The following is a 72,089-nucleotide window of genomic DNA, read 5'->3' as shown; positions in this document are numbered from 1 at the left end:
AGAATTTTCTTTTTATTGCATATAGGGCTCTTCGGGCTTTTTCTTTTAGTGCATTCTCTGCTATGCTGAAGCTCCCTGATGCTGTAATAGTTAGACCAAGGTAGGTGTAGCTCATAGTGTGTCCTATAGTGGTATCACTGAGGGTAAACTGGTATTTGTTTTCCTGACATCTGGGCCTTTTTTGAAAAATCATGATGTTGGTTTTCTTTAGATTTACTGTTAGAGCCCAATTTTGGCAGTATTTGTCGAGTAGGTCTAGTTGTTGCTGTAATCCCTGTTCTGTGGGAGACAGCAGAACCAGGTCGTCCGCATAGAACAGGGATTTCACTTCTCCATCTAGGAGACGGAGACCTGGTGACTCGCTTTGCTCCAGCATGTCTGCTAATTCATTTATGTATATGTTGAACAGGGTCGGGCTCAAATTGCAGCCCTGCCGGACGCCTCTTCTCTGGGTGAAGAAATCGGTGCGTTTGTCTCCAATTTTGACCCCGCATTTGTTTTTCAGATACATTGATTTAATAAGGTCATAGACTTTGCCCCCTATTCCACACTGAAGAAGTTTATAATAGAGCCCTTCGTGCCATATAGAGTCAAAGGCTTTCTTGAAGTCGATGAAACAGGCGAATATTTTCCCATTTTTTGTTTGGTGTATATGTTTTCCAATGAGGGTGTGAAGGGTATAGATATGGTCGGCGGTGCGGTGTTTTGGAAGAAAGCCTATTTGGTTTATTCTGAGGATATTATGTTTGTTAAGAAAATCAAGTAATCTACTATTTAGAATACTGCAGAATAACTTCCCTAGACAACTGTTGACACAGATGCCGCGGTAGTTATTTGGGTCTGATTTGTTTCCGCTTTTATATATGGGGGAGATTAGTCCTTGGCACCAGATATCGGGAAAACAGCCTGAACGTAATATGATGTTGAATAATTTGAGTACCGCACCCTGCATCTCCATATTGCTGAACTTGAGCATTTCATTTTTGATGTTGTCTGGGCCACAGGCTTTCTTTAGGTGGAGAGATTTTGTTTTTGTGGCCATTTCTTTCCATGTGATTGGGGAGTCTAGAGGGTTTTGGTTGTCTTTGATTGTTGCTTCTAATGTGTGGAGTTTTTCTGTGACCTGATGTTGACTTGGGTTTGTTTCGTTTATTGGGATGTCTTTGTAGAGGTTTTCAAAATGTGTTCTCCAGATGTCGCCATCTTGGATTGGTAATGCTTGCAATTGTGTTGTACTCAGGTTATTCCACATTTCCCAGAATTGTTTTGGGTTGGTGGAGTTTTCAATTTCTTCTAGTATTTTGTGGGTATAGTTTTGTGTTTTGTTCCTAATGGTGTGTTTATATCTTTTGAGGGTTTCATTGTATCTAGTACGTAGGTCCGGATTGTTTGGTTGGCGATGCTTTTGGTTTGATATTTTTCTCAGGTCTTTTCTGGCATTTTTGCATTCGTGGTCAAACCATTTCTTATTTTTATTTTGTCTTTTGTGACTCTTCCTCTTCTGTTTCACGAGGTCGGCTTTTACAGCTGCCTCATGAAAGATCATATTTATATCCTCTATGGCCATGTTTACCCCATCTCTGGTGATCTCATATAGATTTTCTTTAAATTTTGAAATTTTACTTGTGAGATCAGGTGAATTTAGTGCTGTGATGAATTTATCTCCACTGTCTGGGGCCCATCTGTATGTCTGGTTTATTTTATGTAGCTTACTGGGTTCCTTTTTTGTGTCTGTAGTTTGGGCAGAAAGTTTAAGGTACACATTTATTTGGTTATGGTCTGAGAGGGGGGATTGCTGCCTGACAGTGAATGCGTTGATATCGCAGGGGTCCAGGTCAGTGATTGTATAATCCACCACACTAGACCCAAGAGTTGAGGAATATGTGAGTCTCCCTAAGGAGTCCCCTCTGAACCTACCGTTAACTATGTACAGGCCTAAGGCTCGGCAGAGTTGCACTACCTCCCTACCGCTTTTATTTATTTCACAATCGAGGTTGTTTCGGTTTGCGATGGCTGGTGTGACATATAGAGGGGTCTGGCCAAACACATGGTTGTTGCCCTGTGGGTCTATGAAGTCAGGTTCACATCCTGTCCTTGCATTTAGGTCCCCACATAGTAGCACCTTTCCTTGGGCCTGGAAATGGCTGATTTCCATGTGGAGAGTGTCAAATATCTCCTCTTCAAAATATGGCGATTCTATTGGAGGTATGTAGATCGCACATAAGTAAACATCGTTTTTTTCTATTCCTATATTTTTATCTAATTTTAGCCATACGTGTGATTTTCCCTGTTTTATCGGTGAGATGTGTTTGTTCAGTTCTCCTTTATACCACACCAGGATTCCCCCGGAGGTTCTGCCCTTGCGTGTCTTAATGTTCTTTACTGAAGGCACAATAATTTCATGGTACATTGGGGGACAGTGGGTCGGCATGTCCTTTTGGCACCATGTTTCTGTTAACACAATTATATCAATGTCTTTTATAGCTTTTAGGAATTCAGGGTCTGTACTCTTCATCCCAAAAGTTGAGGAGCGGAGGCCCTGGATATTCCAGCAGCTTATGTGGAAAGAACGCATTTATATAGTTCAATAAAACGAAATAAAATGGACCTATTTTGTGGGATGAGTGTGGAAACACTATTTTCTATAATGCTAAATGATGATTTAGTATAAATTTCATGAGGCATGCACATATATCTATCTAATAGTAGTAATAATACTGATAAGATAACAATAATGATAATGATAAATAACAATATTAATAATTTCTCCGGCTTTCTATCAGGCTGTTCAGCATCGTCATGATCTTTCTCAGTTCTTGGTCTACAGTCTGTGGTCTAGAGGGGGGTCTTGGGTTCTGTTGTTGGTTTTGTAAAGGGGGGTGGGGGACATTGGTGGTCCTGTTTGGGTTACGGCTCCCAATGGTAGAGGGGGTGGGAGGGCTGCGTCTTTTGGCAGTGTTTATGAGGTTTTTTGCAAAGACCCACATCCGCTGTTTGAGTAGATGTATTTCGTCATAGAGGTCCCTTGTGTTGATGTTTGGATGATGGGCCAGGTAGACGTTGGGGAAGACAGAACATCTCGTGTCGATCTCCCTGTTGGTGTTGTGGATTATATAGGCTGGGGTGTCCTTTCTGGGCAGTAGTGTGGAGATCACGATCCGCGCCTCGGGGAATTCCTTGCTGGCCTTTTCCGCCATCCTGCTCACCGCCCTAGCAGTGCCTTCCCGTAGGGTGCGTAGGTCGTTTGTGCCTGTGTGGATCACAAGCCATTTGGGGCTTCCAAGGGATTCTTTGTTCAGGATCTTCATTGCATGTTCTGTGTTGCTGCACCATTTTTTCAGGACTTGATGACCTGGGAACAGCCTCTGGGGGTCCAGAAACTTTCCGTTGGAGTCGGTCAGCAGGACCGCCTGAGGGGCTGGTTTTTCAGACTGGGTAGCAGTAGTCTGGGCAGGACTCGACTGATGGCTGGTTGTTGGCTGGGTTTCTGGGATATGTTGTGTGGCAGGAGCGGGGTTTGAGGCTTTCGGTGTGTCCTCGTGTGGGGGGGCATCTGACGGGTTCTGCGTCCCTGTGTGTGAGGACTGGGTAGCGGTAGTCTGGGCAGGACTCGACTGAGGGCTGGTTGTTGGCTGGGTTTCTGTGGTGAGCTGTGTGGCAGGAGCGGGGTTTGTGGCTTTCGGTGTGTCCTCGTGTGGGGTGGCATCCGACGGGTTCTGTGTCCTTGTGTGTGTTGTTTTTTGGACCTTAAGAGGTTTGTGTTGCCTGCTGAGCCTTTCTACGGCCTCCGTCATTTTGTTTAGTTGGGTATGGAGTTCTTGGATCTTATTTATTTGTTCCTCTACGGTCTTTCTCAGATTGTGGATGGTGGACTCGTTTTCCATTTTCAGCTGTTTGAGTTCCTCCGTCCAGTTCTTGGTCTGTGTTTCTCTGTATTCGTTGAATTTGAGTTCTAGTTTGGACAGACTCTCTTTCAGCAGTTTGTTTGCGTTGAGAGGTGTGGGGGGGGTGGAGATGGTCAGGGAGGTGTGTGTCTCTGCTGGACTCTCTTCTTCTTCCTCCGCTTGGCTCTCATCATCCTCTGTTCGATTCTCTTTTGCCTCCTGTCCATTGGTCCTATTTGTGTCTGCCTTAGTTTTCAGCTGGGGGAATTCCTTTTCGAAGGAGTCCAGACTTTCTACATTCCCCTGTATCATGATCTTTCCTTTTTTGTTGTAGTAGCTTATGGTTAGCAGGGGGTCATCTTTATCTAGATTTCCATCTTTACATATTTTCAGTCTGCCTCCACTGCCAATACCTTCGCTGGAGACGTATGCGTAGTATTTTTGTAAAGTCTCCTTCCATGAGGGAATGGAGTCGGTGTAGAATATGAGGTTGTTCTTCGTCTTAATCCCTTTGTGTGTGGTATAGTCAACGTAGAGGACCTCTGGGTTACTTTTTAGTGTTATGTCCTTGTGTTTTTCCTTTGCTTTATTTTTTGTGCATTGCTCAGGATATTTCATTTCCCTGCTCATTGTAGTCGTTTGTTTTGTCTCAGGTAGATAACTTTTTTTCTCTTTTTTGTGTCGTGTTCCACCTTATCCCACTTTTAGGTCCAAAATTGAGAGTTTTTCAGGGGTTCATCTTTGATATAGCTGCTCTTAAAAGTTTCTCTCTCTCTCTCTCACAGGTTCCTGGTTCGGGTTGTTTATCGTTTCTCTCTGGTTTCTATTCCTTTTTTTTTCTTTCTTTCTTTTTTTTTCTTTTTTTCTTTTTTTTTTCTTCGGGTTTGTTGTTCTTTTTCTAGGTTAACTAAATTTAGGTAGATCTAGGTATAGCTTTTTTCCTCCGGACCCGGAGTTTTCCTCTCTCTCCTCGCGTCGGTCTCAGGCTGTTTCTGCTCTGGTCCCAGCCCCTCGGCTCGGCTGTGCAGTCCCGTCCCGGCCCGGTGTTTGTCCGAGTTTCTCCGACCCCGGAGTTTCTCGGGTTTCGGGCCCCGGGCTTGCTCTCTCTCCGGGCTTCTGCCCTGGTCCCAGCCCCTCGGCTCGGCTGTGCAGTTCCCGCCCGGCCCGGTGTTTGTCCGAGTTTCTCCGATCCCGGAGTTTCTCGGTTTTCAGGCCCCGGGCTTGCTCGCTCTCCGGGCCTCTGCCCTGGTCCCAGCCCCTCGGCTCGGCTGTGCAGTCCCGGCCCGGCCGAGTCTCTCCGACCCCGGAGTTTCTCGGATTTCAGGCCCCGGGCTTGCTCGCTGTCCAGGCCCGACCCGATCCGGCACCCCTACCTCTCCACTCGCCTCCCTGACTGGCTCGGGCCGCTCCTCCCGGTCTGGGTCGAATCCTGTTGCTGCTCGCTCTCCTTCTCTCCGGTGCCTCGCTCGGCCCGGTTCCTCGCTCCTCCCAATCTCTCTCTCTCTCACACTCCCAATCTCTCCCTCTCACACTCCCAATCTCTCTCTCTCTCACACTCCCAAACTCCCAGTCTCACACTCCCAATCCCTCTCTCTCACACTCCCAATCTCTCTCTCTCACACTCCCAATGTCTCTCTCTCACACTCCCAATCTCTCTCTCACACACTCCCAGTTTCTCTCTCTCACACACCCAATCTCTCTCCCTCACACTCCCAATCACTCTCTCTCTTTCACACTCCCAATCTCTCTCTCTCTCTCACTCCCAATCTCTCTCTCTGACACTCCCAATCTCTCTCTCTCTCACACTCCCAATTTCTCTCTCTGACAGCCCCAGTCTCTCTCTCTTACACTCCCAATCTCTCTCTCTCTCTCTCACTCCCAATCTCTCTCTCTCTCACACTCCCAATCTCACTCTCGCACACTCCCAATCTCTCTCTCTCACACTCCCAATCTCTTTCTCTCTCACACTCCCAATCTCTCTCTCTCTCACACTCCCAATCTCTCTCTCTCTCACACTCCCAATCTCTCTCTCTCTCTCACTCCCAGTCTCTCTCTCTCACACTCCCAGTCTCTCTCTCTCACACTCCCAATCTCTCTATCTCTCACACTCCCAATCTCTCTCTCTCACTCTCTCCCAATCTCTCTCTCTCTCTCACACTCCCAATCTCTATCTCTCTCTCACACTTCCAGTATCTCTCTCTCTCACACTCCCAATCTCTCTCTCTCATACTCCCAATCTCTCTCTCTCACACACTCCCAATCTCTCTCTCTCAATCACTCCCAATCTCTCTCTCGCTCTCACACTCCCAATCTCTCTCTCTCTCACACTCCCAATCTCTCTCTCTCTCACACTCCCAATCTCTCTCTCTCTCACACTCCCAATCTCTCTCTCTCTCTCACTCCCAGTCTCTCTCTCTCACACTCCCAGTCTCTCTCTCTCACACTCCCAATCTCTCTCTCTCACACTCCCAATCTCTCTCTCTCACTCTCTCCCAATCTCTCTCTCTCTCTGACACTCCCAATCTCTCTCTCTCTCTCACACTCCCAATATCTCTCTCTCTCACACTCCCAATCTCTCTCTCTCATACTCCCAATCTCTCTCTCTCTCACACTCCCAATCTCTCTCTCTCTCACACTCCCAATCTCTGTCTCTCACACTCCCAATCTCTCTCTCTCTCACACTCCCAATCTCCCAGTCTCACACTCCCAATTTCTCTCTCTCACACTCCCAATCTCTCTCTCTCTCACACTCCCAATCTCTCTCTCTCTCACACTCCCAATCTCTCTCTCTCACACTCCCAATCTCTCTCTCTCTCATAATCCCAATCTCTCAGTCTCACACTCCCAATCCCTCTCTCTCACACTCCCAATCTCTCTCTCTCACACTCCCAATCTCTCTCTCTCACACTCCCAATCTCTCTCTCACACACTCCCAGTCTCTCTCTCTCACACTCCCAATGTCTCTCCCTCACACTCCCAATCTCTCTCTCTCTCTCACACTCCCAATCTCTCTCTCTCTCTCACTCCCAATCTCTCTCTCTGACACTCCCAATCTCTCTCTCTCTCACACTCCCAATTTCTCTCTCTGACAGCCCCAGTCTCTCTCTCTCACACTCCCAATCTCTCTCTCTCTCTCACACTCCCAATCTCTCTCTCTATCACACTCCCAATCTCACTCTCGCACACTCCCAATCTCTCTCTCTCACACTCACAATCTCTCTCTCTCTCACACTCCCAATCTCGCTCTCTCTCACACTCCCAATCTCTCTCTCTCTCTCACTCCCAGTCTCTCTCTCTCACACTCCCAGTCTCTCTCTCTCACACTCCCAATCTCTCTCTCTCACACTCCCAATCTCTCTCTCTCTCACCCTCCCAATTTCTCTCTCTCACACTCCCAATCTCTCTCTCTCTCACACTCCCAATCTCTCTCTCACACTCCCAATCTCTCTCTCTCTCACACTCCCAATCTCTCTCACTCTCGCACTCCCAGTCTCTCTCTCTCACACACTCCCAGTCTCTCTCTCTCACACTCCCAGTCTCTCTCTCTCACACTCCCTATCTCTCTCTCAACACTCCCAATCTCTCTCTCTCACTCACCCCCTATCTCTCTCTCTCTCTCACACTCCCAATCTCTCTCTCTCACTCACACTCCCAATATCTCTCTCTCTCACACTCCCAATCTCTCTCTCTCTCACACTCCCAATCTCTGTCTCTCACACTCCCAATCTGTCTCTCTCACACTCCCAATCGCTCTCTCTCACTCTCCCAATCTCTCTCTCTCACACTCCCAATCTCTCTCTCTCACACTCCCAAACTCTCTCTCTCTCACACTGCCAATCTCTCAGTCTCACACTCCCAGTCTCTCTCTCTCACACTCCCAATCTCTCTCTCGCACACTCCCAATCTCTCTCTCTCACTCACAATCCCAATCTCTCTCTCTGAAACTCCCAATCTCTCGCTCTTTCACACTCCCAATTTCTCTCTCTGACACTCCCAATCTCTCTCTCTCTCTCACACTCCCAATCTCTCTCGCTCTCACACTCCCAATCTCTCTCTCTCACAGTCCCAATCTCTCTCTCTCACACTCCCAATCTCTCTCTCTCTCACACTCCCAATCTCTCTCTCTCTCACACTCCCAATCTCTCTCTCTCTCACACTCCCAATCTCTCTCTCTCTCACACTCCCAATCTCTCTCTCTCTCACGCTCCCAATCTCTCTCTCTCTCTCACTCCCAGTCTCTCTCTCTCACACTCCCAGTCTCTCTCTCTCACACTCCCAATCTCTCTCTCTCACACTCCCAATCTCTCCCTCTCTCACACTCCCAATTTCTCTCTCTCACACTCCCAATCTCTCTCTCTCTCACACACTCCCAGTCTCTCTCTCTCACACTCCCAGTCTCTCTCTGACTCACACTCCCAATCTCTCTCTCTCTCTCACACTCCCAATCTCTCTCTCTCACACTCCCAATCTCTCTCTCTCACACTCCCAATCTCTCTCTCTCTCACACTCCCATTCTCTCTCTCTCTCTCTCACACTACCAATCTCTCTCTCTCTCACACACCCAATCTCTCTCTCTCACACTCCCAATCTCTCTCTCTCTCACACTCCCAATCTCTCTCTCTCACACACTCCCAATCTCTCTCTCTCACTCCCAATCTCTCTCCCTGTCACACTCCCAATTTCTCTCTCTCACACTCTCAATCTCTCTCTCTCTCACACACTCCCAATCTCTCTCTCACACTCCCAGTCTCTCTCTCTCACACACTCCCAGTCTCTCACTCTCACACACTCCCAGTCTCTCTCTCTCAAACTCCCAATCTCTCTCACACTCCCAATCTCTCTCTCTCTCACACTCCCAATCTCTCGCTCTCTCTCACTCCCAGTCTCTCTCTCTCACACCCTCCCAGTCTCTCTCGCTCACACTCCCAGTCTCTCTCTCTCACACTCCCAATCTCTCTCTCTCACAATCCCAATCTCTCTCTCTCACTCACTCCCAATCTCTCTCTCTCTCTCACACTCCCAATCTCTCTCTCTCTCTCACACTCCCAATATCACTCTCTCTCACACTCCCAATCTCTCTCTCTCTCACACTCCCAATCTCTCTCTCTCACACACTCCCAATCTCTCTCTCACACTCCCAGTCTCTCTCTCTCACACACTCCCAGTCTCTCACTCTCACACACTCCCAGTCTCTCTCTCTCACACTCCCATTCTCTCTCTCTCACACTCCCAATCTCTCTCTCTCACTCACTCCCAATCTCTCTCTCTCTCTCACACTCCCAATCTCTCTCTCTCTCTCACACTCCCAATATCTCTCTCTCTCTCACTCCCAATCTCTCTCCCTTTCACACTCCCAATCTCTCTCTCTCTCACACTCTCAATCTCTCTCTCTCTCACACACTCCCAATCTCTCTCTCACACTCCCAGTCTCTCTCTCTCACACACTCCCAGTCTCTCTCTCTCACACCCTCCCAGTCTCTCTCGCTCACACTCCCAGTCTCTCTCTCTCACACTCCCAATCTCTCTCTCTCACACTCCCAATCTCTCTCTCTCACTCACTCCCAATCTCTCTCGCTGTCTCACACTCCCAATCTCTCTCTCTCTCTCACACTCCCAATATCTCTCTCTCTCACACTCCCAATCTGTCTCTCTCTAAGAATCCCAATCTCTCTCTCTCTCACACTCCCAATCTCTGTCTCTCACACTCCCAATCTCTCTCTCTCTCACACTCCCAATCTCTCAGTCTCACACCTCCCAATTTCTCTCTCTCACACTCCCAGTCTCTCTCTCTCTCACACTCCCAATCTCTCTCTCTCTCACACTGCCAATCTCTCCCTCTCACACTCCCAATCTCTCTCTCTCTCACACTCCCAATCTCTCAGTCTCACACTCCCAATCCCTCTCTCTCACACTCCCAATCTCTCTCTCTCACACTCCCAATGTCTCTCTCTCACACTCCCAATCTCTCTCTCACACACTCCCAGTTTCTCTCTCTCACACTCCCAATCTCTCTCCCTCACACTCCCAATCACTCTCTCTCTCTCTCACACTCCCAATCTCTCTCTCTCTCTCACTCCCAATCTCTCTCTCTGACACTCCCAATCTCTCTCTCTCTCACACTCCCAATTTCTCTCTCTGACAGCCCCAGTCTCTCTCCCTCACACTCCAATCTCTCTCTCTCTCTCTCACTCCCAATCTCTCTCTCTCTCACACTCCCAATCTCACTCTCGCACACTCCCAATCTCTCTCTCTCACACTCCCAATCTCTCTCTCTCTCACACTCCCAATCTCAATTCAATTCAATTCAATTCAAATGCTTTATTGGCATGAAAGTTTACAGAGAACCATATTGCCAAAGCTTACATAGCAAAAAGGTACAGTTTTCCAACATTCTGTAGGTGTCAATCGAATTGACATTTGTTGGGTACATACAATATTACTTTTAAACAATATTAATTTTAAACAGTCTTTCTACTTCATTTGGTACGTTCAATATTAATTTTAAACAGTCTTACTTTTAAACAGTCCTCAGGTTGTGACATGTTGTTACATATTTGGCCCCAAGGTATGGTCTGTCTCCTTCTCCCAGGTCTAATCTCAATTTTGACAGGTCATCCAATTCCTTGAAATCTGGGGTTGTTTGGCTTAGCTTGTTGAATAATATGTTTCTTGATGTGTTGAATTTTTCGCATTTTAGAAGGAAATGCATTTCTGTTTCAACCTCGCCGGCCAGACATTGATCGCATATTCTATTCTCTCTAGGCTGCCAGGATTTCTTGTATCTGCCTTTTTCAATTTCCAGTTGGTGGTCGCTTAGTCTGTACCTGGTGAGGGTCTGTCTCTGTTTTGTGTCTCTGATGGTCGTGAGGTAGTCTGCCAGTTTATATTCTCTTTTTAGGGCCCGGTTACATTCTAATCTGCTTTGGCTTTCGGTTATTTTGTTCCAATGTTCCAGGTAGGTTTCTTTGCATTGTTTAATGATTTGGTTCACTCGGATTGGTGTTTGGACGGCTGTGTTGGTCTGGGGCTGGTCAGGGTCCAGCTGAGTACTTAGTTTCAGTAGCAGCTGACTCAGGGGACTCTTTTCTGGGTTTAGCTCTTGGGTCTGAAAGGCTTTGAAATGAAGGGTGTCTGGGGAGCTAGATTTGAGGTGATTTAGGAAGTTTAGTGCTCGTTTTTGGATGTTTATTATCAGTGGGTATCTGCCTAGTTCGGCTCTGCATGCATTTGTTGGCGTTTTTCTTTGGGTGCGAAGGATGCTTCGGCAGAATTCTGCATGTAGGGCTTCTATTGTGTGTTTATCCCATTTAGTGTAGCTTTGGTGATTTAGCGGGCCCCATACTTCACTACCGTACAGTGCAATGGGCAGGATTATGCTGTCAAATATTTTGAGCCAGATTTTGATTGGGATTTGGATGTTGTAGAATTTTCTTTTTATTGCATATAGGGCTCTTCGGGCTTTTTCTTTTAGTGCATTCACTGCTATGCTGAAGCTCCCTGATGCTGTAATAGTTAGACCAAGGTAGGTGTAGCTCATAGTGTGTCCTATAGTGGTATCACTGAGGGTAAACTGGTATTTGTTTTCCTGACATCTGGGCCTTTTTTGAAAAATCATGATGTTGGTTTTCTTTAGATTTACTGTTAGAGCCCAATTTTGGCAGTATTTGTCGAGTAGGTCTAGTTGTTGCTGTAATCCCTGTTCTGTGGGAGACAGCAGAACCAGGTCGTCCGCATAGAACAGGGATTTCACTTCTCCATCAAGGAGACAGAGACCTGGTGACTCGCTTTGCTCCAGCATGTCTGCTAATTCATTTATGTATATGTTGAACAGGGTCGGGCTCAAATTGCAGCCCTGCCGGACGCCTCTTCTCTGGGTGAAGAAATCGGTGCGTTTGTCTCCAATTTTGACCCCGCATTTGTTTTTCAGATACATTGATTTAATAAGGTCATAGACTTTGCCCCCTATTCCACACTGAAGAAGTTTATAATAGAGCCATTCGTGCCATATAGAGTCAAAGGCTTTCTTGAAGTCGATGAAACAGGCGAATATTTTCCCATTTTTTGTTTGGTGTATATGTTTTTCAATGAGGGTGTGAAGGGTATAGATATGGTCGGCGGTGCGGTGTTTTGGAAGAAAGCCTATTTGGTTTTTTCTGAGGATATTATGTTTGTTAAGAAAATCAAGTAATCTACTATTTAGAATACTGCAGAATAACTTCCCTAGACAACTGTTGACACAGATGCCGCGGTAGTTATTTGGGTCTGATTTGTTTCCGCTTTTATATAAGGGGGGGATTAGTCCTTGGCACCAGTTATCGGGAAAACAGCCTGAACGTAATATGATGTTGAATAATTTGAAAAATCTCTCTCTCTCTCACACTCCCAATCTCTCTCTCTCTCACACTCCCAATCTCTCTCTCTCTCTCTCACTCCCAGTCTCTCTCTCTCACACTCCCAATCTCTCTCTCTCTCACACTCCCAATCTCTCTCTCTCACACTCCCAATCTCTCTCTCTCACTCTCTCCCAATCTCTCTCTCTCTCTCACACTCCCAATCTCTCTCTCTCTCACACTCCCAATCTCTCTCTCTCATACTCCCAATCTCTCTCTCTCACACACTCCCAATCTCTCTCTCTCACTCACTCCCAATCTCTCTCTCTCTCTCACACTCCCAATCTCTCTCTCTCTCTCACACTCCCAATATCTCTCGCTCTCACACTCCCAATCTCTCTCTCTCTCATACTCCCAATCTCTCTCTCACACACTCCCACTCTCTCTCTCTCACACTCCCAATCTCTCTCTCTCACACTCCCAATCTCTCTCTCTCTCTCACACTCCCAATCTCTCTCTCTGACACTCCCAATCTCTCTCTCTCTCACACTCCCAATCTCTCTCTCTCTCACACTCCCAATCTCTCTCTCTCTCACACTCCCAATCTCTCTCTCTCTCACGCCCCCAATCTCTCTCTCTCTCTCACTCCCAGTCTCACTCTCTCACACTCCCAGTCTCTCTCTCTCACACTCCCAATCTCTCTCTCGCACACTCCCAATCTCTCTCTCTCGCACACTCCCAATTTCTCTCCCTCACACTCCCAGTCTCTCTCTCACACTCCCAATCTCTCTCTCTCACACTCCCAATCTCTCTCTCTCACTCAATCCCAATCTCTGCCTCTCTCTCACAGACCCAATCTCTCTCTCTCCCTCACTCTCCCAATACCTCTCTCACACTCCCAATCTCTCTCTCTCTCACACTCCCAATCTCTCTCTCTCACACACTCCCAATCTGTCTCTCACACTCCCAATCTCTCTCTCTCACACTCCCAATCTCTCTCTCTCACACTCCCAATCTCTCTCTTTCACACTCCCAATCTCTCTCTCTCGCACTCCCAAACTCTCTCTCTCTCACACTCCCAATCTCTCTCTCTCTCACACTCCCAATCTCTCTCTCTCACACTCCCAATCTCTCTCTCTCTCACACTCCCAATCTCCCAGTCTCACACTCCCAATCTCTCTCTCTCGCACTCCCAATCTCTCTCTCTCACACTCCCAATCTCTCTCGCTCACACTCCCAATTTCTCTCTCACAAGCTCCCAGTCTCTCTCTCTCACACTCCCAATCTCTCTCTCTCACACTCCCAATCGCTCTCTCTCACTCACACTCCCAATCTCTCTCTCTGACACTCCCAATCTTTCACTCTCTCACACTCCCAATTTCTCTCTCTGACACTCCCAGTCTCTCTCTCTCACACTCCCAATCTCTCTCTCTCTCTCACACTCCCAATCTCTCTCTCTCTCACACTCCCAACCTCTCTCTCTCACATTCCCAATCTCTCTCTCTCACACTCCCAATCTCTCTCTCTCTCAAACTCCCAATCTCTCTCTCTCTCACACTCCCAATCTCTCTCTCTCTCTCACACTCCCAATCTCTCTCTCTCTCTCACTCCCAGTCTCTCTCTCTCACACTCCCAGTCTCTCTCTCTCACACTCCCAATCTCCCTCTCTCTCACACTCCCAATCTCTCTCTCACTCACACTCCCAATCTCTCTCTCTCTCTCACACTCCCAATCTCTCTCTCTCACACTCCCAATCTCTCTCTCTCACACTCCCAATCTCTCTCTCTCTCACACTCCCAATCTCTCTCTCTCTCACACTCCCAATCTCTCGCTCTCTCTCACTCCCAGTCTCTCTCTCTCACACCCTCCCAGTCTCTCTCGCTCACACTCCCAGTCTCACTCTCTCACACTCCCAATCTCTCTCTCTCACTCACTCCCAATCTGTCTCTCTCTCTCACACTCCCAATCTCTCTCTCTCTCACACACTCCCAATCCCTCTCTCACACTCCCAGTCACTCTCTCTCACACACTCCCAGTCTCTCACTCTCACACACTCCCAGTCTCTCACTCTCAAACTCCCAAACTCTCTCTCTCACACTCCCAATCTCTCTCTCTCACTCACTCCCAATCTCTCTCTCTCTCACACTCCCAATCTCTCTCTCTCTCTCACACTCCCAATATCTCTCTCTCTCACACTCCCAATCTCTCTCTCTCTCACACTCCCAATCTCTCTCTCTCTCACACTCCCAATCTCTCTCTCTCACACACTCCCAATCTCTCAGTCTCACACTCCCAATTTCTCTCAGTTCAGTTCAGTTCAGTTCAAATGCTTTATTGGCATGAAAGTTTACAGAGAACCATATTGCCAAAGCTTACATTGCAAAAAGGTACAGTTTTCCAACATTCTGTAGGTGTCAATCGATTTGACATTTGTTGGGTATATACAATATTACTTTTAAACAATATTAATTTTAAACAGTCTTTCTACTTCATTTGGTACGTTCAATATTAATTTTAAACAGTCTTACTTTTAAACAGTCCTCAGGTTGTGACATGTTGTTACATATTTAGCCCCAAGGTATGGTCTGTCTCCTTCTCCTAGGACTAATCTCAATTTTGACAGATCATCCAATTCCTTGAAATCTGGGGTTGTTTGGCTTAGCTTGTTGAATAATATGTTTCTTGATGTGTTGAATTTTTCGCATTTTAGGAGGAAATGCATTTCTGTTTCAACCTCGCCAGCCAGACATTGATCGCATATTCTATTCTCTCTAGGCTGCCAGGATTTCTTGTATCTGCCTTTTTCAATTTCCAGTTGGTGGTCGCTTAGTCTGTACCTGGTGAGGGTCTGTCTCTGTTTTGTGTCTCTGATGGTCGTGAGGTAGTCTGCCAGTTTATATTCTCTTTTTAGGGCCCGGTAACATTCTAATCTGCTTTGGCTTTCGGTTATTTTGTTCCAATGTTCCAGGTAGGTTTCTTTGCATTTTTTAATGATTTGGTTCACTCGGATTGGTGTTTGGACGGCTGTGTTGGTCTGGGGCTGGTCAGGGTCTGGCTGAGTACTTAGTTTCAGTAGCAGCTGACTCAGGGGACTCTTTTCTGGGTTTAGCTCTTGGGTCTGAAAGGCTTTGAAATGAAGGGTGTCTGGGGAGCTAGATTTGAGGTGATTTAGGAAGTTTAGTGCTCGTTTTTGGATGTTTATTATCAGTGGGTATCTGCCTAGTTCGGCTCTGCATGCATTTGTTGGCGTTTTTCTTTGGGTGCGAAGGATGCTTCGGCAGAATTCTGCATGTAGGGCTTCTATTGTGTGTTTTTCCCATTTAGTGTAGCTTTGGTGATTTAGCGGGCCCCATACTTCACTACCGTACAGTGCAATGGGCAGGATTATGCTGTCAAAAATTTTGAGCCAGATTTTGATTGGGATTTGGATGTTGTAGAATTTTCTTTTTATTGCATATAGGGCTCTTCGGGCTTTTTCTTTTAGTGCATTCACTGCTATGCTGAAGCTCCCTGATGCTGTAATAGTTAGACCAAGGTAGGTGTAGCTCATAGTGTGTCCTATAGTGGTATCACTGAGGGTAAACTGGTATTTGTTTTCCTGACATCTGGGTCTTTTCTGAAAAATCATGATGTTGGTTTTCTTTAGATTTACTGTTAGAGCCCAATTTTGGCAGTATTTGTCGAGTAGGTCTAGTTGTTGCTGTAATCCCTGTTCTGTGGGAGACAGCAGAACCAGGTCGTCCGCATAGAACAGGGACTTCACTTCTCCATCCAGGAGACGGAGACCTGGTGACTCGCTTTGCTCCAGCATGTCTGCTAATTCATTTATGTATATGTTGAACAGGGTCGGTCTCAAATTGCAGCCCTGCCGGACGCCTCTTCTCTGGGTGAAGAAATCGGTGCGTTTGTCTCCAATTTTGACCCCGCATTTGTTTTTCAGATACATTGATTTAATAAGGTCATAGACTTTGCCCCCTATTCCACACTGAAGAAGTTTATAATAGAGCCCTTCGTGCCATATAGAGTCAAAGGCTTTCTTGAAGTCGATGAAACAGGCGAATATTTTCCCATTTTTTGTTTGGTGTTTATGTTTTTCAATGAGGGTGTGAAGGGTATAGATATGGTCGGCGGTGCGGTGTTTTGGAAGAAAGCCTATTTGGTTTTTTCTGAGGATATTATGTTTGTTAAGAAAATCAAGTAATCTACTATTTAGAATACTGCAGAATAACTTCCCTAGGCAACTGTTGACACAGATGCCGCGGTAGTTATTTGGGTCTGATTTGTTTCCACTTTTATATATGGGGGAGATTAGTCCTTGGCACCAGATATCGGGAAAACAGCCTGAGCGTAATATGATGTTGAATAGTTTGAGTATCGCACCCTGCATCTCCATATTGCTGAACTTTAGCATTTCATTTTTGATGTTGTCTGGGCCACAGGCTTTCTTTAGGTGGAGAGATTTTGTTTTTGTGGCCAATTCTTTCCATGTGATTGGGGAGTCTAGAGGGTTTTGGTTGTCTTTAATTGTTGCTTCTAATGTGTGGAGTTTTTCTGTGACCTGATGTTGACTTGGGTTTGTTTGTTTTTTGGGATGTCTTTGTAGAGGTTTTCAAAATGTGTTCTCCAGATGTCGCCATCTTGGATTGGTAATGCTTGCAATTGTGTTGTACTCAGGTTATTCCACATTTCCCAGAATTGTTTTGGATTGGTGGAGTTTTCAATTTCTTCGAGTATTTTGTGGGTATAGTTTTGTGTTTTGTTCCTAATGGTGTGTTTATATCTTTTGAGGGTTTCATTGTATCTAGTACGTAGGTCCGGATTGTTTGGTTGCCGATGCTTTTGGTTTGATATTTTTCTCAGGTCTTTTCTGGCATTTTTGCATTCGTGGTCAAACCATTTCATATTTTTATTTTGTCTTTTGTGATGCTTCCTCTTCTGTTTCACGAGGTCGGCTTTTACAGCTGCCTCATGGAAGATCATATTTATATCCTCTATGGCCGTGTTTACACCATCTCTGGTGATCTCATATAGATTTTCTTTAAATTTTGAAATTTTACTTGTGAGATCAGGTGAATTTAGTGCTGTGATGAATTTATCTCCACTGTCTGGGGCCCATCTGTATGTCTGGTTTATTTTATGTAGCTTACTGTGTTCCTTTTTTGTGTCTGTAGTTTGGGCAGAAAGTTTAAGGTACACATTTATTTGGTTATGGTCTGAGAGGGGGGATTGCTGCCTGACAGTGAATGTGTTGATATCGCAGGGGTCCAGGTCAGTGATTGTATAGTCCACCACACTAGACCCAAGAGTTGAGGAGTATGTGAGTCTCCCTAGGGAGTCCCCTCTGAACCTACCATTAACTATGTACAGGCCTAAGGCTCGGCAGAGTTGCACTACCTACCTACCGCTTTTGTTTATTTCACGATCAAGGTTGTTCCGATTTGCGATGGCTGGTGTGACATCTAAAGGGGTCTGGCCAAACACATGGTTGTTTCCCTGTGGGTCTATGAAGTCAGGTTCACAACCGGTCCTTGCATTTAGGTCCCCACATATTATCACCTTTCCTTGGGCCTGGAAATGGCTGATTTCCATGTGGAGAGTATCAAATAACTCCTCTTCGAAATATGGCGAATCTATTGGAGGTATGTAGATCGCACATAAGTAAACATCTTTTTTTGCTATTCCTATATTTTTATCTAGTTTTAGCCATACGTGTGATTTCCCCTGTTTTACCGGTGAGATGTGTTTGTCCAGTTCTCCCTTATACCACACCAATATTCCCCCGGAGGTTCTGCCCTTGCGTGTTTTAGTGTTCTTTACTGAGGGCACAATGATTTCATGGTACATTGGAGGACAGTGGGTCGGCATGTCCTTTTGGCACCATGTTTCTGTTAACACAATTATATCAATGTCTTTTATAGCTTTTAGGAATTCAGGGTCTGTACTCTTCATCCCAAAAGTTGAGGAGCGGAGGCCCTGGATATTCCAGCAGCTTATGTGGAAAGAACGCATTTATATAGTTCAATAAAACGAAATAAAATGGACCTATTTTGTGGGATGAGTGTGGAAACACTATTTTCTATAATGCTAAGTGATGATTTAGTATAAATTTCATGAGGCATGCACATATATCTATCTAATAATAGTAATAATACTGATAGTAATAATAGTAATAATACTCTCTCTCACACTCCCAATCTCTCTCTCTCTCACACTCCCAATCTCTCTCTCTCTCACACTCCCAATCTCTCTCTCTCACACTCCCAATTTCTCTCTCTCTCACACTCCCAATCTCTCAGTCTCACAGTCCCAATTTCTCTCTCTCACACTCCCATTCTCTCTCTCTCTCACACTCCCAATCTCTCTCTCTCTCACACTCCCAATCTCTCCCTCTCACACTCCCAATCTCTCTCTCTCTCACACTCTCAATCTCTCTCTCTCTCACACACTCCCAATCTCTCTGTCTCACTCCCAGTCTCTCTCTCTCTCACACCCTCCCGGTCTCTCTCGCTCACACTCCCAGTCTCTCTCTCTCACACTCCCAATCTCTCTCTCTCACTCACTCCCAATCTCTCTCTCTCTCACACTCCCAATCTCTCTCTCTCACTCACTCCCAATCTCTCTCTCTCTCTCACACTCCCAATCTCTCTCTCTCTCTCACACTCCCAATATCTCTCTCTCTCACACTTCCAATCTCTCTCTCTCTCACACTCCCAATCTCTCTCTCTCTCACACTCCCAATCTCTGTCTCTCACACTCCCAATCTCTCTCTCTCTCACACTCCCAATCTCTCAGTCTCACACTCCCAATTCCTCTCTCTCACACTCCCAATCTCTCTCTCTCTCACATTCCCAATCTCTCTCTCTCTCACACTCCCAATCTCTCTCTCTCTCACACTCCCAATCTCTCAGTCTCACACTCCCAATCTCTCTCTCTCACACTCCCAATCTCTCTCTCTCACACTCCCAATCTCTCTAACTCACACTCCCAATCGCTCTCTCACACACTCCCAGTCTCTCTCTCTCACACTCCCAATCTCTCTCTCTCACACTGCCAATCTCTCTCTCTCTCTCACACTCCCAATCTCTCTCTCTCTCTCACTCCCAATCTCTCTCTCTGACACTCCCAATCTCTCTCTCTCTCACACTCCCAATTTCTCTCTCTGACAGCCCCAGTCTCCCTCTCTCACACTCCCAATCTCTCTCTCTCTCTCACACTCCCAATCTCTCTCTCTCACACTCCCAATCTCTCTCTCTCTCTCACTCCCAATCTCTCTCAGTTCAGTTCAGTTCAGTTCAGTTCAGTTCAAATGCTTTATTGGCATGAAAGTTTACAGAGAACCATATTGCCAAAGCTTACATAGCAAAAAGGTACAGTTTTCCAACATTCTGTAGGTGTCAATCGATTTGACATTTGTTGGGTATATACAATATTACTTTTAAACAATATTAATTTTAAACAGTCTTTCTACTTCATTTGGTACGTTCAATATTAATTTTAAACAGTCTTACTTTTAAACAGTCCTCAGGTTGTGACATGTTGTTACATATTTAGCCCCAAGGTATGGTCTGTCTCCTTCTCCTAGGACTAGTCTCAATTTTGACAGATCATCCAATTCTTTGAAATCTGGGGTTGTTTGGCTTAGCTTGTTGAATAATATGTTTCTTGATGTGTTGAATTTTTCGCATTTTAGGAGGAAATGCATTTCTGTTTCAACCTCGCCAGCCAGACATTGATCGCATATTCTATTCTCTCTAGGCTGCCAGGATTTCTTGTATCTGCCTTTTTCAATTTCCAGTTGGTGGTCGCTTAGTCTGTACCTGGTGAGGGTCTGTCTCTGTTTTGTGTCTCTGATGGTCGTGAGGTAGTCTGCCAGTTTATATTCTCTTTTTAGGGCCCGGTAACATTCTAATCTGCTTTGGCTTTCGGTTATTTTGTTCCAATGTTCCAGGTAGGTTTCTTTGCATTTTTTAATGATTTGGTTCACTCGGATTGGTGTTTGGACGGCTGTGTTGGTCTGGGGCTGGTCAGGGTCCGGCTGAGTACTTAGTTTCAGTAGCAGCTGACTCAGGGGACTCTTTTCTGGGTTTAGCTCTTGGGTCTGAAAGGCTTTGAAATGAAGGGTGTCTGGGGAGCTAGATTTGAGGTGATTTAGGAAGTTTAGTGCTCGTTTTTGGATGTTTATTATCAGTGGGTATCTGCCTAGTTCGGCTCTGCATGCATTTGTTGGCGTTTTTCTTTGGGTGCGAAGGATGCTTCGGCAGAATTCTGCATGTAGGGCTTCTATTGTGTGTTTTTCCCATTTAGTGTAGCTTTGGTGATTTAGCGGGCCCCATACTTCACTACCGTACAGTGCAATGGGCAGGATTATGCTGTCAAAAATTTTGAGCCAGATTTTGATTGGGATTTGGATGTTGTAGAATTTTCTTTTTATTGCATATAGGGCTCTTCGGGCTTTTTCTTTTAGTGCATTCACTGCTATGCTGAAGCTCCCTGATGCTGTAATAGTTAGACCAAGGTAGGTGTAGCTCATAGTGTGTCCTATAGTGGTATCACTGAGGGTAAACTGGTATTTGTTTTCCTGACATCTGGGTCTTTTCTGAAAAATCATAATGTTGGTTTTCTTTAGATTTACTGTTAGAGCCCAATTTTGGCAGTATTTGTCGAGTAGGTCTAGTTGTTGCTGTAATCCCTGTTCTGTGGGAGACAGCAGAACCAGGTCGTCCGCATAGAACAGGGACTTCACTTCTCCATCCAGGAGACGGAGACCTGGTGACTCGCTTTGCTCCAGCATGTCTGCTAATTCATTTATGTATATGTTGAACAGGGTCGGGCTCAAATTGCAGCCCTGCCGGACGCCTCTTCTCTGGGTGAAGAAATCGGTGCGTTTGTCTCCAATTTTGACCCCGCATTTGTTTTTCAGATACATTGATTTAATAAGGTCATAGACTTTGCCCCCTATTCCACATTGAAGAAGTTTATAATAGAGCCCTTCGTGCCATATAGAGTCAAAGGCTTTCTTGAAGTCGATGAAACAGGCGAATATTTTCCCATTTTTTGTTTGGTGTATATGTTTTTCAATGAGGGTGTGAAGGGTATAGATATGGTCGGCGGTGCGGTGTTTTGGAAGAAAGCCTATTTGGTTTTTTCTGAGGATATTATGTTTGTTAAGAAAATCAAGTAATCTACTATTTAGAATACTGCAGAATAACTTCCCTAGACAACTGTTGACACAGATGCCGCGGTAGTTATTTGGGTCTGATTTGTTTCCGCTTTTATATATGGGGGAGATTAGTCCTTGGCACCAGATATCGGGAAAACAGCCTGAACGTAATATGATGTTGAATAATTTGAGTACCGCACCCTGCATCTCCATATTGCTGAACTTGAGCATTTCATTTTTGATGTTGTCTGGGCCACAGGCTTTCTTTAGGTGGAGAGATTTTGTTTTTGTGGCCATTTCTTTCCATGTGATTGGGGAGTCTAGAGGGTTTTGGTTGTCTTTGATTGTTGCTTCTAATGTGTGGAGTTTTTCTGTGACCTGATGTTGACTTGGGTTTGTTTCGTTTATTGGGATGTCTTTGTAGAGGTTTTCAAAATGTGTTCTCCAGATGTCGCCATCTTGGATTGGTAATGCTTGCAATTGTGTTGTACTCAGGTTATTCCACATTTCCCAGAATTGTTTTGGGTTGGTGGAGTTTTCAATTTCTTCTAGTATTTTGTGGGTATAGTTTTGTGTTTTGTTCCTAATGGTGTGTTTATATCTTTTGAGGGTTTCATTGTATCTAGTACGTAGGTCCGGATTGTTTGGTTGGCGATGCTTTTGGTTTGATATTTTTCTCAGGTCTTTTCTGGCATTTTTGCATTCGTGGTCAAACCATTTCTTATTTTTATTTTGTCTTTTGTCTCTCTGACACTCCCAATCTCTCTCTCTCTCACACTCCCAATTTCTCTCTCTGACAGCCCCAATCTCTCTCTCTCACACTCCCAATCTCTCTCTCTCTCACACTCCCAATCTCTCTCTCTCTCACACTCCCAATCTCTCTCTCTCTCACACTGCCAATCTCTCTCTCTCTCTCACTCCCAGTCTCTCTCTCTCACACTCCCAGTCTCTCTCTCTCACACTCCCAATCTCTCTCTCTCTCACACTCCCAATCTCTCTCTCTCTCACACTCCCAATTTCTCTCTCTCACACTCCCAATCTCTCTCTGTCTCACACTTCCAATCTCTCTCTCTCTCACACTCCCAATATCTCTCTCTCTCACACTCCCAGTCTCTCTCACTCTCGCACTCCCAGTCTCTCTCTCTCACACACTCCCAGTCTCTCTCTCTCACACTCCCAGTCTCTCTCTCTCACACTCCCAATCTCTCTCTCTCACACTCCCAATCTCTCTCTCTCACTCACTCCCAATCTCTCTCTCTCTCTCACACTCCCAATCTCTCTCTCTCTCTCTCTCACACTCCCAATATCTCTCTCTCTCACACTCCCAATCTCTCTCTCTCTCACACTCCCAATCTCTGTCTCTCACACTCCCAATCTCTCTCTCCAATTTCCAATTCCAATTCCAATTAAAATGCTTTATTGGCATGAAAGTTTACAGAGAACCATATTGCCAAAGCTTACATAGCAAAAAGGTACAGTTTTCCAACATTCTGTAGGTGTCAATCGATTTGACATTTGTTGGGTACATACAATATTACTTTTAAACAATATTAATTTTAAACAGTCTTTGTACTTCATTTGGTACGTTCAATATTAATTTTAAACAGTCTTAATTTTAAACAGTCCTCAGGTTGTGACATGTTGTTACATATTTGGCCCCAAGGTATGGTCTGTCTCCTTCTCCTAGGACTAATCTCAATTTTGACAGATCATCCAATTCCTTGAAATCTGGGGTTGTTTGGCTTAGCTTGTTGAATAATATGTTTCTTGATGTGTTGAATTTTTCGCATTTTAGGAGGAAATGCATTTCTGTTTCAACCTCGCCAGCCAGACATTGATCGCATATTCTATTCTCTCTAGGCTGCCAGGATTTCTTGTATCTGCCTTTTTCAATTTCCAGTTGGTGGTCGCTTAGTCTGTACCTGGTGAGGGTCTGTCTCTGTTTTGTGTCTCTGATGGTCGTGAGGTAGTCTGCCAGTTTATATTCTCTTTTTAGGGCCCGGTAACATTCTAATCTGCTTTGGCTTTCGGTTATTTTGTTCCAATGTTCCAGGTAGGTTTCTTTGCATTTTTTAATGATTTGGTTCACTCGGATTGGTGTTTGGGCGGCTGTGTTGGTCTGGGGCTGGTCAGGGTCCGGCTGAGTACTTAGTTTCCGTAGCAGCTGACTCAGGGGACTCTTTTCTGGGTTTAGCTCTTGGGTCTGAAAGGCTTTGAAATGAAGGGTGTCTGGGGAGCTAGATTTGAGGTGATTTAGGAAGTTTAGTGCTCGTTTTTGGATGTTTATTATCAGTGGGTATCTGCCTAGTTCGGCTCTGCATGCATTTGTTGGCGTTTTCCTTTGGGTGCGAAGGATGCTTCGGCAGAATTCTGCATGTAGGGCTTCTATTGTATGTTTTTCCCATTTAGTGTAGCTTTGGTGATTTAGCGGGCCCCATACTTCACTACCGTACAGTGCAATGGGCAGGATTATGCTGTCAAATATTTTGAGCCAGATTTTGATTGGGATTTGGATGTTGTAGAATTTTCTTTTTATTGCATATAGGGCTCTTCGGGCTTTTTCTTTTAGTGCATTCACTGCTATGCTGAAGCTCCCTGATGCTGTAATAGTTAGACCAAGGTAGGTGTAGCTCATAGTGTGTCCTATAGTGGTATCACTGAGGGTAAACTGGTATTTGTTTTCCTGACATCTGGGCCTTTTTTGAAAAATCATGATGTTGGTTTTCTTTAGATTTACTGTTAGAGCCCAATTTTGGCAGTATTTGTCGAGTAGGTCTAGTTGTTGCTGTAATCCCTGTTCTGTGGGAGACAGCAGAACCAGGTCGTCCGCATAGAACAGGGATTTCACTTCTCCATCTAGGAGACGGAGACCTGGTGACTCGCTTTGCTCCAGCATGTCTGCTAATTCATTTATGTATATGTTGAACAGGGTCGGGCTCAAATTGCAGCCCTGCCGGACGCCTCTTCTCTGGGTGAAGAAATCGGTGCGTTTGTCTCCAATTTTGACCCCGCATTTGTTTTTCAGATACATTGATTTAATAAGGTCATAGACTTTGCCCCCTATTCCACATTGAAGGAGTTTATAATAGAGCCCTTCGTGCCATATAGAGTCAAAGGCTTTCTTGAAGTCGATGAAACAGGCGAATATTTTCCCATTTTTTGTTTGGTGTATATGTTTTTCAATGAGGGTGTGAAGGGTATAGATATGGTCGGCGGTGCGGTGTTTTGGAAGAAAGCCTATTTGGTTTTTTCTGAGGATATTATGTTTGTTAAGAAAATCAAGTAATCTACTATTTAGAATACTGCAGAATAACTTCCCTAGACAACTGTTGACACAGATGCCGCGGTAGTTATTTGGGTCTGATTTGTTTCCGCTTTTATATATGGGGGAGATTAGTCCTTGGCACCAGATATCGGGAAAACAGCCTGAACGTAATATGATGTTGAATAATTTGAGTACCGCACCCTGCATCTCCATATTGCTGAACTTGAGCATTTCATTTTTGATGTTGTCTGGGCCACAGGCTTTCTTTAGGTGGAGAGATTTTGTTTTTGTGGCCATTTCTTTCCATGTGATTGGGGAGTCTAGAGGGTTTTGGTTGTCTTTGATTGTTGCTTCTAATGTGTGGAGTTTTTCTGTGACCTGATGTTGACTTGGGTTTGTTTCGTTTATTGGGATGTCTTTGTAGAGGTTTTCAAAATGTGTTCTCCAGATGTCGCCATCTTGGATTGGTAATGCTTGCAATTGTGTTGTACTCAGGTTATTCCACATTTCCCAGAATTGTTTTGGGTTGGTGGAGTTTTCAATTTCTTCTAGTATTTTGTGGGTATAGTTTTGTGTTTTGTTCCTAATGGTGTGTTTATATCTTTTGAGGGTTTCATTGTATCTAGTACGTAGGTCCGGATTGTTTGGTTGGCGATGCTTTTGGTTTGATATTTTTCTCAGGTCTTTTCTGGCATTTTTGCATTCGTGGTCAAACCATTTCTTATTTTTATTTTGTCTTTTGTGACTCTTCCTCTTCTGTTTCACGAGGTCGGCTTTTACAGCTGCCTCATGAAAGATCATATTTATATCCTCTATGGCCATGTTTACCCCATCTCTGGTGATCTCATATAGATTTTCTTTAAATTTTGAAATTTTACTTGTGAGATCAGGTGAATTTAGTGCTGTGATGAATTTATCTCCACTGTCTGGGGCCCATCTGTATGTCTGGTTTATTTTATGTAGCTTACTGGGTTCCTTTTTTGTGTCTGTAGTTTGGGCAGAAAGTTTAAGGTACACATTTATTTGGTTATGGTCTGAGAGGGGGGATTGCTGCCTGACAGTGAATGCGTTGATATCGCAGGGGTCCAGGTCAGTGATTGTATAATCCACCACACTAGACCCAAGAGTTGAGGAATATGTGAGTCTCCCTAAGGAGTCCCCTCTGAACCTACCGTTAACTATGTACAGGCCTAAGGCTCGGCAGAGTTGCACTACCTCCCTACCGCTTTTATTTATTTCACAATCGAGGTTGTTTCGGTTTGCGATGGCTGGTGTGACATATAGAGGGGTCTGGCCAAACATATGGTTGTTGCCCTGTGGGTCTATGAAGTCAGGTTCACATCCTGTCCTTGCATTTAGGTCCCCACATAGTAGCACCTTTCCTTGGGCCTGGAAATGGCTGATTTCCATGTGGAGAGTGTCAAATATCTCCTCTTCAAAATATGGCGATTCTATTGGAGGTATGTAGATCGCACATAAGTAAACATCGTTTTTTTCTATTCCTATATTTTTATCTAATTTTAGCCATACGTGTGATTTTCCCTGTTTTATCGGTGAGATGTGTTTGTTCAGTTCTCCTTTATACCACACCAGGATTCCCCCGGAGGTTCTGCCCTTGCGTGTCTTAATGTTCTTTACTGAAGGCACAATAATTTCATGGTACATTGGGGGACAGTGGGTCGGCATGTCCTTTTGGCACCATGTTTCTGTTAACACAATTATATCAATGTCTTTTATAGCTTTTAGGAATTCAGGGTCTGTACTCTTCATCCCAAAAGTTGAGGAGCGGAGGCCCTGGATATTCCAGCAGCTTATGTGGAAAGAACGCATTTATATAGTTCAATAAAACGAAATAAAATGGACCTATTTTGTGGGATGAGTGTGGAAACACTATTTTCTATAATGCTAAATGATGATTTAGTATAAATTTCATGAGGCATGCACATATATCTATCTAATAGTAGTAATAATACTGATAAGATAACAATAATGATAATGATAAATAACAATATTAATAATTTCTCCGGCTTTCTATCAGGCTGTTCAGCATCGTCATGATCTTTCTCAGTTCTTGGTCTACAGTCTGTGGTCTAGAGGGGGGTCTTGGGTTCTGTTGTTGGTTTTGTAAAGGGGGGTGGGGGACATTGGTGGTCCTGTTTGGGTTACGGCTCCCAATGGTAGAGGGGGTGGGAGGGCTGCGTCTTTTGGCAGTGTTTATGAGGTTTTTTGCAAAGACCCACATCCGCTGTTTGAGTAGATGTATTTCGTCATAGAGGTCCCTTGTGTTGATGTTTGGATGATGGGCCAGGTAGACGTTGGGGAAGACAGAACATCTCGTGTCGATCTCCCTGTTGGTGTTGTGGATTATATAGGCTGGGGTGTCCTTTCTGGGCAGTAGTGTGGAGATCACGATCCGCGCCTCGGGGAATTCCTTGCTGGCCTTTTCCGCCATCCTGCTCACCGCCCTAGCAGTGCCTTCCCGTAGGGTGCGTAGGTCGTTTGTGCCTGTGTGGATCACAAGCCATTTGGGGCTTCCAAGGGATTCTTTGTTCAGGATCTTCATTGCATGTTCTGTGTTGCTGCACCATTTTTTCAGGACTTGATGACCTGGGAACAGCCTCTGGGGGTCCAGAAACTTTCCGTTGGAGTCGGTCAGCAGGACCGCCTGAGGGGCTGGTTTTTCAGACTGGGTAGCAGTAGTCTGGGCAGGACTCGACTGATGGCTGGTTGTTGGCTGGGTTTCTGGGATATGTTGTGTGGCAGGAGCGGGGTTTGAGGCTTTCGGTGTGTCCTCGTGTGGGGGGGCATCTGACGGGTTCTGCGTCCCTGTGTGTGAGGACTGGGTAGCGGTAGTCTGGGCAGGACTCGACTGAGGGCTGGTTGTTGGCTGGGTTTCTGTGGTGAGCTGTGTGGCAGGAGCGGGGTTTGTGGCTTTCGGTGTGTCCTCGTGTGGGGTGGCATCCGACGGGTTCTGTGTCCTTGTGTGTGTTGTTTTTTGGACCTTAAGAGGTTTGTGTTGCCTGCTGAGCCTTTCTACGGCCTCCGTCATTTTGTTTAGTTGGGTATGGAGTTCTTGGATCTTATTTATTTGTTCCTCTACGGTCTTTCTCAGATTGTGGATGGTGGACTCGTTTTCCATTTTCAGCTGTTTGAATTCCTCCGTCCAGTTCTTGGTCTGTGTTTCTCTGTATTCGTTGAATTCGAGTTCTAGTTTGGACAGACTCTCTTTCAGCAGTTTGTTTGCGTTGAGAGGTGTGGGGGGGGTGGAGATGGTCAGGGAGGTGTGTGTCTCTGCTGGACTCTCTTCTTCTTCCTCCGCTTGGCTCTCATCATCCTCTGTTCGATTCTCTTTTGCCTCCTGTCCATTGGTCCTATTTGTGTCTGCCTTAGTTTTCAGCTGGGGGAATTCCTTTTCGAAGGAGTCCAGACTTTCTACATTCCCCTGTATCATGATCTTTCCTTTTTTGTTGTAGTAGCTTATGGTTAGCAGGGGGTCATCTTTATCTAGATTTCCATCTTTACATATTTTCAGTCTGCCTCCACTGCCAATACCTTCGCTGGAGACGTATGCGTAGTATTTTTGTAAAGTCTCCTTCCATGAGGGAATGGAGTCGGTGTAGAATATGAGGTTGTTCTTCGTCTTAATCCCTTTGTGTGTGGTATAGTCAACGTAGAGGACCTCTGGGTTACTTTTTAGTGTTATGTCCTTGTGTTTTTCCTTTGCTTTATTTTTTGTGCATTGCTCAGGATATTTCATTTCCCTGCTCATTGTAGTCGTTTGTTTTGTCTCAGGTAGATAACTTTTTTTCTCTTTTTTGTGTCGTGTTCCACCTTATCCCACTTTTAGGTCCAAAATTGAGAGTTTTTCAGGGGTTCATCTTTGATATAGCTGCTCTTAAAAGTTTCTCTCTCTCTCTCTCACAGGTTCCTGGTTCGGGTTGTTTATCGTTTCTCTCTGGTTTCTATTCCTTTTTTTTTTCTTTCTTTCTTTTTTTTTTCTTTTTTTCTTTTTTTTTTTCTTCGGGTTTGTTGTTCTTTTTCTAGGTTAACTAAATTTAGGTAGATCTAGGTATAGCTTTTTTCCTCCGGACCCGGAGTTTTCCTCTCTCTCCTCGCGTCGGTCTCAGGCTGTTTCTGCTCTGGTCCCAGCCCCTCGGCTCGGCTGTGCAGTCCCGTCCCGGCCCGGTGTTTGTCCGAGTTTCTCCGACCCCGGAGTTTCTCGGGTTTCGGGCCCCGGGCTTGCTCTCTCTCCGGGCTTCTGCCCTGGTCCCCGCCCGGCCCGGTGTTTGTCCGAGTTTCTCCGATCCCGGAGTTTCTCGGTTTTCAGGCCCCGGGCTTGCTCGCTCTCCGGGCCTCTGCCCTGGTCCCAGCCCCTCGGCTCGGCTGTGCAGTCCCGGCCCGGCCGAGTCTCTCCGACCCCGGAGTTTCTCGGATTTCAGGCCCCGGGCTTGCTCGCTCTCCAGGCCCGACCCGATCCGGCACCCCTACCTCTCCACTCGCCTCTTTGACTGGCTCGGGCCGTTCCTCCCGGTCTGGGTCTTCTCCTGTTGCTGCTCGCTCTCCTTCTCTCCGGTGCCTCGCTCGGCCCGGTTCCTCGGGCCTTTCTCCGGCTTCAGGCTCCGTGCTCCGGTTGCTGCTCGGGCTCTGCTCTCTCTCTCTCCCTGTTTTGGAGTTCTCTCTCTGTTCCCGGTTTCTCTCTCTCACACTCCCAATTGCTCTCTCTCACACTCCCAATCTCTCTCTCTCACACTCCCAAACTCTCTCTCTCTCACACTCCCAATCTCTCTCTCTCACACTCCCAATCTCTCTCTCTCACACTCCCAACCTCTGTCTCTCTCACACTCCCAATCTCTCAGTCTCTCACTCCCAGTCTCTCTCTCTCACACTCCCAATCTCTCTCTCTCACTCACACTCCCAATCTCTCTCTCTGACACTCCCAGTCTCTCTCTCTGACACTTCCAGTCTCTCTCTCTCACACTCCCAATCTCTCTCTCTCTCTCACACTCCCAATCTCTCTCTCTCTCTCACTCCCAATCTCTCGCTCTCACACTCCCAATCTCTCTCTCTCACACTCCCAATCTCTCTCTCTCTCACACTCCCAATCTCTCTCTCTCGCACACTCCCAATCTCTCTCTCTCTCACACTCCCAATCTCTCTCTCTCTCTCACTCCCAGTCTCTCTCACACTCCCAGTCTCTCTCTCTCACACTCCCAATCTCTCTCTCTCTCACACTCCCAATCTTTCTCTCAGTCACACTCCCAATCTCTCTCTCACACTCCCAATCTCTCTCTCTCTCACACTCCCAGTCTGTCTCTCTCACACACTCCCAGTCTCTCTCTCTCACACTCCCAGTCTCTCTCTCTCTCACACTCCCAATCTCTCTCTCTCACTCACTCCCAATCTCTCTCTCTCACATTCCCAATCTCTCTCTCTCTCACACTGCCACTCTCTCTCTCTCTCACACTCCCAATCTCTCTCTCTCTCTCACACTCCCAACCTCTCTCCCTCTCACACTCCCAATCTCTCTCTCACACTCCCAATCTCTCTTTCTCACACTCCCAGTCTCTCTCTCTCACACTCCCAATCTCTCTCTCTCTCACACTACCAATCTCTCTCTCTCACACTCCCAATCTCTCTCGCTCTCACACTCCCAGTCTCCCTGTCTCTCACACTCCCAATCTCTCTCTCTCTCACACTCCCAATCTCTCTCTCTCTCACACTACCAATCTCTCTCTCTCACACTCCCAATCTCTCTCTCTCTCTCACACTCCCAATCTCTCTCTTGCTCACACTTCCAGTCTCTCTCTCTCTCTCTCTCTCTCTCTCACTCCCAATCTCTCTCTCTCTCTCTCACTCCCAATCTCTCTCTCTCTCACACTCCCAATCTCTCTCTCTCACACTCCCAATCTCTCTCTCTCACACTCCCAATCTCTCTCTCTCTCTCCTTCCCTCGCTCTCTCTCTCTCCTTCCCTCTCTCTCGCTCTCTCCTTCCCTCCCTCTCTCTGTCTCTCTCTCCTTCCCTCTCTCTCTCTCTCTCCTTCCCAGTCTCTCTCTCTCTCCTTCACTCTGCCTCCCCTCTCTCCCTCCCCTCTCTCCCCCTCCTGCTCCCCCCTTCCCTCCCTCCCCCTCCCCCTTCCCTCCCCCTCCCCCTCCTCCTCCCCTTCCCCCTCCCCCTTCCCCCTCCCCATCCCCTCAGCCCTCCCCCTCCTCCCCCTTCCTCCCCCTTCCCTTCCTCCCCCTTCCCCTTCCTCCCCCTTCCCCCCAGTCACTCTCTCTCTTCCCCCCAGTCTCTCTCTCTCTCTCTTCCCCCCAGTCTCTCGCTCTCTTTCTTCCCCCCAGTCTCTCGCTCTCTTTCTTCCCCCAGTCCCTCACTCTCTCTCTTCCCCCCAGTCTCTCACTCTCTCTCTTCCCCCTGTCCCTCGCTCTCTCTCTTCCCCCCCAGTCTCTCGCTCTCTTCCCCCCAGTCGCTCTCTCTCTTCCCCCCAGTCATGCTCACTCCCTCCGTCTCTCGCTCTCTCTCTTCCCCCCAGTTGCTCTCTCTCTTCCCCCCAGTCGCTCTCTCTCTTCCCCCCCAGTCACTCTCTCTCTTCCCCCCAGTCTCTCTCTCTCTTCCCCCCAGTCGCTCTCTCTCTTCCCCCCAGTCTCTCTCTCTCTTCCCCCCCAGTCACTCTCTCTCTTCCCCCCCAGTCGCTCCCTCTCTCTCTTCCAACAACAACATGCCCTCAAAGAAGCCTCGGCACCGCCGTGCACCCCCAGCTTGTATTTAATGTATTGGCCTCTACTGCCTTCTGTGGTAGAGAATTCCACAGGTTCACCACTCTCTGGGTGACGAAATTCCTCCTCATTTCTGTCCTAAATGGCCTACCCCTTAACCTTAGACTGTGACCCCTGGTTCTGGACTCCCCGACCATCGGGAACATCCTTCCAGCTTCTAGTCTGTCCAGTCCTGTCAGAATTTTATACATTTCAATGAGATCCCCTCTCATTCTTCTAAACTCCAGTGAGTACAATCCCAATCGACCAAATCTCTCCTCACCGTCATTCCTGCCATCCCAGATATCAGCCTGGTGAATCTTCGCTGAACTCCTTCCATGGCAAGGACATCCTTCCTCTGATAAGGCAACCAAAACTGCACACAATACTCAAGATGTGGTCTCACCAAGGCCCTGTATAACTGCAGCAAGACATCCTTGTTCCTGTACTCAAACCCTCTCGCTACGAAGGCCAACATGCCATTTGCCTTCTTAACCATCTGCTGCACCTGCATACTTACCTTCAGCGACTGGTGCACAATGACACCCAGGTCTCGTTGCACTTCCCCTTCTCCCAATCTATTGCCATTCAGATAATAATCTGCCTTCCTGTTTTTGCCACCAAAGTGGATAACCTCGCATTTATCCACATTATATTGCATCTGCCCAATCACCCAACCTGTCCAAATCATCCTGGAGTTTCTCGGCATCCTCCTCACAGCACACACGCCCACCCAGCTTTGTCTCATCTGCAAATTTGGAGATATTACATCTAGTTCCCTTGTCTAGATCATTAATATATATTGTGAATAGCTGGGGTCCAAGGACCAATCCCTGCGGTACCCCACTAGTAACTGCCTGCCACTCGGAAAAAGGCCCGTTTATTCCAACTCTTTGCTTTCTGTCTGCCAACCAGTTCTCTATCCAAGTCAATACCTTGCCCCCAATCCCATGTGCCTTAACTTTACATGCTAATCTCTTATGCGGGACCTTATCGAAAGCCTTCTGAAAGTCCAAATACACCACATCCACTGGTTCTCCCTTATCTATTTTACCAGTTACATCCTCAAAAAATTCCAGTAGATTAGTCAAGCACAATTTACCTTTTGTAAATCCATGTTGACTTTGTCCGATCCTGTCACTGTTTTCCAAGTGCTCTGATATTACATCTTTTATAATGGACTCTAGCATTTTCCCCACTACCGATGTCAGACTTACCAGACTGTAATTTCCCGTTTTCTCTCTACCACCTTTTTGAATAGTGGGGTAACATTAGCTACCCTCCAATCCATGGGTACTGTTCCAGATTCCATCGAATGCTGGAAGATGATCAGCAAACATCAACTATTTCTAGGGCCACTTCCTTAAGTACCCTAGGATGTAGATTATCAGGCCCTGGGGATTTTTCGGCCTTCAATCCCATCAATTTCCCTAACACCATTTCCCTACAAATACTGATTTCTTTCAGTTCCTCCCTTTCATCAGACCCTATGTTCCTCGACATCTCTGGGAGGTTATTTGAGTCCTCCTTTGTGAAGACAGAACCAAAATATGTATTTAATTGGTCTGCCATTTATTTGTTCCCCGTTATAAATTCCCCTGATTCTGACTGCAAGGGACCTACGCTTGACTTCACCAATCTTTTTCTCTTCACATATCTATAAAAGCTTTTACAGTCAGTTTTTATGTTCCCTGAAAGCTTACTCTCATATTCTATTTTCCCTTTCTTAATTAAACCCTTTGTCCTTCTTTGTTGAATTCTAAACTGCTCCCAATCCTCAGGTTTACTGCTTTTTCTGGCCAATTTATATGTCCTCTCCTTGGATCTTATGCTATCCCTAATTTCCCTTGTTAGCCACGGTTGAGTCACCTTTTTTGTTTTATTTTTATGCCAAACTGGGATGAACAAATTCTGTAGTTCATCCATGCGGTCTTTGAATGTTTGCCATTGCCTATCCACCGTCAACCCTTTGAGTGACTCTTCCTCTCACCGTTCCTCTCGCTCCTCTCGCCATTCCTCTCGCCGTTCCTCTCGCCGTTCCTCTCGATGTTCCTCTCGCCGGTCTTCTCGCCGGTCCTCTCGCCGTTCCTTTCGCTGTTACTCTCGCCGTTCTTCTCGCCGTTCCTCTCACTGTTCCTCTCGTTGTTCCTTTCACCGTTCCTCTCGCTGTTCCTCTCTTCTGTTCCTCTCGCTGTTCCTCTCGCTGTTCCTCTCGCCGGTCCTCTCGCCGTTCCTCTCGCCGTTCCTCTCGCCACTCCTCTCGCCGTTCCTCTCGCCGTTCCTCTCGCCATTCCTCTCGCCGTTCCTCTCACCGTTCCTCTCGATCCTCTCACTGTTCCTCTCGCCGTTCCTCTCGCCCTTCCTCTCGCCTTTCCTTTCGCCGTTCCTCTCGCCCTTCCTCTCGCCCTTCCTCTCGCCGTTTTCTTCACCATTCCTCTCGCTGCTCCTCTCGGTGTTCCTCTCGCCGTTCCTCTCCCCGTTCCTCTCGCTCCTCTCGCTGTTCCTCTCGCCGTTCCTCTCGCTGTTCTTCTCGCTGTTCCTCTCGCCGTTGCTCTCGCTGTTCCTCTCACTGTTCCTCTCCCTGTTCCTCTCGCTGTTCCTCTCGCTGTTCCTCTCCCTGTTCCTCTCGCTGTTCCTCTCGCTCCTCTCGCCGTTCCTCTCGCTGTCCCTCTCACTGTTCCTCTCCCTGTTCCTCTCACCGTTCCTTTCGCTGTTCCTCTTGTTGCTCCTCTTGCCGTTCCTCTCCCCGTTCCTCTCGCTCCTCTCGCTGTTCCTCTCGCCGTTCCTCTCGCTGTTCTTCTCGCCGTTCCTCTCGCCGTTCCTCTCCCTGTTTCTCTCGCTGTTCCTCTCGCCGTTCCTCTCGCTGTTCCTCTCGCCGTTCCTTTCGCTGTTCCTCTCGCCGTTCCTCTCGCCGTTCCTCTCGCCGTTCCTGTCTTGTTTTGCACACTTTGTACAAAAATAATAAATTGCAGGACAACGGAGTATAACAATTGAAAGTCTTTTAATGAAGCATCAGGTCTGTGAACTCATACAGCACAGCACCGTGTGGACAAGATGGAGTCAGGACCCCCTGGGTCTTCTAAACAATAACAGTCCTTAAAGATGCCTGCAGGCTAATGACAACTCAGCATGTGATCACATGTGAATATAGTAAGTATTCCTTGCAGATGCCTGCGGGCCAATGATAATTCAGTATGCAAATGTTACAGTTCCCCTTGCCGTTCCACTCGCCGTTCCTCTCACTCCTCTCACTGTTCCTCTCACTGTCCCTCTCACTGTTCCTCTCACTGTTCCTCTCACTGTTCCTCTCACTGTCCCTCTCACTGTTCCTCTCACTGTTCCTCTCACTGTTCCTCTCACTGTTCCTCTCATTGTTCCCCTCACTGTCCCTCTCACTGTTCCTCTCACTGTTCCTCTCATTGTTCCTCTCACTGTTCCTCTCACTGTTCCTCTCACTGTTCCTCTCATTGTTCCTCTCACTGTTCCTCTCTTCTGTTCCTCTCACTGTTCCTCTCTCTGTTCCTCTCACTGTTCCTCTCATCGTTCCTTTCGCTGTTCCTCTCGCTGTTCCTCTCACTGTTCCTCTCACTGTTCCTCTCACTGTTCCTCTCTCTGTTCCTCTCACTGTTCCTCTCATCGTTCCTTTCGCTGTTCCTCTCGCTGTTCCTCTCACTGTTCCTCTCTTCTGTTCCTCTACCTTTTCCTCTCGCTGTTCCTCTCGCTGTTCCTCTTGCTGTTCCTCTCACTGTTCCTTTCGCTGTTCCTCTCACCATTCCTCTCGCTGTTCCTCTCGCTGTTCCTCTCACTATTCCTCTCTTCTGTTCCTCTACCTTTTCCTCTCGCTGTTCCTCTCGCCGTTCCTCTCGCCATTCCTCCTGCCGTCCTGCCGTTCCTCTCGCCGTTCCTCTCGCCGGTCCTCTCGACGGTCCTCTCGCTGTTCCTCCCACCGTTCCTGCCGCCGTTCCTCTCGCCGTTCCTCTCACCGTTCCTTTCGCCGTTCCTCTCGCTCCAATCCCTTTTCCTCTCGCCGTTCCTCTCGCCGTTCCTCTCGCCCCTCTCCCTTTTCCTCTCATTGTTCCTCTCACTGTTGCTCTCGCCGTTCCTCTTACCGTTCCTCTTACCGTTCCTCTTGCTGTTCCTCTCGCCATTCCTCTCGTCATTCCTCTCACCGCTCCTCTCGCTGTTCCTCTCACTGTTCCTCTCACCGTTCCTCTAGCCATTCCTCTTGCTGTCCCTCTCACTGTTCCTCTCACTGCTCCTCTCACTGTTCCTCTCGCTGTTCCTCTCGCCGCTGCTCTCGCGCTTTTTATAGCATATATTGATAAGGTGTCCACTTGATTCAGGCAGATGACTCAATCGCCCGATGTTAAAATCACCGTGGGTGGAAAAAAAGTGTCGCTCAACTTTAACCCCTGTTCAGTTCCTAGCAGTGTTCCATCTTAGAATAAGTACCTGAGACTGATAATCCAAGTGGCATGAAAATTTAGGAATCTAATACTTCACAGAAAAGAAATGAATCCATAGGGGATATTCAAACAATTCTAAAATTGTCAAATTTAAATTAAGAAGAGAAAAGAGAGGACACACTTCTGCAATCTAGAGTCTCATCTTGGCTATATAATTCTCATCTCTGCCTCAGAGGTCTTTCTCCTTCACACAGAATCACAGAAACCCCACAGTGCAGATAGAGGCCATTTCGGCCCATCGAGCCTGCACCGACACATATCCCACCCGATCCCTGTAACCCCTACACCAACACATATCCCACCCTATCCCCGCAACCCCACGTATTTAATCCCCCTAACACTAAGGGTCAATTTATCATAGCCAATCAACCTAACCCGCACATCTTTGGACTGTGGGAGGAAACCGGAGCACCCAGAGGAAACCCACGCAAACACGGGGAGAATGTGCAAACTCCACACAGACAGTCACCCGAGGCCGGATTCGAACCCGGGTCCCTGGCGCTGTGAGGCAACAGTGCTAACCACTATGCCACCGTGCTGCCCCAGCATTCTTACCCCAGCATTCTCCACAATCCATGCTTTGATAGATGTAATACTTCAATTTAACCCTGTATACAATGTATTGATGGCCTATGTTAGAAGAACTTCTGGCCCCAGTAATTCACGGACTGCCATCCTGGTGATTGTGCTGGGATTGTGGCTGGCAGTGCCTCAGATGCCGACCCTGCTGGATTTTGCCTGCCTGTCTCATGCAGCCGGGAAATCTGGTGCCTGCCGAATGTTGGGAAAGAGCTCAGCCAACCCCTTCTGCGATGCCATAGTGCCCCTTCATCCCTGTGCAAGAGGGCAGAACCTATTTTAAAAGAAACAATTTTTCCTTTTTTTTTACTGCCCATCCATCACCTGGATCCTCCTCGTGGGACCTACTTAAGAACATAAGAATTAGGAGCAGGAGTAGGCCATACGGCCCCTCGAGCCTGCTCCGCCATTCAGTAAGATCATGGCTGTGCCTGTCTGGAGGCCATTACGGCTCACTTCACTTGCCGCACTGGCTTCCAGCAATAGGCTGTGTCCTAAATGAGCAGAGGAAGTGGGAACTCCCGATGTAGGGAGTCCTCACCTCAGGGCTGCCTTTGATGTCATTGGCCTTGCAAGGGGTGGTGGGGGATAGAGTTTCTGCCCCTCACAAAAGGCTGACTGGGAAATCCTGGAATCGGCAAGCACACTGTTTTCAGGTAAGTTTCCCCAAACTCCTGCTGGAGTTACGGTGAGTCTCCAGCAGAATCCCCAAGGAAAGTCAGGGCTATGATATCTTGAGTATATATACAACAGCACAACATGGCTTCCGGTAAGAACTGTACTGCATATGGCTTTATTTCTTCAAAAGTACTTAATTGGCTGTAAAGCGCTTTGAGATGTCCGGTGGTCGTGAAAGGCACTATATAAATGCAAGTCTTTCTTTCTTTCTTATCATTATATACATCAGTAGTCCACCAGGTGGCTCTATTACACTTCACAGAATCACAGAATCACAGAAACCCCACAGTGCAGATAGAAGCCATTTCGGCCCATCGAGCCTGCACCGACACATATCCCACTCGATCCCCGTAACCCCTACAACAACACATATCCCACCCTATCCCTGTAACCCCACGTATTTAATCCCCCTAACACTAAGGGTCAATTTATCATAGCCAATCAACCTAACCTGCACATCTTTGGAGTGTGGGAGGAAACCGGAGCACCTGGAGAAAACCCATGCAAACACGGGGAGAATGTGCAAACTCCACACAGACAGTCGCCCGAGGCCGGATTCGAACCCGGGTCCCTGGCGCTGTGAGGCAACAGTGCTAACCACCCTCCATATTGAAGAAGTTAATCATAGCAAATAATCATTGTACATGACATGCGTGGTATACACAACTCTTGGTATACATTTCTCAAATGGAACCCATTTTATGTTTCCAAATTCTACTATAGAATTCTGTAACACAAACAAAAGATATGAACTTATTTTCCATATTTCTTCTTCTTAGGCAGTTCCTTTGGAATTAAGGATGACTTGCTTCCACACTAAAAATGAGTTCTCAGGTGACTGATGAGTCCAATGCGGGACCTACAGTCTCTGTCACAGGTGGGGCAGACGGTGGTTGAAAGGGTGGGTGGGTGGGGTGCTTGGGTTGACGTGCGCTCCTTGCGCTGCCTGCGCTTGGTTTCCGCTTGCTCCCGGCGAGGAGACTCGAGGTGTTCGGTGCCTTCCCGGATGCTTCTCCTCCGCTTTGTGCAGTCTTGGGCCAGGGATTTCCAGGTGTCGGTGGGGATGTTGCACTTTTTCAAGGAGGCTTTGAGGGTGTCCTTGAAGCATTTCCTCTGCCCACCTGGGGCTCTCCTGCCATGCCAGAGCTCCAAGTAGAGCACTTGTTTTGGGAGTCTCGTATCGGGTATGTGGACGATGTGGCCCGTCCATCGGAGCTGATCGAGCGTGGTCAAAGCTTCGATGTTGGGGATGTTGGCCTGAGCAAGTACACTGATGTTGGTGCGCCTATCCTGCCAAAGGATTTGCAGGATCTTGTGGAGGCAGCGTTGGTGGTACCTCTCCAGTGCTTTGAGGTGCCTGCTGTACATGGTCCATGTCTCTGAAGCATACAGGAAGGCAGGAATCACTACTGCTCTGTAGACCATGAGCTTGGTGCCAGGTTTGAGGTCCTGGTCTTCAAACACTCTCTTTCTCAGGCGACCGAAGGCTGCACTGGCACACTGAAGGTGGTGTTAGACTTTGTCATCAACATCTGCCCTTGTTGACAGTAGGCTCCCGAGGTATGGAAAGTGGGCCACGTTGTCCAAGGCCTTGTCATGGATTTTGATAATCGGCGGGGGCAGTACTGTGTGGTAGGAGCAGGTTGGTAGAGGACCTTTGTCTTATGGATGTTTAGCGTAAGGCCCATGCTCTCGTACGCTTCGGTGAAGGTGCTGACGAAGGTTTGGAATTTGACCTCCGAGTGTGCGCAGACGCAAGCGTCGTCTGCGTACTGTAATTCGATGATAGAGGATGGGACGACCTTGGATCTGGACTGGAGGCGACAGAGGTTGAACAGTTTCCCATTTGTTCTGTAGATTAGCTCCACTCCAGCGGGGAGCTTACTGAGGGTAAGATGGAGCATTGCAGCAAGGAAGATCGAGAAGCGTGTTGGTGCGATGACACAGCCTTACTTGTCCCCGGTCCGTACGTGAATTGGGTCTGTGGTGGATCCGTTGGTCAGGATCAGGGCTTGCATGTCATCGTGAAGCAGGCGGAGGATGCTGACAAACTTTTGAGGGCAGCTGATAATCCCTCACGGTTGACAGTGTCGAAGGCCTTTGTGAGGTCAAAGAAGGCCATGTACAACGGTTGGTGCTATTCCCTGCATTTCTCTTGTAATTGACGTGCGGCGAAGATCATGTCCATTGTGCCTCTTAGTGGGCGGAATCCGCATTCCGACTCTGGGAGGAGCTCTTCGGCCACTGGGAGAAGGCAATTGAGGAGGATTCTTGCGATGACTTTCCCTGTGGCAGACAGCAGGGAAACTCCTCTGTAATTACCGCAATCGGACTTGTTACCTTTCTTGAAGATGGTCATGATCACGGCGTCTCTGAGATCCCCTGGCATGCGCTCTCCTCCTTCCAAATAAGAGAGATGAGTTCATGTATTCGTGCCAATAGTGCTTCTCCGCCATGTGTTAGTGCCTTGGTGGGGATTCCATCTGCTCCTGGGGCCTTGTTGTTCTTCAGTTGTCGGATGGCCTTTTCAACCTCATGCCAGGCTGGGATTGTGCTGAGGTGGTGGCCATTAAACTTAACCACTGGTTTTCTGTTTCAAAGAGGATACCTTCTTTCTTGAACAAAACTTTCAGATTTTGTTGTAGGACTTTGACTCATTCTAGGCTGAGCCTGCGGAGAATTTTTCTCCAAGGGCTGACCTTGATCTACATTTGGACTCTCTACACTTTCAGACTGTTTGTCTGCCTGACTCGGGCTCAGACTTAAATTCTGACTTTGTCTTGGACTTGTTTCTGGTAAGTCTGATGTAGGATTTGCTACTAGTACTCTACTTGTAACAAGACTATCTGACTCATCAGAATAAATTGAAACATCCCAGCTTTCAACTTCTTCCACATCTGTAGGTAAGATATGATCAGTGTGAACAAACCTAACCTTTCCATGATCAAACATCTTGACCAAATATCTGCGAGGGCCACATATCTTCCTGGTAATCACTTTAACTATTATGGTGATGGTTCTTCATTCTAACCTTCTGGTCCAACTTCACACTTCTCTCTCTAACTCTACCTTTATCATGACTCTCTTTTTGCCTTGATTGTTTCTCTTCTATAGACTGTGCCAAGTTTGGCTTTAACAATGAGAATCTGGTTCGTGGCTGTCGTTTGAGAAACAACTCTACTGGTTTTCTACCAGTAGTGGTATGAGGAGTATTCCGATAGGTAATCAGAAAATTTGCTAGTTTGTGGCCCAACGACAACTGATGTTTCTTTGGATTTGGATCCAACATTTGCTTGATGAGGGCACTTTTGACAATTTGTACTGTGTGCTCTGCTGCACTATTTGAAGCAGCAGGAATTTTGGTATGTTTCATACTGTTTCTGCTCATGAACTGTGTGAACTCTTCTGAACAAAATTGCTGCCCATTATCAGGCACAATTTCTTCTGAGCTGTATGAAGAAAACAATCTTCGCAAATTGTCTGTGTTTTACTTGTTGTTATTATCCGCATCGGAAACACCTCTACCCACTTCGAGTGACTATCTATCACTATGAACAATTGCTGTCCTTCTAGCTCAGCAAAATCTACATGTAACCTTTGCCACGCTCTGGGCGGCCTTTTCCATGGCTGTAATGGTACTGATAGTGGTTTCTTACTCACCGATTAACATGTTGTACACTAACTGACTATGTGCTCTATCTCATTATCTAAATCTGACCACCATAAGTAACTGCGTGCAAAGCTCTTGGTCAAGCACATTCCCAGGTGCTGGTCATGAAGATCTCCTAACAATTTAGACCGGAACCTATTCGGGATAACCACTCTTGCTCCCCACATGATACAATCTTTATCCACTGACAATTCATTCCTATGAACGAAGTATGGATGGATATCTTCCTCTGATACCTGGTTTGGCCATCCATTTGCTATTTAAACATACACCTTTGACATAATTGGGTCACGTTTGGTTGCGCTACCAATCTCTTCAGCTGTGACTGGCAGCTCATCAATGTGTGAGAAATAGAACACTTCTTCCTTATTGGGTGTAACTTGTAATGGGGATGGCAACTTGGACATAGCATCAGCATTACTGTGATCATCTGATCATCTGTACTCAATGGCATACATATATGCTGAGAAAATCAAAGCCCATCTCTGCATTCGGGCTGCAGCTAAGGTTGGAACTGGGGACTTTGGATGGAGGATTGCTGTCAGGGGCTTATGGTCAGTAACTATGGTAAACTTATGACCAAATAAGTATTTGTGATACTTCTTGACCTCAAAAATCAATGACAAAGCTTCCCTTTTGATCTGCGCATAATTCCGCTTACTGGCACTGAGAGTGCGTGAAGCAAAAGCAATTGGTCTCTCCTCCCCATTATCTAGTACATGAGAGATCACTGCCCCAACTCTGTACGGAGAGGCGTCACACGCTAGCTTGATCTCCTTAGATACATCATAGTGAACTAACATGGTACTCTCTACTAACTGGCTTTTACACTTTTTGAATGCTGTGTCACATTCTTTTGACCACTTCCAAGGGACCTGTTTTCTCAACAGCTCATTCAGTAGATGTAACAATGTAGCCAAGTTTGGGAGGAACTTTCCATAATAATTCAAAAGACCCAAAAATGATCGAAGTTCAGAGACAGTCTTGCATTTCTGATTGCATCCAGTCTTCCCTTGGTTGGATGTAAACCATCTTTGTCTACTCTGTGCCCTAAGTACTCCACTGAGTTTTGAAACAACTCACACTTGTGAGCTGTCACTCGTACTCTGTGCTTCTCTAGCCATTTGAGCACTTCATTCAACACCTCATCATGGATTTGCCTGTTTGGTGCTGAAATGAGTATGTCATCCAAATAACACACTACCCCTTCAATCCCTTGCAAAATATGATTCAGCACCCCCTGGAATATGTCAGGGGCAGAAGACACTCCAAATGGTAGCCTATTGAACTGATATAGGCCTAGGTGAGTATTTATAGTCAAGCATGCCTTGGATTCTTTGGGGGCAATTTTGTCAATGGGGGCGCATTGGAGGCGGGACTGCTGCTTGGCGGGTCAATGCCAATCCACACTATTTTCCCTTGATTGACCTTGTTAAGCCCACCCAGTGGGCTTAGCAGGCCAATTAAGGGAAAGTTGGTTGCAGAGAATGTCAATGTACGACATTTCATCGGTCAAAAAGTTTTGACAGATGAATTGTCATTGTTTGACAGCTCTGTGAAGCTGTCAAATAGTGACATTCTTTGTAGTTTGATGAGGTCTTGAATTCAAGACCTCATCGAACTTCTTTCTTTTACAGAAATGAGATGGTTGTTGCATCTGAGAATGCAACGGTGATCTCTCATCTGCAACACGGAGGTCCGAGACTCTCCGCATACACACCGACTGAAGCCTGCAGGGAGAAACAAAGCTAAGTGCACTTTTACTACCACTTTGCACTTACCTCAGATACTCACCTCTCCACTCTTGCACCCAGCACTTACCTTCACACCACACTTTTGCATCCTCTGATCCCTGCAGACCCAGTACTCGCCTCGCTGACCTGGCGGGTTTTGGAGCCTTCGGGAAGCCAGCACTTGTGCGGGTAAAAAGGGGATAATCCTATTTTCTGCCTGTTAACTACCTGTTAACAGGCAGTTAATAGGTTTTAATTCCTTCCCGCCTCCAAGGAGACGGGACCTGGCGCAGGACGGCTACCCGCCTCCTGGCAAGATGGCATGGAGGCGGGTTGGGGGCAGGTTGGGCACCCGCCCCCAAATTCTACCATTTTCCAGGCAGTCCTGCCTCCATACCCGCTTCCCCAGGGCTGGCAAAATCACCCCCTACATCTAACTCAAGTTGTAGGTAGGCGTTTGTTAGATCTAACTTCGAAAAGATCTGGCCACTTGTCAGCATTGTGAACAAATCTTCCACATTTGGCAACGTATTGGGTAGATTACACTCCAGAACCTGGTTTACGATGACCTTATAATTACCACACAACCTTACCTTACCATCTGATTTAGGTACAACAACAATGGGTGTAGCCCAATTACTCAGATCTACCTTAGAGATAATGTTCTCAGTTTCTTGTCTTTTGAGTTCTTGCTTAACTTTCTCCTTGAGTGCGTATGGTACGGGACGTGGCTTGCAGTAAACTGGTCTTGCGTCCTTCTGCACTCTGACACTCGCTTTGAAGTCTTGGATCGGACTGCCCGTTTCGCTGAACACCTTCGGATACTGCTTGATGACATAATCTTTCGTTGCAAATTTCGCTTCCACATGAAAATTCTCATTCCAATCCAGCTTCAGTGATCCCAACCAATTTCTACCTATCAAGGCAGGCTTGTCTCCTGCCACTACTATGAGAGGCAAGCTCTGACACTGATCCTTGTATTTCACTGGTATGGTGACACTTCCTACTACAGGGATTTGCTCTCCTGAGTAGCCTCGCAGCTCTACCTTTGATTTCTCTAATCGATAATCACGCAACTTGTCATGCCATAGTGATTCCGGTACTACGCTCACGGATGCACCAGTGTCGATTTCCATGGGTATCCTGGTTCCTGCGACATCTACTTGGATGACGATACCTCGCTAATCTCTGTTAATGCCTTCGTGCTCCTGATGACGTGAATCTCCAGAAACTCCTTGTCCTGCTGCTTCTCTTCAACAGTATGTAGTGTCTGGCGATTTCTAATTCTAGCATTACCAGTCGGTTTACTTTTCTGTCGGCACGCCTCCGCAAGATACCCAGCTTTCTTGCAGTAGAAATACTCTGCCTTCACATATGGACAGCTTTGAGTGATGTGTTATCCCAGGATAGTGCGATTTCAATGCACTGTTCAATGGGCCTTACACTAAACATCCGTAAGACAAAGGTCCTCTACCAACCTGCCCCCGCCACACAGTACTGCCCCTCGATTATCAAAATCCACAACAAGGCCTTGGACAACGTGGACCACTTTCCATACCTTGGGAGCCTACTGTCCACAAGGGCAGACGTCGACGATGAAGTCCAACACCGCCTTCAGTGTGCCAGTGCAGCCTTCGGTCGCCTGAGGAAGAGAGTGTTTGAAGACCAGGACCTCAAACCCGGCACTAAGCTCATGGTCTACAGCGCAGCAGTGATACCCGCCCTGCTGTATGCCTCAGAGACATGGGCCATGTACAGCAGGCACCTCAAAGCACTGGAGAGGTACCACCAACACTGCCTCCGCAAGATCCTGCAAATCCACTGGCAGGATAGGCGCAACAACGTCGGTGTTCTTACTCAGGCTAACATCCCCAGCATCGATGCTTTGACCACACTCGATCAGCTCCGCATTGTCCGCATGCCCGATACGAGACTCCCAAAACAAGCGCTCTACTCGGAACTCTGGCACGGCAAGAGAGCCCCAGGTGGGCAGAGGAAACGCTTCAAGGACACCCTCAAAGCCTCCTTGAAAAAGTGTAACATCCCCACCGACACCTGGGAATACCTGGCCCAAGACTGCACAAAGTGGAGGAGAATCATCCGGGAAGGCGCCGAACACCTTGAATCTCTTCGCCGGGAGCAAGCCGAAGCCAAGCGCAGGCAGCGCAAGGAGCGCACGTCAACCCAACCACCATCTGACCCACCTGTGACAGAGACTGTAGGTCCCGCATTGGACTCATAAGTCACCTGAGAACTCATTTTTAATGTGGAAGCAAGTCATCCTTGGTTCCGAGGGACTGCCTGAGAAGAAGAAGTTACCTTGGTCAATTGCTGAGGCCTTCGGGCCCAACTGCCTTTTATCTTTAGCCTGCAGCCGATTCACCTTGGATGGCTGATGTCTGGAAATGGCGCGGAACTCTCGGGAGTATCGGTCGGTCATATCCATCGACATAGCTGTCTGACAAGCTACGTCAAAAGCCAAGTTAGGGGTTGTCAACAATTTACTTCTGATACGTTCATTTTTCAACCCACAAACAAAGTGGTCACGCAAAGCTTGGTCCTGAAAGTTTCTGAAATGACAGTGAATGGATAACTTTTTTAAAGCTACAATGTACTCACTGATACCCTTGTCCTTTAATTGATCATGTGAACCAAAACGATAACTTTCAGCAATTTCCAGGCTGGCTCAGGACTGTAGTGCTGTTCTAACTTGGTTAGGATCTCCTTCAGTGGCGTGTCCTTCGGCTTGGTGGGAACAAGCAAATTGTTTAGGGTTTCATACATCTTGGGGCCTGCTTCAGTCAGAAAATAGACCATTTCATTTCTAAAACTAGCCGGTTACGGTTTACATCATCGGAGACTTTGCAGTGAAAAACATTTCTAGCTGCTCCACATACACTCCAAAAGTCTCTCGGTCACGATGGAACTCACCCAAGCGCCCTATTATTCCCATAGGCGCAGCCATCTGGACTCTGGCAACGTCGACATTTCAGCCACGTGTCCTCGAAAATTGCCTCGGATTTTTAAGTTTTTCTGCAAAACGAAGAACCTCTAACAGTCCCTCTGTCGGTTGGCAGGATTATCCTCCAACAAAAATTTCAGCTCGGGAATCCGCAATCGCATCCTCATCGCCAATTCTGTGATATCTTGAGACACAGCATATATATACAACAGCACAATATGGCTTCCGGTAACAATTGTGCTGCACATGGCTTTACTGCTCAAAGCACTGGAGAGGTACCACCAACGCTGCCTCCGCAAGATCCTGCAAATCCATTGGCAGGATAGGCACACCAACGTCAGTGTTCTCGCTCAGGCCAACATCCCCAGCATCGAAGCTTTGACCACGCTCGATCAGCTCCGATGGATGGGTCACATCGTCTGCATGCCCGAGATGAGACTCCCAAAATAAGCGCTCTACTCGGAGCTCCGACACGGCAAGAGAGCCCCAGGTGGGCAGAGGAAATGCTTCAAGGACACCCTTAAAGCCTCCTTGAAAAAGTGCAACATCCCCATCGACACCTGGGAATTCCTGGCCCAAGACCGCACAAAGTGGAGGAGAAGCATCCGGGAAGGCGCCGAATACCTCGAGTCTCTTCGCCGGGAGCAAGCGGAAGCCAAGCGCAAACAGCGGAAGGAGCGCACGTCAACCCAAGCACCCCACCCACCCGCCCCTTCAACCACCGTCTGCCCCACCTGTGACAGAGACGAGACTGTGATCAGTCACCTGCGAACTCATTTTTAATGTGGAAGCAAATCATCCTCGGTTCCGAGGGACTGCCTAAGAAGAGAAGAAGACATGGCTTTATTATTATATACGTCAGTAGCCCACCAGGTGGCTCTATTACAATGGCCTCTGTATCTTAGTTGTGTTCTCTGCCATGTTGTGTTTGGTGTATTTATTATCACAATTTAGATGCATTAGAAGGAGGTGACCTGAGCTATAAGGTTCTCTGCTATGTTTTGGTATATTTGATTATCATTTGTGTGTTACTAATCTGCATTACAAGGCTCTGTCTATATCTTTTTATATCTTTCACTGTTCTTCATCTTTATTACCAAATTGAGCTTTATAAATACCAAAAACAATTAGTAACAATTGAAGTCAGTGGTAGAAAATTTTCTGTTGATACAACTGAAAGTAAACCTCTTACTGCGCACCTAAAGAGAGGGAACCGGGATGATTTGACCCTTCTGCACTCCAGTGTGAGAGTGAATAGCGGTGAGTTCTTACATCTGAACAATTATAATTCACATCCTAAAATTGTCAATTATTTTATTAGTCAGCTCAGATGACGGTTGATCAATTAAATATAAAGTACTCACAGTTTCATCTAAATGAGGAATGTAATCTAACTCTTCATACACTACAGTAGCAGTCATTGGCAAAAAGGACTTATTTATTTCACTGGCCCAGATTTTCCGATCGGAGGCTTCCTGCGTGCGGATGCCTCCAATCTGGAAAAAATCTACACCCTTATCTGAGGCCTCCGGAGGTCTGGACACTTCTGCTCCTGGGCCTCTCCTGGTGCGCGCACGTAGAGGCCCAGGTATCCCAGGGGTGCAGGAAGTTCGCAAGCGTCCCTGGGATCAGGTGGGCCATGGGGAACCAGTGGAAGAAGGGACACTTTTGACAGGTCTCTCCGGATAGACATGTCAAAAGTATGAACGGGGATCACTCAAGAAACACACTAAAACATTAAATAATTTTTTTTTAAATCACATATTGAAAATTAGTTAAAATTACATTAAATAAAATATTTAACGAATTATATTTTTTTATGGTGCTAAAAATAAACATACCTTTTTAAAAAGTATTTTAAAATGATAAATGAGTGGAAATGTTTTTATTTTTATACTTTTTTAAACTCTTATGCTGGTAAAAGCAGGCCTTACGTCTTAGATTTAGAGGAGATTTAGAGGGGATTTGAGGAGGAACTTTTTCACCCAGAGGGTGGTTGGAATGTGGAACTCAATGCCTGAAAGGGTGGTAGAGGCAGGAACCCTCACAACATTCAAGAAGCATTTGGATGAGCACTTGAAATGCCATTGCATACAAGGCTATGGACCAAATGCTGGAAAATGGGATTAGACTGGACAGGGATGGATGGGCGGCGCAGACACGATGGGCCGAAGGGCCTCTTTCTGTGCTGTAAAATTCTATGACTCTATGACTCTATAAGATTTTTGAAGGTTTTCAGCGGGCGGAGGTTGTGTAGAAAGTGGAACTCACTGCCCGCAGAGTCCCTTCTCCAGGGCAGGCGGAGGATCTGTCAAGAGGATTCTTGCATGCGCTTCGCATGCCTGAAACCGGCACTTGCGAGGCCCCGACAGGTTTGTACACAGCCCGTACACACCCGTAGGGATTGGAAAATATGGGCCGTTGTCATTTTATTACAAAGTAGTTAGTCTTGAATGTTTTTTTAAGGAAAGCAAGAGTGAAGTCTTACTTTGACAAAAGAAAGTATTACATGCTCCACATTTTGACAAACTAATCCCCCGGTAGAAGTTTTATTAACGTCAGGAAACAGACTCAAACCTCAACAAGACGAATAGGCAATCAGAAGAAATATTTTGCTGTCCCCACATATTTGTTACATTGAACATTGGCAGTTGGATCATAATGGGATATCATGTGTTAGCTAGCAATTTGAAATGATACAATAAGGGTTTTTAGTAAACTTTGGCCTTGAAATTACATTGTAATATTAGCATACAAACGCATAATGCAATAGCATGAAATTCATTGGTCCACTGTTTTAATGGAGGCATTAACCTGCTTACTTTAAATAGCTTGATGTCTGTTGAAATAACATACTAAGGAATTTCATATGAAAGTGTTAGGTGTTTGAACATTAATGTTCACACGTTGCAATTTCAAGGCTTTTGTGTTTTTAAGCAGGTTTATTGTTGGATGCCCCCATTTCCCAGCCCCCAAACTGGCCTTTTAATCTGTTTCATTTCCTGCTTTTTTCTCAGTTCTGAAGAAGGGTTTCGGCCTGAAACGTTAACTCTGTTTCTCTCTCCACGGATGTTGCCTGGCCTGCTGAGTTTTTCCAGCGTTTTCTGTTGTTATTTCGGATTTCCAGCATCTGCAGTATTTTGCTATTGTATTGTTGGATGTTATTGTTTCTCAATGTCTTTTCCCAGCAGTGGAAGATTGATCACATCCACAATGATGTCCAAACCACAATTTTCAGTACCAATTATTTCAAATTGTCACTCGCTACAAACATAATTAAATCATCTTTAATGGTACCTTTTATAGTTCTAGCATGTTGATGAGACCTGATTTATAACTTTGTACCCTTCGCATATAATACAACTAGTGGTTTGGTTAATGAAATTGAAGATAGTGTTTTTAATAAAAGTACTAATAGCCAGCTTGGGCCTTTTTATCAAAAATGTTACTGCTTTCATTTTTTTTATAGAGAAAGTAATTATTTTCTTAATTAAGAGTATGACTTTGGGCTCCTTTGACAGGTCTGTGAGTAAATATGCTCTGTAGTATTGTATTGCATCACACAGACCAGGAATGATCTGGATTCAATTCCTGGTCTGCGATGACTTAACTTCTTTCAAGTCGGAGTGGCAGTAAAAACATTGCAATTACCCTCTTCATCATCAAGCTGGGGGAGAGAGAATCATCTGAAGATCGCACTCCTAATTGTTATTCAGTGACCCCTGCTGAAAGGTGTGGCGATCAGGTGAGGGTGGATTGGGCTTGCCTGTTATGCACTCAGGAGTTAAAGTGGAATTAGTGGATTTTTTTTAAAGAGGAACTGCGCAAACCACAGAATCTATGCCAATACACAAGAAGTTCATCCATTTTACCCCTCAAGATTAACTGCTAGGGGATTTCCTAGCCAATGGATTGGAGGAGCAGTTTTGGGTTTGTGTGTCAGATTCATATGCAATATGTTGCATAGGACCAGATATCAAATTTAGATTGTTTCATGAAGATTGACAGTTTAAATTAGATAAGGGCAAAGATTTTCAAAGATAAATCTGCAACGATTTTTTGATCACAATGAATGTTCTTCATTTTTGAATCAGCTCAGATTCAATTTAAATTATAATACTGCATTTTGAAGCCGTTGGGTCCCCTGAGTAGAAAACAAAATAAGACTTTTATAGGATATCCAACTTTCCTAGGACTCAGGAACAAGTTACTAACAGCTCTATTGTCTGTTACATAAACATATCAGGATATGACTAATACGATTAGTGTCAGCTGTGGCTCAGTGGGTAGCACACTCACCTCTGAGTCAGAAGGCTGTGGGTTCATGGTCCCACTCCAGGGACTTGAACACATAAAGCTAGGCTGACACTCCAGTGCAGTGTTGAGGGAGACCTGCACTGTTGGAGGTGTCGTCTTTCAGATGAGACATTAAACCGAGGCCCCGTCTGCTCTCTCAGGTGGATGTAAGGGATCCCATGGCACTATTTCGAAGAAGAGCAGGGGAATTATCCCTGGTGTCTTGGCCAATATTTATCCTCCAATCAACGTAACAAAAACAGATTATCTGTGAAATGTATGTAATGTATATATACCTTAAGGGAGAGAACTACTTTTTAAAGCTCCTGTATACTGTAGTACCGGCAGTGACCACACCTGTATATAAAACCTGAGTAGTGATCTGTACGGTTAGTTCTAGAGTAACCCTCATTCAGTAAACACCTGTTGATCGTTCCCTGCAGTCTGTTGTCTGATTATTGAAGGACACAACATTAAGATACACGGATATAACATTGGCGACGACACAGATTCGAACCGACCTGCAACTCTGCATCACCTCCCAGGGATTCGCTCCTGGAGAACAGTGGAAGGAGGTCGAGTCCAGAAGCACGGGCGTCGACCACGGGCAACCGCCCAGTCATCCAGCGGAGATTTGAGCATCGCAGGGGAGGCTGTCGAGAGCCAGGCTTGGCTTTCCAGTCACGGTGGTCCAGCGAAACGGGTTGGCAACAGGTACTGCGCAGACCCTTCCCGGACAGCGGCGGCTAGAGCCGACCGAGCGGCAAAGAAAAAGGCCGAGCAGCGTCGGCGGGGGAGAGAGAGAGGGCAGAGCGCACAGGGCGCAGCCGGTGTTCAGGACCGAGCGGCGTCAACGGGGAGAGAGACGAGAGAGAGCAGAGCGCAGCCGGTGTTCAAGGGCCGAGCAGCGTCAACGGGGGAGAGAGGCGCGCAGGAAAACGCGAGGCGCTGCCATTGCCACGAGGACCGCAGAGAGCGGCATTGGCAGCAGTGCAGGAGCAGCGCACGAAACTCACAGGGCATCGCCATTTGCCACGAGGACCGCCGAGAGCGGCGTTGGCAGCAGCGCGGGAGACGCCATTTTAAGCCGCAGCGGGGAAGAAAGGAAATCGCGGGAGACGCCATTTTAAGCCGCAGCGGGGAAGAAAGGAAAGCGCGGGAGACGCCATTTTAAGCCAGTCTAACCACACCCAAAAATGCCAAAGAGTGGCAGTATCACAGCGTTCGACAATGAAGTCGAAGATTGGACGACATATGTCGAACGCATAGAAATATACTGCAAGGCGAATGAAGTGCCAGATGACAAGAAAGCGCTGGTATTGTTGAATTCAATGGATGCAAAAACGTATGGCTTACTACGAAACCTAGTAACCCCAGAGAAGCCAGTAGAAAAGGATTTTGAAAACATAGTGTCAACAGGACCACTTAAACCCCACACCGCTGCTGATAGCAGAAAGATTTAAGTTTCACAAAAGGAACCAGCATAAAGATGAAAAGTAATGCTGAGTATTTAACGGAACTGCGCAAGCTATCGAAACACTGCCAGTTTGGAACGGGACCAGCAAATACTTTAAGGGACAAGTTTGCGTGTGGGCTTCAAAGTGAAGGAACCCAGAAACGGCTTCTATCAGAAAAGGATCTTACGCTGGACAAGGCTTTCAGCATTGCAGTATCACACGAAGCAGCAGCACGGGGCGCTGCAGAGATACAACGGAGACCGCAAGAATATGGCACAAATGAAATGTCATACGGAACAGTGAAGTGCTATCGCTGCGGCAGAACAACACACGACCATAATGATTGCTGGTTCAAGGACAAAGTGTGCAGACAGTGTGGAAAAGTAGGACACATAGCAAGAGTCTGCAGGTTGGGAAAGAAAACCAGCAGCAAGAAATCTCCACAGGAGAAGTACAAGAAGATACATAAGGTGACGGAAAGTAGTTCAGACGAACAGAAGAGTGATACAGACTCCGGAAGCAAGGAGCTGGGTTGTCTGAAACTACATAATGTGATCAAAATGGAGGATCACCAGACTATCTGTGTCACGCTCAAGATAGCAGGAGTCCAAGTGAAAATGGAATTGGACACAGGATCAGCCCTAACAGTCATAAACCGAAGGGACTACAAGCGGCTATTCTCACATATACCCTTGAGAGATACAAAGATTGTCTTGAAGACGTACACGGGGCAAAAAGTCTACCCCAAAGGAAAAATAAGGGTGAGCTTTATATATAACAGCAAGGAAACACCAAAAATGGACCTATATGTATTGCCAGATGGAGGACCACCACTACTAGGACGTGAATGGATCCGGAAGATACAGCTAGATTGGCATTCCATACAAGCACTGACTGTAGATGCCAAAAAGGATGACGACGTCACACCTGGACAACTGTCAAAAATGCTAACTGATGCACAAGAAGTGTTCCAGCAGGGACTCGGAACACTAAAAGGCATAACAGCGACGATCAAAATAGAGGAAAATGCAAGCCCAAAGTTTTTTAAGGCCAGACCGGTACCTTATGCGATCCGCCCAGCCGTCGAAGCAGAGCTGGAAGGTTTGGAACGTTCAGGAGTACTGTCCAAAGTGGACTGGAGCCAGTGGGCTACACCCATCGTTCCTGTAATGAAGAGGTCATTGAGTAATATGCCTGGGGAACCAAAGAAGGTTCGCATCTGTGGGGACTTTAAGGTGACAGTGAACCCAATCCTTCACACTGTACAATATCCGCTTCTGCGGATTGAAGATATTTTCGCCTCGCTATCTGGAGGGAAACGCTTCACTAAGATTGATCTGGCCCAGGCGTACCTGCAAATGGAGGTAGAAGAAGCCTCGAAACAGTACCTCACGATCAACACTCATAAAGGACTCTACCAATACAACCGGCTGGTGTTCGGGGTAGCATCAGCTCCGGCTATTTGGCAAAGGGCAATGGAACAAGTCCTGCAAGGGATTCCAGGGACCCAGTGTTATTTGGACGACATCCTGGTCACGGGCGAAAATGACAGTGATCACCTCGCCAACCTGGAGCAGGTGCTCACTAGATTGAAGGAATATGGGCTCCGAGCTAATCGCCACAAATGCGAGTTTTTCCAGAAGCAGATCTCGTATTGTGGCCACGTTATTGATAAAGAGGGGTTACATAAGTTCCCTGAAAAGATTGAGGCAGTAGTCAAGGCTCAAGCACCGGAAATGTGTCACAACTGAGGTCGTTCCTCGGGCTGGTGAACTACCACCATAAGTTCTTGCCGAATTTGTCTACTGTACTACACCCACTGAACACCCTACTGCAAACAGGGGTACCATGGAAATGGAGTGATGAATGTAAATGAGCTTTCCAGAAGAGCAAAGCATTGATCACATCAAAAGAGGTGTTGGCTCATTTCAACCCAGCACTACCAATTCGGTTGGCGTGTGATGCATCACCCTATGGCATTGGAGCGGTGCTGTCGCACAAATCCCCAGACGGCTCGGAGAGGCCAGTAGCCTTTGCGTCTCGGTCACTAACCTCAGCCGAGCATAACTACGCCCAGATTGACAGGGAGGCCCTCGGCCTAGTGTGGGGAGTGAAAAAGTTCAATCACTATATGCACGGGCAGAAGTTCACCTTGCTGACTGACCACCAACCACTTGTCTCCATCTTTAATCCAAAGAAGGACGTTCCAGCGATGACTGCGCAACGGCTACAAAGATGGTCCCTTTTTCTAGGGGCGCACCAATATGAAATCGAGTATAAGGGCACGAAACAGCATGGAAACGCTGATGGGCTATCACGCCTGCCACTGCCTACTGCGGAGGAAGCACCAGCAGTGGATCCTGTCGAAATATTTCATTTGACTATAATCGAATGCTTGCCAGTAACTAACGCTGGTATAGAGAAGGAGACCCGAAATGACCCGACACTGTCTCGGGTATATGATTTGACGGTGAAGGGATGGCCAGCACATGGTGACTCACTGTTGCCAGCATTCTCATCCAGAAGAGAACAGCTCTTGCCAGGGGACCTTGATGTGTGGATCCCGAGTGGTAATTCCACCCAAGTTAAGGGAGAGAGTGCTCAATGAGCTTCACGAAGGTCATCTGGGAGGGGTGAAAATGAAAAGCCTTGCTAGGGCTTATGTGTGGTGGCTGGGGATTGATCAGCAAATCGAGGACCTGACAAAGAGCTGCTCAGGATGCCAGAAGGTCCAAAATGCACCACCACATGCCCCTCTACACCCATGGGAGTGGCCCTCATCTCCATGGCAACGGGTGCATATTGATTTTGCTGGTCCATTCATGGACTCGATGTTTTTAATAGCCGTGGATGCGCACTCGAAATGGCCTGAGGTGATCAAAATGTCCTCCACCACCACAGAGAAAATGATTGCAGTCCTACGGACCATTTTTGCCAGGAACAGCTTGCCAGAGCAGATTTGCTCTGATAACGGACCACAGTTTGTGTCCGAAGAGTTTCGAAGATTTATGAAAAGGAATGGGGTAAGGTATTACACATCCGCCCCGTATCATCCAGCCACAAATGGATTGGCTGAGAGGTTTGTACAAACCTTTAAAAAAGCAGTAAAGGCCATGTGCGATGACGACATTCCACTGCAGCATAAGGTGGACAATTTCCTGTTAGCCTACAGAAATGCGACACATGCAGTCACCAACCAGGCCCCGGCCATGATGTTCTTTAACCAAAGGTTGAGATCTCGTCTGGATTTGCTCAGACCAAATGTACAAAGAGATGTTGAGAGTAAGCAATTCCAGCACATCAATGAGAAGCCGACAAGGAGCTTCAATGTAGGGCAACCAGTCTTGGCCCGCGACTACCGAACAGAGAAATGGCAACCAGGAATGATATGCACACGGCAGGGGCCACTAATGTACACAGTGGATGTTGGGGAGAACATTGTGAGATGCCATGCTGACCAGATCCTAGAGTCACAGGAACGAGTCAACCCCATGTCTCGGCCATACGTACCTGGTGAGGAACCCGACGTACAGGTCGCATCTACCTCAGAAACAATAGCATTGGAAGCTGATGAATCAACTGACGACAGGGTGCTAGAATCGCCTCCGCACCAAGAGCGAGACACTCGGGAAAGGCATTATCCAGAAAGAATCAGGAAGCCTCCCCAGAGACTGAATATATGAATGGACTATTTTCATATAACATTGTATATTAAAAATGTTAATTGTTAAATGATTATTATGTTAATCTAAAAGGGGAGGAATTGTAATGTATGTAATGTATATATACCTTAAGGGAGAGAACTATTTTTTACAGCTCCTGTATACTGTAGTACCGGCAGTGACCACACCTGTATATAAACCCTGAGTAGTGATCTGTATAGTGAGTTCTAGAGTAACCCTCATTCAGTAAATACCTGTTGATCGTTCCCTGCAGTCTGTTGTCTGATTATTGAAGGACACAACATTAAGATATACGGATATAACAATCTGGTCATTATCACATTGCTGTTTGTGGGAGCTTGCTGTGCACAAATTAGCTGCTGCGTTTTCCACATTACAACAGCGACTACACTCCAAAAAAGTACTTCATTGACTGTAAAGCGCTTTTAGACGTCCGGTGGTCGTGAAAGGCGCTATATAAATATAAGTCTTTGGGGGAGACATTCAGTATCTCCCCGTTTGGGGCGTAAATATCGGCCGGGCACGAAATTTTGCACCTGGCGCAAATTATCGCCACCTACTGGTAAATTGGCCTGCTTCGCCCCAGGAGGTGCTTGGAGCACTAAAACAGGCGCTGCACGACTGTCTTAAGGTGCTAAGCTGGAGAAGCGAGGCGAGGTGCGGCCAGTTATCAATTGCACGCAGACACGCTGGCGCTGGTCAGCTCTTAAAGGGGAGGTTCGATCTTGGATTGCAGCCACACCCTGCGCATCGGAGCCCTGGTTCTCGGCCTGGACAGACCTGCTGCCACATTCTTAAGCCTAGGACCATGGAGAGGGCCAGGGAGTGAGCACAGCGGTTCAGCGAGGTGGCCTTGGAGGATCTGGTTGGCGCGGTGGAGCGCAGGCGATCTATCCTGTTCCCGGACAGTGGCAGGAGGCTGCTGCCCAATGACTATCGCAAAGCTTGGAGGGAGGTGGCTCACAGAGTGATCTCCAGCAGCATGGTGCCTAGGACCCCTGTGCAATGCAGGAAGAAGTTCAATGACCTCACTCGGGTCGTCAGGGTGAGTGCCCTTTTCAGAATCCTCTTCATCCCTGCACTTTATGGCCAAAGGGTCCTGAAAGCCCCAATGCCCAGCCCTCATCCAACACCTATGGCCCTTTCAGGAAACTCACACGCACATTCAGCACTTTACACACTGTAAGGGCTAATCGACTGGGAGGCAGTGCAGCCAAGATCAGGGCTTCACACTGTAAGAGCTATTCCACCATGGGAGGCAGTGCAGCCAAGATCAGGGCTTCACACTGTAAGGGCTATTCCACCATGGGAGGCAGTGCAGCCAAGATCAGGGCTTCACACTGTAAGGGCTATTCCACCATGGGAGGCAGTGCAGCCAAGATCAGGGCTTCACACTGTAAGGGCTATTCCACCGTGGGAGGCAGTGCAGCCAAGATCAGGGCTTCACACTGTACTCAGAGCCTGTCCTTTCTCTTGCAGGGCAAGCGGGCACATAACAGGAGGCAGCAGCAACGGACCGGGGGTGGCCGGCCTCACCTTCAAGACCTCACTGATCTGGAGCAGCGAGTCCAGTGGATTATGGCAGGCCGGATGATTGGCCCCGTCGCCACTGGAGATGCCGACCCCATTATGGACAGCAATAGTAAGGTCATCACCTTTTTGACCTCTCTCCTTCCATTTGTGCCTCACACCAGCATCCTTTGCCACTATCGAACCAATACAGTACATTGCAGCACTCATGCCTCCCTCGCTGCTACCCTGTCCTAACGCTAAAGCCACTCTTGTACCTCCCTGCTTTCAGATGCTGATTCGCCAGGTGAGGAGGCGGGTCCTCAAGCTGCCACTGTGAGTGACTCTGAAGGCGATGACGAGGAGGAAGCCGGACCATCAGTGCCACCCTCAGCCGAGGCAGCCCATGGCCATAATGGGGACACGTCTTCCCTGGAGGGGAGCAGGGGGGAATGGTCTGAGGAGGGTGAAGCTCCGGCGCCCAGCGGGCTGCAGCAACGCGGCGGGGGGGGAGGCGGTGGGGCAGGGAAGCTCGGCGGCCTTCTCCCCGGAGGGAGAGTCTGGCCTCAAGTCCTGCTACAGTGAGCGCAGAAGAGGTGTGGCTCCTCGCTGAAATGAGCGCCCAGGCGGAGCACAGGCACACTGAGCTCATGGCTGCAGTAGCAAGGATGCCAGATTCCATTGAGTCACTGGCAAGGAGTGTGCAGGACTTCAGCACAGCACAGGCAAGGAGTGTGCACGACTTCGGCGCAGCACAGGCAAGGAGTCTCCAGGACTTCGGCGCAGCACAGGCAAGGATTGTCCAGGATGTCGGCGCAGCACATGCCAGGAGTCTCCAGGACTTCGGCGCAGTACAGGCGGTTGCCACGCAAGTGGTTAGTGCTGCAATACAGTCAGTGGCTGGTCTGATGCAGATGCAGATTGAGGCCACACGAGCACTGACTACTGCCACCCTCGCTGGATCGGGCACGAATCGCCGGGGCCCTTGCCGTGCCGCAGCAGGCCAGCAGTCTGTGCTTCAGCAGATTGCTCCGCATGCTGCAGTGCTGCCCTGTGGGAGTGCCAGTGTGTCGTCCGAACAGGGAGTTGCTGTCCTCTCTCAGGATGACAGCATTCCTGCTGCCAACACTGTCACTTCTCCACTGCAGCTGCCACCACCTATAGGACAGACTGCTGCCGCCCATGCAGAGTTGGAGCAGTCAGCAGCTGGGCCCTCCAGGCCGAGCTGGTCCAGGCCGTCCCTCAAGGGCATATGCAGTCTCAGTTTCTGACACTCAGCAGCCTTTCCCCAGCCTTGCTGCAGTCACTGGGGTCCCATTGCGGAGGAGCTGCAGGGTGGGAAGGGGCGAATCTCGCAAGCAAAGCAGATCACCCTCGAAGGGCAAAAAGTAGGAGGTGTGGCAAAATGCTGTTAAATGTTTTATTAAAGGCCGAGGATCGTGGTCATTTTTTGGTTACTGTTTTGTTCATTGTCTCCAGGTTGTGAGAGCCAGTTATGTGACTGACTGCTTTTTTTGGGGTTTCTCTCTATTACTTTGTCATGCAGGAAGGGCACACAGTTTGTTAAATAAAGAAGTGTCTTTATTTAAAAAAAAAAAATTATTCATTGATGGGATGTGGGCGTCGCTGGCTAGGCCTGCATTTAGTGCCCATCCCTAATTGCCCTTGAGAAGATGGTGGTGAGCCGTCTTCTTGAACCGCTGCAGTCCATATGGTGTAGGTACACCCACAATGCTGTTAGGAAGGGAGTTCCAGGATTTTGGCCCAGCGACAGTGAAGGAACGGCGATACAGGTCCAAGTCAGGATGGTGTGTGGCTTGGAGGGGAACTTGTAGGTGGTGATGTTCCCATGCGTCTGCTGCCCTTGTCCTTCTAAGTGGTAGAGGTCGCGGGTTTGGAAGGTGCTGTTGAAGGAGCTTTGGTGAGTTGCTGCAGTGCATCTTGTAGATGGTACACACTGCAGCCACAGTGCGCCGGTGGTGGAGGGAGTGAATGTTGAAGGTGGTGGATGGAGTGCCAATCAAGCGGGCTGCTTTATCCTGAATGGTGTCGAGCTTCTTGAGTGTTGTTGGAGCTGCACTCATCCAGGCAAGTGGAGAGTATTCCATCACACTCCTGACTTGTGCCTTGTAGATGGTGGAAAGGCTTTGGGGAGTCAGGAGGTGAGACACTCGCCGCAGAATTCCCAGCCTCTGGCCTGCTCTTGTAGCCACAGTATTTATATGGCTGGTCCAGTTCAGTTTCTGATCAATGATAACCCCCAGGATGTTGATAGTGGAGGATTCAGCGATGGTAATGCCATTGAATGTCAAGGGGAGATGGTTAGAGTCTCGCTTGTTGGAGATGGTCATTGCCTGGCACTTGTGCGGTGCGAATGTTACTTGCCACTTGTCAGCCCAAGTCTGAATGTTGTCCAGGTCTTGCTGCATATGGACACGGACTGCGTCAGTATCTGACGAGTCTCGAATGGTGCTGAACAGTGTGCAATCATCAGCGAACATCCCCACTTCTGACTTTATGATGGAGGGAAGGTCATTGATGAAACAGCTGAAGATGGTTGGGCCTAGGACACTGCCCTGAGGAACTCCTGCAGTGATGTCATGTGATTGAGATGAATGACCTCCAACAACCACAGCCAACTTCCTTTGTGCTAGGTATGATTCCAACCAATGGAGAGTTTTCCCCTTGATTCCCATTGACTTCAGTTTTGCTAGGGCTCCTTGATGCCACACTCGATCAAATGCTGCCTTGATGTCAAGGGCAGTCACTCTCACCTCACCTCTTGAGTTCAGCTCTTTTGTCCATGTTTGGACCAAGGCTGTAATGAGGTCAGGAGCTGAGTGGCCCTGGCGGAACCCAAACTGGGCGTCAGTTAGCAGGTTATTGCTGAGTAAGTGCCGCTTGATAGCACTGTCGACGACACCTTCCATCACTTTGCTGATGATTGAGAGTAAACTGACGGTAATTGGCCGGGTCGGATTTGTCCTGCTTTTTGTAGACAGGACATACTTGGGCAATTTTCCACATTGCCGGGTAGATGCCAGTGTTGTAGCTGTACTGGAACAGCTTGGCTAGGGGCGCAGCTAGTTCTGGAGCACAAGTCTTCAGTACTATTGCCGGATTGTTGTCAGGGCCCATAGCCTTTGCAGTATCCAGTGTCTTCAGCCATTTCTTGACATCACATGGAGTGAATTGAATGGGCTGAAGACTGGCATCTGTGATGCTGGGGACCTCAGGAGGAGGCCGAGATGGATCATCCACTCAGCACTTCTGGCTGAAGATAGTTGCAAATGCTTCAGCCTTGTCTTTTGCACTCACGTGCTGGGCTCCACCATCATTGAGGATGGGGATATTTTTGGAGCCTCCTCCTCCTGTTAACTGTTTAATTGTCCACCACCACTCATGACTGGATGTGGCAGGACTGCAGAGCTTTGATTTGATCCGATGGTTGTGAGATTGCTTAGCTCTATCGCATGTCGCTTCCGTTGTTTGGCATGCAAGTAGTCCTGTGTTGTAGCCTCACCAGGTTGACACCTCATTTTTCGGTATGCCTGGTGCTGTTCCCGGCATGCTCTCCTGCACTCTTCGTTAAACCAGGGTTGATCTCCCGGCTTGATGGTAATGGTAGAGTGAGGGATATGCCGGGCCATGAGGTTACAGATTGTGGTTGAATACAATTCTGCTGCTACTGATGGCCCACAGCGCCTCATGGATGCCCAGTTTTGAGTTGCAAGATCTGTTCAAAATCTGTCCCATTTAGCACGGCGGTAGTGCCACACAACACGGTGGAGGGCATCCTCAACATGAAGACGGGACTTCGTCTCCACAAGGACTGTGCGGTGGTCACTTCCACCAATGCTGTCATGGACAGATGCATCTGCAACAGGTAGATTGGTGAGGACGAGATCAAGTAGGTTTTTCCCTCTTGTTGGTTCCCTCACCACTTGTCGCAGACCCAGTCTGGCAGCTATGTCCATTAGGACTCGGCCAGCTCGGTCAGTTGTGGTGCTACCGAGCCACTCTTGGTGATGGACATTGAAGTCCCCCACCCAGAGGACATTTTGTGCCCTTGCTACTCTCAGTGCTTCTTCCAATTGGTGTTCAACATGAAGGAGTACTGATTCATCAGCTGAGGGAGGGCGGTAGGTGGTAATTAGCAGGAGGTTTCCTTGCCCATGTTTGACTTGATGCCATGAGACCTCATGGGGTCCTGAGTCAATGTTGAGGACTCCCAGGGCTACTCCCTCCCGACTGTATACTACGGTGCCACCACCTCTGGTGGGTCTGTCCTGCCGGTGGGACAGGACATACCCAGGGATGGTGATGGTGGTGTCTGGGGCATTGGTTGTAAGGTATGATTCGGTAATTATGACTATGTCAGGCTGTTGCTTGACTAGTCTGTGGGACAGCTCTCCCAATTTTGGCACAAGCCCCCAGATGTTGGTAAGGAGGACTTTGCAGGGTCGACAGGGCTGGGTTTGCCGTTGTCGTTGTCGTTTCCGGTGCCGAGGTCGATGCCGGGTGGTCCGTCCGGTTTTATTCTTATTGTTTTTCGTAGCGGTTGTTTACAACTGAGTGGCTTGCTAGGCCATTTCAGAGGGCATTAAGAGTCAACCACATTGCTGTGGGTCTGGAGTCACATGTAGGCCAGACCAGGTAAGGACGGCAGATTTCCTTCCCTAAAGGACATTAGTGAACCAGATGGGTTTTTGCAACAATCGACAATGGTATCATGGTCGCCATTATTAAGACTAACATTTAATTCCCTCAGAGGGGGCCTAGAACTGACTTGCTATAAGTCGCTGACGGACGGCCCTTGCACTTTGTGCCTCCCTCCCATCTTGGTGCTGCTGCTCCTCCTCCTCCTCCTCCTCCTCCTCCTCCTCTGCTGGTGCTCCAATGCCTGGTGGCAGTGGCTGAGTCCTGAGGATTGCCAGGTTATGCAGCATGCAGCACACAACAACGAAATGGGAGACTCGCTCAGGTGAGTACTGAAGGGCTCCTCCGGAATGGTCCAGACAGCGGAACCGTTGCTTGAGCACGCCGATTGTGTGCTCAATGATGTCCCTGGTAGCTTGATGTCTCTCACTGTATCATTCTTCAGCAGGGGTGCTGGGTGCATGGAGCGGGGTCATCAGCCAGGTGCACAGAGGATAGCCCTTGTCCCCAAGAAGCCAGCCTCCTGGGTGAGCCGGGGCCTCGAAAAGGTCTGCCACAGAAGTCTGGCGCAGGATGAAGGCGTCGTGGCTGCTGCCTGGAAAGCGGGCATTGACAGCGACTATCAGCTGTCTGTGGTCACAGACCAACTGGACGTTCAACGAATGGAACCCCTTCCGGTTGCGGTAATCCTTGGCATTCTCTTGCGGCGCCCGCAAAGCCACATGCGTGCAGTCAATGGCGCCCTGGACCATGGGGAAGCCCGCTATTCTTGCAAAGCCCATTGCGCGCTCTTGCTGCTTGTCCGGAGTCATGGGGAAGGAGATGTACTGACGTCTCCTTTTAAAGAGGGCATTCATGACTTGACAGATGCAGCAATGCACTGCGAACTGGGAGATATTGGCAATGTTCCCAGTAGCAGATTGAAAGGATAGAAGTTGAGAGCCACTGTGACCTTCACTGCCACTGACAGAGACGTCCTGCTCCTCAGTTGAGGCTGCAGATCTGGCTGAAGCAGGTGGCAGAGCTCAGTGACCACCTCCTTGCTGAATCGCAGCCTCCGAAAACACTGCTCCTCAGACATATTGAGGTATGAGAACTGTTGGCGGAAAACCCTGGTAAGGTTTCGTGTGCCGACGCCTGTTGGCTCTCCTCCGTCTGGCCATGATTGGCACTCTCTCTCTGCATTTCTGTACCCTCTCAATGTAATGGAGAAGCCCAACGTTCCCACCCATTGCAGCCCCCATAGTATGTGGCCACTCAAGGTTATGCCGGTGAAAAAGCAAACCAACTACAAAGTTCTGGTCAGAAGCCAAAAGTACCTCAGCGAGCACTGACTCAATGCAGAAAGCTCTCTCCCTTTGTCTCTCTGCAAATCTCTCTCTCTCTCTCTCAGAAGGACTGGCCCAAAAATGGCTACCACAAAGAAGCCAGGAAGAGCCCCCTTTAAATAGCGCCCCCCCAGCCCCACAGCGACTGGGAACCGTTCCAGTCAACCAGTCGCTGGGAGCGACAGGCGGAAAGGAGGGGGGCGCCACTGAATTTCCGGTTCGGGGCGCCCCAAGGGCGTTGCACTCTGAAATGACGTCAGGATCTGCGTGTGCAGCTGAGCGGGCGTTGCGGTTTAGCTCTGCCGCTAAATGTCCGCTCAATTTCGCGAGAGGCGCAGGTCTCGCCGCGCCCGGGCGCTAGCTGGCTCGCGCCCCACTTATCGCCCTCTTAAGGCGCTAACGGGTGGCGCAACCAACTGAATTTCTCCCCCTTTCTTTCTTATTAATCTTATCATTGAGTTTGTCCCTTTATCACTACTGAGCTGGTTTTTTTCACGTGTGTATTTTATTTGGATTATTTTCCTTGCCAATTTTTCTCCTCCCCCCCCCCTTTCCTGAAAATGTTGACTTCATGCTGGGATTGGCAAAATGGATTTTTGCCTGAGTTGCTGTGCTGGATTTTTTAAATGTGTATTTCTGGAATGGTAGAATCCACGTGGTCGATTTTAACCCTACCCGCACGGCGGAAACCGGGTGGCTGGGCAGTTAAAAACAAGCAGGTTATTTAACTGCTTGTAACTTGACCCTTTTCTGCCGTCTCTGATAACGTGTAGGGTTCTGTTGGCGGTTGAGGCTCTCGCCTAAAGCAGGCGGGAGCTTCATGGTGAAATGCAAAGCGGAGTTCTACTATGTCATTAGGACCCCAATGGCGTTTTAGCTGGGGCCTGAGTGGGAAAGCCACCGCTGCTTTCCTGCCAGCCTGAAGCAGATCGGCGGCTGGTGGCAAGGACGAAGAGGTCCACCAGGCCGCATAAGGAAAGTCGCAACCTCTCCTACCCTGGACTCCCTTTCTTCCCTCCTGTGAGATCCACCCAAAACCCCCCTCCTTACCACTGGCCCGGTAGCTGGCAGGCAACCCTTGGCCTACTGGCAGCTACTCTGTGCCCTCTTCCTGCTTGTGCCAGGCGGGAAGTGGACTGGTGGCATCTAAATGAGGCCCGATGATTAAAATCATCATAGCTTCTTGTTGTCTCTGGCAGGTGGGAAATTAACTAGGTGGAGTGGTTTCTCGCCAGAAACATACACCAAATTAAAATCCACCCTTATGTCACCCATGGATTTTCTAATGGGAGTGGGGAGGGGGGTTCTGAGTAGTTCAACTCTAGCTGTTTTGGCGTCACCATTGCTTACTTATACCAAGTGATGGAGCTGCAAACAATAGGAATCCTGAAATCAGTTAACTGCAATGGTCACATTCGCTCAAAAGCATCTTGGTCATCAGTAAAGATTGCTTGGATTCAATATTTATGAACAGCCATTCTGGTTTAATTAAATCATGAGAGGTGTATTGTCTACCCACAGTTCAAAGGGTAGGGTAATGACTTTGATTGACAGCTATCTCAGTTCCTTGAAGAAAGGGGCAGGCCGTTGTTTGGCTGGCCCCCTCCATGATTAACAGCTCATTGCACAGAGGCCTCAACTCACGGTTTTAAAGGGACATTGGTCTGAGGCACGGTTTAGTCTCTCTCTGTCACCCTAATTCTGCAGACATATTCCCTAGCACAGATAGCGGGATTCTAACTAAAAACATAGAAACATAGAAGATAGGAGCAGGAGTAGGCCATTCGGCCCCTCGAGCCTGCTCCGCCATTCAATGCGATCATGGCTGATGATCCAAATTCAGTACCCGGTCCCTGCTTTCTCCCCATACCCCTTGATCCCTTTAGCCTTGAGAAATATATCCAAATCCTTCTTGAATATATTTAATGAATTGGCCTCTACTGCCTTCTGTGGTAGAGAATTCCACAGGTTCACCACTCTCTGGGTGAAGAAATTCCTCCTAATTTCTGTCCTAAATGGCCTACCCCTTATCCTTAGACTGTGACCCCTGGTTCTGGACTCCCTGACCATCGGGAACATCCTTCCAGCATCTAGTCTGTCTAGTCCTGTTGGAATTTTATAAGTTTTGATGAGATCCCCTCTCATTCTTCTAAACTCCAGCAGTACAATCCCAATCAATCCAATCTCTCCTCATACGTCATTCCTGCCATCCCAGGTATCAGCCTGGTGAATCTTTGCTGAACTCCTTCCATGGCAAGAACATCCTTCCTCAGATAAGGCGACCAAAACTGCACACAATACTCAAGATGTGGTCTCACCAAGGCCCTGTACAACTGCAGCAAGACATCCTTGTTCCTGTACTCAAACCCTCTCGCTACGAAGGCCAACATACAATTTGCCTTCTTAACCGCCTGCTGCACCTGCATGCTTACCTTCAGCGACTGGTGCACAAGGACACCCAGGTCTCGTTGCACTTCCCCTTCTCCCAATCTATTGTCATTCAGATAATAATCTGCCTTCGTGTTTTTGCTACCAAAGTGGATAACCTCACATTTATCCACGTTATATTGCATCTGCCATGCTTCTGCCCAATCACCCAACCTGTCCAAATCATCCTGGAGTTTCTCGGCATCCTCCTCACAGCACACACGCCCACCCAGCTTTGTGTCATCTGCAAATTTGGAGATAGTACATCTAGTTCCCTTGTCTAGATCATTAATATATATTGTGAATAGCTGGGGTCCAAGGACCGATCCCTACAGCACCCCACTAGTTACTGCCTGCCACTCGGAAAAAGACCCGTTTATTCCAACTCTTTGCTTTCTGTCTGCCAACCAGTTCTCTATCCAAGTCAGTACCTTGCCCCCAATCCCATGTGCCTTAACTTTACACGCTAATCTCTTATGCGGGACCTTATCAAAAGCCTTCTGAAAGTCCAAATACACCACATCCACTGGTTCTCCCTTATCTATTTTACCAGTTGCATCCTCAAAAAATTCCAGTAGATTAGTCAAGCACGATTTACCCTTTGTAAATCCATGTTGACTTTGTCCGGTCCTGTCACTGTTTTCCAAGTGCTCTGATATTACATCTTTTATAACGGACTCTAGCATTTTCCCCACTACCGATGTCAGGTTTACCGGTCTGTAATTCCCCATTTTCTCTCTACCACCTTTTTTGAATGGTAACATTAGCTACCCTCCAATCCATGGGTACTGTTCCAGATTCCATCGAATGTTGGAAGATGATCAGCAATGCATCTACTATTTCTAGGGCCATTTCCTTAAGTACCCTAGGATGTAGATTATCAGGCCCTGGGGATTTATCGGCCTTCAATCCCGTCAATTTCCTTAACACCATTTCCCTATAAATACTGATTTCATTCAGTTCCTCCCTTTCATCAGACCCTATGCTCCCCGACATCTCTGGGAGGTTATTTGTGTCCTCCATTGTGAAGACAGAACCAAGATATATATTTAATTGGCCTGCCATTTCTTTGTTCCCCATTATAAATTCCCCTGATTCTGACTGCAAGGGACCTACGCTTGACTTCACCAATCTTTTTCTCTTCACATATCTATAAAAGCTTTTACAGTCAGTTTTTATGTTCCCTGACAGCTTACTCTCATATTCAATTTTCCCCTTCTTAATTCATCCCTTTGCCCTCCTTTGTTGAATCCTAAACTGCTCCCAATCCTCAGGTTTACTGCTTTTTCTGGCCAATTTATATGTCCTCTCCTTGGATCTTATGCTATCCCTAATTTCCCTTGTTAACCACGGTTGAGTCACCTTTTTTGTTTTATTTTTATGATCCTTTAAACCAGCCAGCAAGAATTGATAAGCAGAAGAAAAATGAAAGAGCTTGCATTTATATTGTACCTTGCATGACCTCAGGATGTCTCAAAGCACTTCAAAACCAACTAATGCCTTCTTATTTAAATAGTAGCTCTGGAAACCACCAATCTTTTCAGAGCTAGGAAATTGGAATGACCTCTCTGTTCTGCAGACTCAAAGTGGGCGAAAAAAAGTAGTCTTATGGTGAGTGTGGGAGGTAAATGACAGTGGTTGTGGCGGTCAGGAACATATTTATTTTTGGCAGCATACACACTGCAGCCTGTTATCTGACAGTGTGTGAACCTGTTTTGTTTTCGGGTGGAGAGGGATTAAGTAACAAATTTAAACTCTATGGCCGGGATTTTACCGTTTCCCACCCACTGGGAGCGGGAAACCCGGAAGACCACAGTGAAGTTTTAATCCACAGTCTGTGAGTGACGTAATGGGCCTTGTGGTGTATGTAACCTGTTCCACCTTAAGAGAACTACCTTAAGAGATGTACTACTTTCTCTTGGCTGCTGTATACTGTAATACTGTAATACCGGTGGTGACCACACCGGTATATAAGTGTTGTGCAAGGATTTGCTGGGCAGTTCAGCCCTGACCTTCGAATAGTAAAGACCTGTTAAAAGTTATTCTTGTTGTCTGTGTCCAGTGATTGATCCTAAACCTAACTGGGACATACAGACTCAACAGTGGCGACGAGTCCGATCTTACCCTGCGGCAAATTTACATCCAAGGCAGCTTCGTCCTCAAAACGGGCGTCGAGAAGAGGCATCCGCCCTCATCATCCTGCTGAGCACCATCGCACGGGAGGCATCGAGAACCCGGGTTAAAAAGAAAAAGAATTCTGACCACGAAGCCCTCCATCAGCAACAGGCAGTGTTCATCCCTTCTACTACGGTGGTGGGTAAGCCGATCAGCGACACGAGCAGAAAGTCGGCCGCGTTGACTGTGGAGTAGGGGAGGGAAAACGGAGGAATAAGGGCGGAGAGCTCGACCATAGCCGGTAGAAAGGGCCGGGCTGCAATCGAGGCCGAGAGGTGCAGCGACTGGGGCAGCTTAAGGCTCGAGAGCCGCGGAGAACTCAAACGCAGCCAGTGTACAGGACCGGGCTGCGAGCGGGGCTGCGAGGCAGAACAGCGTCGGGGAGTTGAGAAGCTTAAGGCACGAGAGCCGCGGAGAATTCAAACGCAGCCGGTGTAAAGGACCGGGCTGCAAGCGGGGCTGCAAGGCAAAGCAGCGTCGGGGAGTGAGAACCGCTGGGGAGGCGAGAACGGCAGCAGCAAGGCAATCGCCATTGCAGCCAGCGGGGGAAGAAGGCAAACACGGGAATCCGCCATTGTAGTCGGCGGGGGAAGAAGACGAGCGCGGGAAAGACCGGCAAGCGCGGGAAGCCGCCATTTTAGTAGGCGGGGGAAGAAGACAAGCGCGGGAAGCCACCATTTAAAAAAATAAAATTAAAAAAAAATCTTGCAAGGATGCCTAAACATGGGAGCATTAATACCTTTGATAGTGATGTCGAAGATTGGACCACGTATGTAGAACGCATGGAAGTTTATTGTAAAGCAAATAAGGTACCAGATGATGAGAAAGCATTAACCTTATTAAGCTCAATGGGGGCGAAGACTTACGGGCTATTGAAGCACCTTCTATCACCAATTAAACCGATGGATCAGACCTTCGCGAATATTGTTACTGTCCTGAAAAATCATTTAAACCCCACGCCGCTGATGATAGCGGAACGATTTAAATTTTACAGAAGAACGCAGTTGAAAGACGAAAACAACGCTGAATTTTTAATTGAACTACGTAAGCTATCGAAGTACTGTCAGTTTGGGACAGGGCTAGCAGATGTGCTGAGAGATAAATTTGTGTGTGGATTGTTAAAAGAAGGAACACAAAAGCGACTGCTTGAAGAGAATGATCTTACACTTGATAAAGCTGTCACTATTGCAGCATCGCAAGAAGCCGCAGCAAGAGGCACTGCGGAAATGCAGCTACGGTCACCGGAACTCTGCACCAATCAAATGGTCTTGAGTACAGTAAAATGTTATCGTTGTGGAAAGACAACACACGATCAGAACCAGTGCTGGTTCAAAAATCAGGAATGCAGAAAATGTGGCAGGCTTGGTCACATAGCTAAAGTATGCCGGTCAGGAAAGAAGACCAGCAACAAAAAGTCACCGCAGGAAAAGTACAAAAAGGTACACAAGGTGACAGAGAACAGTTCGAACGAACAGAAGTCAGATTCAGACGCCAGCAGTAATGAACTGGGTAGTCTAAGAGTACACAATGTTGGTAAGGAAGCAGACCTCCAAACAATTTGGGTCACACTTCAGATAGCAGGAGTCCAAGTGAAGATGGAATTGGACACTGGATCGGCATTGACGGTCATGAATAAGAAAGATTACAAAAGGTTATTCCCACATATTCCCCTACAGGATACGGAGGTTGTATTGAAAACATACACGGGGCAAAGAGTATACCCCATCGGGAAGATAGAGGTAAAGGTGGTCCACAAGGGCAAAGAAAGCCGAGGAATGGACTTATATGTGCTACCTGAGGGAGGTCCACCACTACTGGGACGGGAGTGGATTAGGAAAATAAATATGGACTGGCATTCCTTAAAAGCACTAACGGTGGATTCCAGTACAAAAGATGTCAAACCTAAACGATTGTCCAGAATATTGGGCGATGCTAAAGAGGTGTTCCAACAAGGACTGGGAACACTGAGAGGAATTACGGCAAACATCAAGATTGAAGAACATGCAAACCCGAAATTTTTCGAAGCCAGACCGGTACCTTATGCAATACGACCTGCTGTGGAAGCTGAGCTGGAAGGGCTAGAACGTTCAGGAGTACTGTCTAAGGTAGACTGGAGTGAGTGGGCCATGCCCATTGTCCCAGTCATGAAGCGTTCATTGAGCAACAAGCCGGGGGAACCGGGGAAGGTTCGCATCTGTGGTGATTTCAAGATCACTGTTAATCTGGTGCTTCACACGGTGCAGTATCCGCTTCCACGGATTGAGGATATCTTCGCTTCATTGTCTGGCGGGAAACACTTCACCAAGATAGACCTGGCGCAGGCGTACTTACAGATGGAAGTTGAGGAAGTGTCACGCCAGTATCTCACGATCAACACGCATAGAGGCTTGTACCAGTATAATAGACTGGTTTTTGGAGTGGCATCGGCTCCAGCAATTTGGCAGAGGGCCATGGAGCAGGTATTACAGGGAATTCCAGGTACACAATGTTACTTGGACGATATTCTGATTACAGGAGATGATGACGAGGAACACCTTGCAAACTTGGAACTGGTGCTCACCAGATTGAAAGAATATGTCTTCGAGTTAATCGCCAGAAATGTGAATTCTTTCAGAAGCGGATCTCGTACTGTGGTCATGTCATTGACCAGGAGGGGCTTCATAAGTCTCCTGACAAGATTGAAGCTGTTGTGAAGGCTCCCGCTCTGGATAATGTATCCCAATTGAGGTCGTTTCTAGGGTTGGTTAACTATTACCATAAGTTTCTGCCAAATTTATCCACGGTGCTGCACCCGCTGAACGCTCTTTTGCAGAAGGGAGTACCATGGAAGTGGAGCGAGGACTGTAAGAGGGCCTTTCGCGAAAGCAAGGCATTGATCACCTCAGAGGAAGTGTTGGCTCACTTCAACCCAACGCTGCCTATTCGTTTGGCTTGTGATGCTTCTCCATATGGTATTGGGGCAGTACTCTCACACAAGTTGCCAAATGGCCAGGAGAGGCCAGTTGCGTTCGCATCCAGATCATTGACCTCCGCTGAGCACAATTATGCTCAGATAGATAGGGAGGCTCTCAGCCTTGTGTGGGGAGTAAAGAAGTTTAATCATTACCTGCAGGGCCAAAAGTTTACGCTTCTGACAGACCACCAGCCGTTGGTATCCATTTTTAACCCTAAGAAGGGTGTTTCGGTGATGACAGCACAGAGACTTCAGAGATGGTCCCTTTTCCTAGGGGCACACCAATATCAGATAGAATTCAAAGGTACAAAGCAGCATGGTAATGCTGATGGGCTGTCGCGCCTGCCACTACCTACAGAGGAGGAGGCACCGACGGTTGACCCTGTTGAGTTATTTCACTCGACCATCATCGAATGTTTACCAGTCACCAATGCAAGTATTGAAAGAGAAACCAGGAACGACCCGACACTGTCCAGGGTCTACGAAGTGACAGTGAAGGGATGGCCAGCACATGGTGATCCACTGTTACCGGCATTCTCAGCAAGACGAGAACAGCTGTCCGTCTGTCAAGGAACATTGATGTATGGAACAAGGGTGATTATTCCTCCTAAGTTAAGAGAGAGAGTTCTAAAGGAACTGCATGAAGGTCATCTGGGGGGAGTCAAGATGAAAAGCCTTGCTAGGGCTTATGTGTGGTGGCCGGGTGTCGACCAACAGATAGAGGAGCTGACGAAAAGCTGCTCAGGGTGCCAAAAAGTGCAAAATGCACCTCCGATTGCACCGCTGCATTCATGGGAGTGGCCTTCAACCCCATGGCAACGTGTACATATTGACTTTGCTGGTCCTTTCATGGACTCCATGTTTTTAATTGCGGTGGACGCACATTCTAAATGGCCAGAAGTGATTAAGATGACTACCACTACCTCGGAAAAGACGATCGCGGTGTTAAGAACGATATTTGCGAGAAATGGATTGCCAGAACAAATATGTTCAGACAACGGACCGCAGTTCGTGTCAGAAGAATTCCAGGGATTCATGAAGAGGAATGGGGTGAAACATTATACCTCTGCCCCATATCATCCGGCTACAAACGGGTTGGCCGAGAGATTTGTACAAACGTTTAAAAAAGCAATAAAGGCCATGAGCGAAGATCAGATTCCACTACAACACAAGGTGGACAAATTCCTACTGGCATATCGAAACGCCACTCATGCAGTGACAAACCAAAGTCCTGCCATGATGTTCTACAACAGGAGGTTGCGGTCCAGGTTGGACTTGTTAAAACCAAATGTGCGGAGGGAAGTTGAAAACAAACAGTTCCAGCATATAAATAACAAGACCACTCGGAGTTTCGAAATAGGACAACCAGTGTTAGCCCGGGACTATAAAAATGAGAAATGGCAATCTGGAACAATTCGGGCCAGACAAGGACCCCTGATGTATACGGTAGATATTGGTGAAAATGTAATACGGCGTCATGCTGACCAACTGGTAGAATCGAGAACAAGGGTCGAACCCATGGTTACGGCAGAGACAACCGTGGAAGAAGTTAGTGAACCTGAAGCATCTACCTCAGAAGTGAATGTACCTGATGATGATGTCCAATCCATAAGAGACCAACTAGATGAGTCACCCCAGCAACGAGAATCAGAGACCCCTGAAAGGCGTTATCCAACTCGAATCAGGAGGTCTCCTCAGAGGCTGAATCTTTGAACTGTTTTGCATGAAGTTGTATATATATATGTTATTATGTTATGTTAAATGGGGATATAACTGTTAAGCTAAAAAGGGAGGATTGTGGTGTATGTAACCTGTTCCACCTTAAGAGAACTACCTTAAGAGATGTACTACTTTCTCTTGGCTGCTGTATACTGTAATACTGTAATACCGGTGGTGACCACACCGGTATATAAGTGTTGTGCAAGGATTTGCTGGGCAGTTCAGCCCTGACCTTCGAATAGTAAAGACCTGTTAAAAGTTATTCTTGTTGTCTGTGTCCAGTGATTGATCCTAAACCTAACTGGGACATACAGACTCAACAGGCCTGATTGACAGGCTGGCTTCCAGTCGGGCGGGGAATGCTGGCTGACCAGGACACCACAGCAACAGGTAAGTGCTGGG

This window comes from Somniosus microcephalus, chromosome 13, assembly GCF_052327205.1.
Source record: "Somniosus microcephalus isolate GS21.2 chromosome 13, FLI_Smic_1.0, whole genome shotgun sequence".
NCBI lineage: Eukaryota > Metazoa > Chordata > Chondrichthyes > Squaliformes > Somniosidae > Somniosus > Somniosus microcephalus.
The sequence above is the reverse complement of the archived record's forward strand: the minus strand, read 5'-3'. Positions refer to the sequence as shown.